This window comes from Phaethon aethereus (assembly GCF_964289735.1).
Source record: "Phaethon aethereus genome assembly, chromosome: 16".
NCBI classification, from domain to species: Eukaryota; Metazoa; Chordata; class Aves; order Phaethontiformes; family Phaethontidae; genus Phaethon; species Phaethon aethereus.
The window spans coordinates 6,405,076-6,477,164 of record NC_138592.1 but is presented as its reverse complement, the minus strand read 5'-3'; the positions used below and the strand labels follow the sequence as shown (position 1 = coordinate 6,477,164).

General features: G+C 45.5%; 1 protein-coding gene across 1 annotated transcript; it reads right to left on the bottom strand.

Annotated features, from left to right (window-relative positions):
* Positions 1-25,427: 25,427 nt before the first annotated feature.
* On the bottom strand, positions 25,428-70,383 carry BMP7 (bone morphogenetic protein 7; the record flags this gene model as incomplete). Its single annotated transcript, XM_082007088.1, has 7 exons — positions 25,428-26,055; positions 27,355-27,465; positions 28,106-28,182; positions 29,986-30,183; positions 34,967-35,115; positions 45,981-46,173; positions 69,867-70,383. The coding sequence occupies 7 exons, from the start codon at positions 70,381-70,383 to the stop codon at positions 25,906-25,908; spliced, it is 1,395 nt and encodes a 464-aa protein (XP_081863214.1). The 3' UTR covers positions 25,428-25,905.
* Between the last annotated feature and the right edge of the window lie 1,706 nt (positions 70,384-72,089).

The following is a 72,089-nucleotide window of genomic DNA, read 5'->3' as shown; positions in this document are numbered from 1 at the left end:
GTAGTAATATGAGAAAAAGTGTTATTTATTATTTATGTATTTATCTAGCTTCCATCTGTTTTGACTTGTTTTCGGGGTCTTTCACATTTTAATTTCCTGGAGTAGGTGGGCAGCAATGCTGGGAGGCAATTCCATACAGCCAGGAGGAATATGCAGCACGCTCTTTTATGGAGATACTCCTTGTCTGATGGGTTTCCCAAACTGAAATGAAGGTCACTGGCTCCATGTGTGCAGGATGGGCTTTTGCTACTATGTGAAATGCAGAGGTGGTTACAGAATCCTTTTTTTAAGGTTAAAATTCTTCTTCTACCTCCTGTCCCAGATAACTGTGGGCACACACTGGTGCCTGAGGGCAACATTTCTGTTTAGCAGAGGCACAGCAGGGAAAATGGCAGGTGTCTTTCAGGGTGCCCCAGCACTCAGAATCGCTGAGCTGACGCCGGTGGAAAGACCTGAGGTACCTTCGGCTACATCAGCCTGAGAAAGAGTTGGGTCAGAGCCTGTATAAATTAAGGTCAGCACAGCTGGAAATGTTGCAAACGTTGAGCAGTTGGGCTTAGGTTGCTCCAGCTCCAGGAGGAGGTCCCCAACGCCTGGGGAGATCTGGGGCGGTTGGGACTGCTCAGCTTACCGAGGCATATCCAAACCCAACACCTCTGCGGGCACAAGAAGAACTCTTCAAACGCAAGTAGGACTTGGGTTACGGGCTGGTTTTGCTGTGTAATTATTAGCATTACTGCAGCATTATCAAACCTGGATTTCGGCGCTGACCTGGTGGATAATCCTGACACGCGTGAAAGGAAAGGCTGCTGCTCCGCCCTGACCTCCGCCATCTGCCTCCCACGCCTGCGCCTGCAGCGCGTAACACGCAGGACTTCCCACCCCCGCTTGTGTTTGCAGTATCTATTGTTTGCTGAATGATCTGCTTTGGTGAATACATGGTGTGGGAATGGGCCAGGGCAAAGGAGGAGCCATTTCGTTCAGCACTTAACCAGGGTTGAAGAATACTGGCAAAAATTAGCCAAAAATATTTGTGTTTCCTGCCAATCCCTCTCAGTGATTTCTTTCTTTTTCTTTCTTTTTTTCCCTCCAAGTTTCACACAAAAGTCCGTCTTTAGGATTAGCTGTCTACAGGCAGCTCTTTGTATTCAGCTGAATTTAAGATTATGGCTGAGACATAAAAGGGGAGAAAGGTGACACTGGAGAGTTTCTGCAGCGGTAAATCCTGAAATATTCAGGCCCACGACATTTTTGTAGCTGGCAAATGCTGAGTGAGGCATATCTGGCCAACAGTGAGGCCCAAACCTGGTTAGATTTCACAGAAGAACCTGCTGCAAGTCTCAGGTTTAGGTGGCATCATATACTTTTAAAGAGATCTTTCCGGTCAGATACCAAAATGCTATTTTCACTTGCTGCTGTTTGCAGCGAGGGGATGAAAATGCTCCTGTTGTTAAACCTCGTAGGCTGGAGAGCAGCCGAACAGCGGAGGAAATGTGTGAGGGAGCACCCCACCGATGAGGGTCAGAGGGACGAACGTTGCGCGTTGTGGCCTCAGGACCTGCTTGCCGCACATTTGTAGACTTTTCGAATTGACTCTGAGGGAGTGGGAAGAGGACATTCCCACCGGTTCTCCACCCTGGGCTGAAGAAAGGTAAAGATAGCCCCCTCTCATCCCCGCTGAGGATGGGGATGTATTTGCCTAAGTCATCTGATGCTCTGCGGTGGATCCATGGCTCGGTGCGTGCAATTTGAGTTGCGCAGGAATAAACTGATGCACTTTCTGCTCTGGTCTTGCCTCATGCACTCCCCTCTGAGGAGGGGAGAGCTCTGAGTGCAGCTTTCCTGTGGTGCAAAACCCACTCTCCAGTGCCTGGATGCAACTGCCAGCATACATGTACAAAGACATGTGTAATTTGGGTTAACAGCACTCTTTTGCCATGCAGTGACCACTACTACTATTTAAAGAGAGAATGGAAATGTTAAGCTATGCAGCGTGCAGCGTGTAGTGATTATTAAGGGAAACTGGCCATGGTTGCATGGAAGCTCATGGTTTTCCCAGAGCTGTACAGCTGAAGTTGGCACAGCTAAAGGTCCTTTTGGGGGAGAAGGTCGGTTACCCAGAAAGCAGGGCTAGAGTGAAGGGTGCTTCTTCCTACAGGTTTCTGAACCTTTACTTCAATGTCAAGGCCTTTCTGTGGAGGCACCCACACAGAGGACTGCTTGGAGGAATATATAGCTCGTAGGAGAATGAACCGCTATGAGGTTTTACATTGGTCTCCAAAAGGTCCTGAGCTGGATGGAGCTATGGAGTACTGGGATGTGCTTTGACTGAGGTGTAAGTACATGTGCGTGTGCATGGAGGGATGGAGGGATATGTGCATCAGTTAAGTCTGAAAAGGTTAATGGCTTGAGGCGATGCAAAGCCAAGTAGCCTTATTCAAGTTCCAGTTCATCTCTGGAACAGTATTAAATAAACCGCTAGTTACAGACACATGTCTAAGTCACCGAGTTTGGATTCACAGACCTTGAGACAAATGGGATCTTGGGGATTATTAACTTAACGTGCTTACCACAGGCTTCACTTCCCCGCTGGAATTCTTGTGCTAGAAATCATACTTATGCAAGTGAGGCTATAGAGGCAATGAATTTTAACTCCAAAATTCATGTCTTTAGTATTCAGAGACAGGAAGGCAGCTTGAGATGTGGTTTCTCCCCGTATCTAATGAGTGTTATTATGAGGAAATCTTCTACTTGATCAGATGCATCCAATGAGTCTTTAAAAGGCTTTGGATGTATTTAAGAGGGTACCAGAGCTAACCACAAATGGGAAGAGGAAAAAATTTATGAAGTCTGAGGCTTTGTCACCATGGTGACATCTATTTGAGTTTGGAAGTTGCATTAGTTTGAGCTCACAAATTTTTCTTTTCCTGTCATTAAAGTCATGCCTCTTATCCTCTCAGTTACCTCCTCCTTCTCTTCCTTCCCCACAGTGACTGCATTTAAAAACTAAATTTCCTTTCAGGGAACAAATACACAGGATAAATTACCTCCATCCATTACTGCCTCCAACAAGCTGCCACTGATGCAGTCCTTATCTAAGTGCACCTTATGTATAAACGCAAAGAGAAAAAAATAGTCTTTCTTCTCCTGTGCCAAGCAATTTAAGAGCTATGATCAGATATGTCCAAATGTGAGAGGTCTTTAGCCATCCTTTAATAATCACAGAGCTGACCACATTCACCCCTCCAATGATTCCACTGGATTAGGTGGAGTTCACAGCAGAGATGAATTTGACCTAGTAAGTACATCAGTGGTCTTTTGGGTTTGCTTTACATAGCACGCAAAGAAGCTCTTCAAAGATTTGTGGTACAACATAACCTTGACTTCAACTCTAGTTTTAATGGCTACTTGGAAGATGACAAAGACCACACTCTTTGGGAGACTGCCGTAGGGTGAGAAGCCTCAAAACCACATGGCCAAATCTAAGCATAAATGAAGTCTATACAGCCCACACAACTGCAGTGGCAGCTGTCAGAAGTATGCCAGAGAAAGCCATGCTCTGGCTGACAACTGGAGGGTAGAGAGTCTGAAGCACAACTTAAAGCAAAAAAGTTCCTTTGATGGATATCCAAAATTGGTGACTGCTTCCTTTCAGGATGAGCATGCTGTGCCTAGGGAGATGCTGATCATCTCTTAAAACTGCAATCAGCATGGATTGATGGTGTGACAGGAACCGTGATCCATAAGCAACGGCACTTAAAACACTTGGTTTTGATGAATTTGGGTGTTTGTTTAACTTGTCAGAGGGAAAAGCCAAGCTGTGGTTGACGGGTAGAGTCAGGACCAGATTTATCCATTTGCTAATGGTTTTCTGGCCACTGAGAATCTTGCTCTTAAACACCAGAAACTCTGTCCTAGGACCTGATTTTAGAAGGAATTTTCTCCTCTGCACTGACCAGCATCACACATCATCCCTCCCTGCTTCAGTCTGTGCTCACAATCAAGTTCACTCTCGCTAGCACTTATTTTATTAAATTTGGCTGTGAGAATGTCACCAATTATGAAGGGAAAAGCAAGAGTGGAGGTTAGGGGGGAAAGGTGAAGGTTAAATTCAGACATTCATGAGTTTATGGGGCAGTTTGTCCTCAAGTCAAAGTCAGGCATTCATGTCGAGCTACGTAAACAGGAATAAACCCTCATGTGAAACTCGCTTAAGAAGCAAAAACCCCTAAGAATGTTTGCCACAAAATATGTGCTTTCTTCTCCCTTCCCGTCCTCTTGGCCCCAAGAAAGGAGATTGCTCAGAGCGTGTTGCTATCCTGGACAATGTGATACCTCTAAAGATGAAGACAAAAAATCCCTGCCAATGGACACACGTTCATGCTCAGAAGGCTGCGGTGTGCTGCAGCCACTGCTGTGAGCACAGCCTGCAAACTGGCTGGCGTAGGATCCCAGAGCAGAGGTGTGTGGCTATTCCTGGGGTTAGGAGGACACATCCAGGTCCTCGGTGAAGTGTCCAGTGATGTTGTTCCTCAGTATCGTACTCTGTAAAAGGTTTAACTCAAGGTAAAGTTTAGGGAAGGAATGAGAAAACTGGTGAGAACATTTTTTAAAAAGTAAATTAACCTCAGATCCCCAGCTACCTTTTATTTACCAAACAGAAGAAGTTTCCCTGTGTGATACGTTTCTTAAATTATAGGTTTCCCATTTCCTGGCATCCTAATAAAGTCTAGATGAATGATGAGAGAGTCTGCTGGGAGAATGAGTAAACATCTCCTACCGTCTGGAATGTAAGACAACTACTGTCTTATCCTTTGTTACAGGTTGTTAAGATAAAATTACCCTATATATCAACAGCACTGTCAATGAAATTAGAAAGGGCATTCTACCTCCAAGCTGCCTGGAGGGTTTGAGGAGGGAGGAGGGAAGGCAGTTGCTTCTCTGTTTATTTTGGTTTTCCATTTGCTATGAAAGAAAGAAAAGGGATTTGTTTTGGTTTTTTTTTTTTTAGCTTTTTTTTTGTTTTTTAATGCAAATGAAAAAGAGGAGAAAAGCCAAGGAGGATGTGTAAGGCAGGCTCTGGGTATTTCACCAGCTGTGCGAGCAGGAGAGGAAAGAAATTGTGGCTGGGTGAAAATCCTGGGATAGTCCATGCCTGAACTGCAGTGGCAGCAAAGTTTGGGTGCAAAGAGACCCCTGGAGCTGTAGATGTGGCCACCATGTAGGGCAGAAGCTGTGAGTCCTTGAGCTAAGGGCACTTCATCTCTCCTGGGCTTTTTGTCCCGCAGCGAGGATGAGCTCTGAGCAACGCCTGCCTGGCGTGCAGTGTCCTTAGGGTGCTCTCCCACCAGGGAACCTGCTGGCCAGCCAGCAAGGAGCACCCCGGGGCGTTTCACCAACAGCCCCTCTCTCATCCAGCACTTGAAAATCCCTACTATCAAATGTGGTTAGACATAACCAGCGAGTTGAAAAGTTAAGAGAAGACAGAGGCATATGCGCATGAGATACTCCCCGGAGCCTCATTCACGTAGGAAGCGAAGCTGACAAGGAACACTTTCCAGACAAGTGTCGTCTTTTCAATTATTTTCAATTCCCTTTAAATAGCAGAGGGTCCTGGCGTAGCGTGTGCAGGTCTGCTCGCTCTAATGAGCATTAGCTCGTGCAGTAGGTCCTGCTGGTGGTGAGCCAAGGGCGTGCAACACTGTCCTTCCCGCTGTCTGTGTGTGCCTGCCCGGAAAGGAGTGGCAAATCCTGGCAGCCCCTTCGCGCGGTGGCCATCCTTACTCCAGCAACGACCACGCTGGTCCTGCGGAGACTGGCTGGAGAGTAGGGGAGGGTGCAGATCAGCATCGAGCTGAAACGATGGGAGGTAAGGGTTGGCATCCTGAGGAAACAATTTGTATTTTTGAGAAGACCCAATCTAATCTGATTTCTAATTCAGCTCTGGGAAGTGCCTACACATTTGGTGTTTTCTGTAGATCTCCTCACGACACGTCTCAACCTCAAGTTTTCTCCTGTGGTTTGCCCCATTTCTGTTCCCACCTCTCTATCTGCTGCTGCAAATTTGTCAGCTACATTTTTAAGAGCACCCTCATGCACATCCCTGTAATCCAGCAATATATCTCTGGTGTCTTTTTTATCAAATCTTGATTCTGTTGCAGTTTTACTGGTCTTTAGAGAGAAATCATTGGAGAAGATCTACTTCTCCCAGAAAGTATTTTCCTGAAACGTGAGTCTCCTGAGTGTGCATGTGATTGCCAAAATACTAGAAAACAATCTATATTTTCTGCCTATACTCAGGAGAAATCCAGTGTTGACTTGTTTTCCTTTTAATTAGGCTGTATTGGCAAAGTAATTACCTGGTTTAGATCTATTATATTAATTGTGTCTTCAGCTGTCACTACTCTTGAATCCTATAACCGTAAGAGTGGGATCCAAAACTTAATTCCCATTGCCTCTATTCCGCATAAAATTAATTCTCTGCTCCAGACACATCCCACAGATGATCCCTACGCTCCAGGAGGTCATGGGCTGTGGTTGAGCTCAAGAGTTTCTTGTGGAGGGATGGGACCCTCCTGCAAGTCAAAGGCAGCGTCATCACTTACATGTCCTCTCTTGTATCCGTGTCAGCTTCTGTTACAATCTCGCTCCTTTGCCTTTTCTTTCTCCGTTTTTACCAAGCACTTTGTTTTGCTTCTCTTTTTTTTTTTTTCAAAGTTGTTTTTCCGTTTTTGAAACTCAGACATTTCACACTTAGAATATTTTTGTTTTGAAATCAGGAAAAAATGTAACTGAAAACAATACCGGAGAAAAGCTGGAAATAAAAAGCTGAACTTGGGTGAGAAGTGCTCTTGGATTCGCAAAGTATTCCTCAGTTTCCGCCATCTCATCTTGTAGTGTGTCAGAAACTTTACACGTCACTCTCTCGTGCACTTATGTGTGTGTGTACATACATACACATATAAGAATTTTCTCTGACAGGCTTTGCTACAGATTTTCCATCCCTAACCACGTCAAGAAGAAAATATCTTAATGCTCTATTCACAAAATGCTTTTGGCCTCTTTCCATTTGAATGTTATGCTTGTTTGCATAGGCAATTCATAGGGGAATTCATAAAACCTCTTTTTGCCTGAATATGTGAATGCCTGCCCACTGCATGGGCTTAAAATGAAATTACATTGGAAAAGGGACCGTTTTGGGATGCATACATTTTGCACATATCCTTTAAATAACTCAGATATGTTTTCAAAGGAGGATGTTTTTCCTATGGGCTGAAGGACACGTTTGTACCACCTACTAATTTCTTCAGCTCCAAAAGAGCACTAAGTAAATAGTTGAGGTTTTTGCCAACTCAGTGTTTCCAGCATTTGTATCTTCCCCTTGGAGAGATCCCTCATTAAAGGGCAACCTCTTACTTTAATTCTCGCTGCTTAGTTCCAGCAGGAAACCCTTCTCCTCCCTCTGTTCCCAGCTTAATACTGTGATAATGGGGACAAAACTGCTTTTCGCAGTCCTGCTGCCCAGCCCCGCACCGCGGTGCCAACAGCGGCCAGCACAAAACGGATATTTGTCTTTATTAATCATACACACACAATCTGCAACCTGAACTGTGTACAGAAATGAATGGAAAAAGTGCAACCCGACCGCAAAAGTATTATTTTATAACTAAGGTCCTTTAGTAGTAGTTAATTGGATACACATTTTGCTAGATTCATGGAACATTAAAAACTATCATATCCGAATTGACTGACTGAGTTCATGTTACATCTCCAAATTACCAATGACCATTTTGCCTTGCAACTTCAGACCTTGGGTTCAGAAATCTTGCTCGAGGGCCTTTTTTAAGTACATGGCGCTTTTTTTTTCTAATAGAGATTGATTTAGTGTATGTTTAATGGCCCCATAAATCACTCAACATGCCCAACTTGCATACAAATTCTGCCAAAAAAAAAAGTTTTCAAGGAAGCAGATGCCTTGTTCTTGGAACCAATTTGCCTTGCTCTCTGTGTGTGCGTGAACCCACCGTTTCAAGATCCTCCTTACAAAAATGTTCTGCCTTCCCAGGTCTGAACATTGGTCATTTTCTCTGGGACTGCTTTCTTACTATGCCAAGTTAAACTCGGGCAATTCCCCTGCTGTGCCTGTTCTGTTCTAGTGCCTTTTAGATCAGCAATAAATAAATTCATTGTGCGTTTCAACAAGAGTAAAAAGAAAAAGCCAGAGTCGCATTGTGCTTGCTCTTGTGAAGATCTATTGTGTGCAAAGTAGTGTGCTATCAAATGGCGTAGGTCATTTTTCATTACCCCACTGAGGATGCAGCTCAAAGCAGAGGATTATAGAAACTCATTTCCTTTGGTTAAGGAAAAAAAAAAGAGTTAACATTCAATAAACTCAAGGGCTATGACGCAATGTGGCCCTCAGAACCTTCCGAGAGGAGCTGTTAATAGCTTCCTTTCCCAGGACGCGGGTTTGCCCCATTCACTTATCGACTTTGATGCATTAGTAAAAGAAAATATCAACCCCTCATAACTCTCAGAAATGATACAATACATCACTTGAAAGTAAGCTAGGATCAACACATTGTTAACTGTTTGATCTCTCGAGTCAAAATTAATGATAGGTGTTTTGCACACAAAAAAATGAATGTTAAAAGCCTATTTAAGCTAACTAAAGACATCCATACAACATCAGGGTTGAATTGGAGGTGATTTCCTGCAATGCAGCTGTTATAAGTTTATCAGTCTGCGGGTGGCAGTAACCAGTAATCATAACCAGATTGCAGAAGGGTGGGATGGAACTTATCTTTAAATAGAAGATCTAACTCACTAACTAACTAACTAAAGAAAGCAAGCTGGTTGAGAACTAAGTTCACGGTGTGATTCACTAGAACACCCAAGGGTACGGGAGAAGCCAGTTTTGTGTATATTTTGAAGAAATGAAACGATTCTGAAGGTTTAACTGCTAGACAGGGAGAAACCAAGGTTCGTAATGATTAACAGCAGACCTCCTGCGCTCTTGTACTCGCAACATTTACGCAATAATGATAGCTAATAAGAAATGGCATTAAGAAATGACTTCAACTTTCTCTGCTGAGATGTTGCCATAGGCTGTTGATGAACTTTCAGCTCACTCTCTTGTGACATGGAAAGGAAAAGTCTGAAATGTAGCATATATTTCAAGCAGAAGAGCGATTGAAAGAATTCCAAGAAATCTCTCTGAAGAGCCAAAGAGAAGCGTTGCACCGCGAGACAATGCCTCTGGACAATTACAGCCTGTTAGTTTTAATGCATCTTGAATTGCTTCCGTCTGCGGCTAATCTGACCACGGGAAACAGTCGCTTTTGCAATGCCCTTTAATTTTTCTGATTTGCGTGTGGGCGGTATCTGTTGGTATTAATATGAATGTTTTCCGGATTGAATTAGAGAAAACAAGACGAGCTTTCACAGTAGCGTCACCTTTCTTTGAGAAATGGGAGCGCGGGAGCACAGACGAGGCAATGGGAGACCGTGCAGACGATTTAGGTCTGTCCCAGATCGCTGTCGTGCAAAGACGAAAAGGAGGGACAGAAACGTCCCACTGGATCCTCAGATCTCCCCAGCGCCGCTTGACAGTCTCTTTAGCCCTCTCTGTTCTTCCTTTTGCCGAAAACTCGGCCCTTCCTGGGTGCTGCTTCAGGCACTCCGGCTCCACCCGTTAGGGCTGTGCCTGCGCCCGGCCTCGCTGCCCGCAGCGCCGGGGACACCCCGGGGACACCCCGCGTCCCAGCTCGCTGACCCATGCAGACCCGCGGCTTTCTGTGCGCGAAGGAACCCCTTCAGCAGGGACGGAGCGAACCGAAATCTTCCTCTGTCCCAAAGTCAGCCGAACACAGGCTTCGTTTTCGAACTGACACGAGTTTAACACGGCTGCTGCGCTGGCCTTTCCCATCAAGAGAGCCGGCTCCTGCGGCCTCTCCTCGGCGCTCCCTCCCGCGAGCGGCCACCTCGCCGCTGGCCCGGAGCACTTGTCTTGTGCCCACGCTTCAACGCTTCCTTTTGGGAAACTGCGGGTCCGGGGAAGCTCAGATTTGCTTTTTTATGGGGAACAGACTGAAAAATGGCAACTACATTTTAGCATAAAATTCTGATTAAAATGAAAAGAATTCTTCGCGCAGCTTTCCTTCAAATTTTGATGGAAGTTTAAACCTAAAATAATTCTTCCCCGTGTCTGACATCTGTACTTTATTTATACAACACTCTTTTGTATTGTATATGTTTATAATTTATATTATAAATATAAATATTGTAAATACAAAATAATTTATGTTATTTTGTATTTTATACAACACCTTGTTGCATAAAAAACCACAGAATGTTTTTCACTTCGGAGGTATTTTTCAGAAATAACAAGAAAATCATTGATAAAACTGAAAATTTGAAATATGTTTCGATTAAGACACTCAGCCATGTCCAGTTTTTTGTTTTCCAAATCTTACTCAACACAAGTCAATTATTTCTCCATAGCCATGGGATCAGCTCACTCCCTTCTTCTCCCTGCTGGGTCTATAAAATCCTCAGCTGGCAGATCCGCCTGTACGCCAGGCTGTGAGATGTGACACATCACAAATGTCTGGAGAGGGTAAATTTTCCATTCAGCAAAGTAGCCGAGAGAAAGCGATTTCATTGCCTGTGTGAGGACAGGTGGATGGCAGCCAAATACTTTCCAACTCTCTGTGTTTTCCCAGTTGTTATTGCTTTGGAAGTGACCTCTCCCAGGCAGTCTGGTTGCTGGCCTGGGACAGCTGGACCTGGGCAGGACCTGCAGCCACTTGGTGCTTGCCCTGATGCCATCTGCTCCCTGGGCGTGATCACGGCTCACCAGGCTCCTCGCGTAAGCTGTGCCCCACTGCACGCAGTGCCCGGGCTTTGCCTGCTGTACAGCCTCTTTTACCCTATCAGTTCCTTTAGAAATCCTGCCCCATTTGCAAAATAATAATTTTATAGAATCATAGAATCATTAAGGTTGGAAAAGACCTTTAAGATCATGAAGTCCAACCCTCAACCCAACGCCACCGTGCCCACTAAACCATGTCGCAAAGTGCCACGTCTCCACGTCTTTTGAACACCTCCAGTGATGGTGACTCCACCACCTCCCTGGGCAGCCTGTTCCAGTTTTACAGACAGGCAAACTGAGGCACAGATGGATGATGCCTCCTGCCCAAAGTTACGCAGTGGACGATGAGAAATAAGAGATCAAGACTGCAGATCCAACTCCTTCCATACCATACTGAGTTACATCTTGTTTAAAGTGAGCGTAGCAATTACTGAAGTTCAGTATAGGAACTTTTTCTGTAGTAGGCTCTGAAATACACTGTTGTGTTAATCATTTAAGATAGAGTAAGGGCTGTTTTAAGACATTGTGCAGTTTAATGCAATCCTTAGATTCACACATTCGCTGTTAAAACGCAGCCTAGCAAGGGTGGGGGAAGCCGTGCCAATCAGTTTCAGCTGGCGGAAAACCTATGTGCAGAAAACAGGGCAAATGGTAAACAAACAGTTAAGCGGTTCAGCCCGCTGTCACTCTATCCCCGCTGCATCGCAAAGTGCTGAACTCCGAAATGTGGAACCCAGATGCAAAAATAACAAAGACCACATTAAAGTGATGTTAATCATCCAAGCTATGGCTCTAGAGGAAGATGCGGAAGTGCTTGGGAGGCTGATATAGGACGGGGGGAAAGATAGCGCAGCCTGCAATTGGTTTTTCAAATAACATGTGAGGGCAAAAAGGCTTCTGTGCCTCTACCAACCCTCCTCGTGCGCGGCCTTGGGCCTGTGAGACCATGCACACACACCCACACGGGCGGGCAGGGCCAGATGTGGGGCCCCCCAACCTTCTAGACAGGCTTGGGAGAGGGCCATCTTGGGAGCAACCCTCACAGAACCCTTACAAACAAGCCATCGGATGTGAAAAATCTACCTTTTTTACACCAGGCTTTCCAGGGAACCGGTGATTTCACTAGAAACACCCCAGCTGCCCAGCTGGCCCTTGAAAGCAGCCCAAGCCCCCACAGGGGCATGGCTGGTTCTGCTGCCTCTCCTTGCTGATGCCAGGACCAGCCTGGCTGCGAGAGCCCCCGGAGAAGGAGGCAGGGCGGAGGCGGGTGCCTCCCAGACCCCACAGGGATTTAGGGCAGAACATCCCTCCACAGTGGGGCAAGGCATGCCGGTGGCTTCTTGTGGCCAGCAGAGTCGTCCGTGAAAGGCTGTGTAATGACACAACGCAATGAGGTGAAGGTGAACAGCGTGCACTTAGTACACGGGTGATTGCTTCATTAGTGAGCTCTCTGGGGTCGGAGCTACAGGCTCCTTCGTACTTGAGCTGTACCACCTGGGGGAGAAGAAATGATGCCTTGTGATTGAGAGAACCTGATAGGCAAATTATCACCGAATTAGGTGAAAATCAGAAGCTCCCAGAAAGGACTGAGTTACAGGACTTTGAACCAGTCACTGAGAAGTTGGGCTGAGAGCTTGTGCTGGAGGTCTGGTTATAGAGGGTAGGGCTCATCCTGGGGAGGTGAAAAGTCTTATGGCCTCTGGCGCTTTGTGGACTTCAGGAGGGTGTGAGCTCTCCTTTCCCTGGAAGGACTGAGTGCTGGTGCTACCTTGGCGTTGCAGCCTGCTTCTCCTGAGAAGACTCTGTTTGGGGGAAATGAAAAAGATGACATCTGGTACTGGAGAGGTAAGCTTTGTCTTTTGTAGACTTAGTTAAAATAATCTAGTAGTTTGGAATGACCAACAAATATGGCAGTGTGGCTGATGCGGGGGTATAGCTGGAGCGGCCAGAAGTAGGGTCTGAAGTAGCTCAGTCTTGGGCAGAGCTGCCACCCTGTGTAGGACACAGCAGTTGAACAGCCTCTTCTACAAGTATCTCTTGGTCTTCAGCCAGCCTGGTTATGCGCCTGGGAACAGAGGTGTTGGGCTGTTGGGGTTGATCACTGAACAGACTGCAGCTTAAAATCCTCTGGATCCTGAGAGCACCGTTTCTGTGCAATGTTTTTAAAGTAACATTATTTTAATTATTGTTCAACTGCCTGATTTGTTCTGGCTTTGCCTTCTTGGTCGTGACTGGGGCTGGTTATGTACAGAGGTATATGCACACCACTTGCTGTGGCTAGCAAAATCTGTCTGCTGGCTGTGTGTTTTGTGCCTTGTTCTGCTGCTACCCTCTCTGCTCTGCTTGCTGCCATGGTTGGGTACAACAGAGAGTAGGGCAGGTTCCTCTAAGGTCTTCCCACCCTGCAGACAAAATAATCCTGAACTCTTGAATCTTGCTGCTGTGGCGTGAGCTTGTCCCATAAGGAAGAGCGGATGTTGCTTTATCCATGTAGGGGACCAACACCATTGCTTGGAACAGGGGGTGCGGAAAGAAGAGTAGGAAGTGATGTTCCGCCTTTGGAAGCGGATTTGCTCTTGTCCTCAGGACAGCAGAGCTTGGCCCACAGTCTGGCTGCGGTGATACTGTTGGTCTGTGCCCCAGCCGTGGGTGGGACGTAGCGAGCTTTATCCCGGAGCAAGCTGATTCCAGCTTTCTGAGTAATGCTGGCTTATTGGAATAAGCTTTCCTTTGATCTTGCAGACAGAAGTCCACAACAGCTGCTCTGCGATAGATAAGGGCAGCCACTCTCCAGGCTGGCTGCGTTTGGAGATTAGTCCTCAGGACGTTGTACAACGAAGGAGCGCAGCTCCTAAAGGCAGGATGGTCCTGTTGGTGTGCGCACCCGCAACTGGGACAGTGGGGTCGGGGGAGGAAGCTGCTTGTGTATCAGGGCAGTCACACGCTAGGTGGGATGTAAATGGGTGAACTTCTCCTTTGTCTCCTTCTGCTCTGTGTCCACAACTGTTTCTTCTTATGGAGGCTGGGGAGAAACGCTGCTATTGCCTGTGAAACCTGGGGCATGTACACTGAACCTGGAAGCTGCTGTAAAGATTTTTTTTTTTTTTAAATTTACTTTTCCCTTTTTAATGGAAGTTACTTGATTACAAACTCTTCTTTTAAAGTCTTTAGTAAGAAGTTCTTAAAATTTGTTATTCCAAATAGACTCACTAAAATGCCTCTTTGTGCATTACTTGATTAAATGTTGCTTTGGTCTTGCAAGAGAGAATGACAACATTCGCTTGAGATGGGTGTTTTTGGAAATGTTGATTTTGGGCTTCCTGCAGGGATCACAAAAATCTGTCGGATGTATGTATTTTCAGTAGGAAAATAGCTCTGCATTCTCCTCAAAGCTTTTGCAGGCTATGAAAAGTATTCTGTATGGGTGATCTGAGTGTGGGTCACCATGAACCCAAACATTGATCCTTACCAGGGATCCACTACACCTCTGGGCAAGCTGCCTAACAGAGTGAAGGACACCTACTTAACGCTTGCATCAGGGTTGACGTGGCTTGTGTTGCCCCTTGGCATTTGCATGTCACACCTTTCTTGGCACTTGGGGATGTTGTGAGCTGAGATTCCCCTAACAGTGATGCCAGCCCTCCCTGTGAGGAGGAGGACTCGGATTTGGACACTGCCAGAAATGTGGGTGAGACTGGAAATAACCTTTGCCTGTAGTCAAAGGTAGTCAGGAGTGGTGGTGGACATGACTTCACCATGCCCGCTGCTCAGCATGAGTAACCAGTTCCATGCATTTCCATGCCAACTGTTAATTTCCAGATGCAATGACTAGCATGGTGTTTTCCATTTCCAGATCTTGTTTGTACTGGCATGATTTAAAATACTTTGTAATTACAGTGGTTCCTATAGTCAAACTGCTAGAGCGACGCACGGTGCTTGGAAGTTTCTTTAGCTAGCAATTTCAGTAATGACAGTAATTCAGATAATCTATCTTCATGGCCTTGTGGCTTTCGGAAGTATAGGGCTTTTTTTTCCTGTAATGGAGCCCTAGCTCTATATATAGCGCGGTGGCTATCTAGTATTCTAGATGTGTTAAAATAAACTTGACTGAGAAATTCCAGTCCCATCACCACAAACTTTCTGATGTTGCTCTTCACGTTAATGCAATCAAGTAAATGGGGGAAGAAGATGGATGGGGCAGAGGGGGAAGCTTGGCAGGCTGCTGTGGGCACCAACGGATTGTGTATCTGGGCAGCTCTGGGGACTTGGGGGCATGCCAGAAGTGTCTCCCTCTTTAAATTGTTGAGTGATTGTGAATATGCTGGACTCTTTCCCCTGAGCTAAGCAGACTGGATAGAGGTGAAAGAGGCCAGGGCATAGTGGTGGTACCTACCCATGGTGTTGGTGCTGAGGTGTGCAGGGTGGGCTGTCCCCAGAGCTCCTCACGGCTTGTGTCTGCTCCCTGTCAGTTAACAGCTGAGAAGGGATATGGCAGTTTCCTCTCAAGGATGCAGTGGCCTCAATCAGTACAACTTCAGGCAGCAGTTGAGCTTCATTTTGGCCAACAACTCGCAGTACAATAAACAGTTTTGGCAGCCAGATGTGACGACATCCTATTGAACAGGGGAAATCCTTCCATTTTGGGAAGATGGCTGAATCCTAAAGCTTCTTGTATTTGCTGGTTAGGTCTACTACCAACAGAGATGGTCCTAAATTACCGCTGAGAGAAACTGGTCAGACAGATCAGAGGCAGGTATCTCCCTCGGTGTGCAATTACATGTGCTGCTTGCTTTGAGGGAGGCCAAAGCAAACAGGAAGCAACGATTAAGGTGGGCACCAGCAATGAAGACCTCAAATACAGGGCATGGTGTTCATCAGTCGTTGCTGTACAGAAAAGGTCTCTCCTTAATTTGACTGAAGAGGGAAGAGCCGTAGCTCAATACTTTTGTGTACTGATTGAGTAATTGTTAGTTTTCCCAGAACATTCTTGTATATAGAGGAGGGTGGGAGAGGCAGATGTTGATTAAATGTTTTATATGACATGTATTATAGTGTCAAAGCCTGCCCAGGCCCTGACCCAGAAAACTCTTCTGCAAATGTGTGTGTGAGACCTCTTGGCGAGCTGCTCATTCTTACTCTCCCTTCAGAGGCAGGGAACGGGGTGGAAAGGTTTCTATGCCTTTGTCCAATTAACATGTGTATTTTTCAAGTAGAGGCTGACTAAATGGGAGGATCCTGAGCCTAGAACAAGCCCTTGAGGTCACTACTGCCATACCAACAGTAAATCAACTAAAATAACTTTTTTGAAGTCTGGAGCAGTAAGTGCAGGGTCTCTGATACTCTGTGACCACAGAGTACACTGGAGATTGCAGGAAAAGAGCCATTTAACACACAGCACATCATGTCCAGGATGTGTTTGAATCTGAAGTGTGTTTGGGAAATCATGTGTTTCCCATAAAGCAATAAAACCTCACTGAAATCTAGCTGAATTCAGAATCTGTATGTAAACAGAGATTTGGGTATCAACAGTTTTCTTTGTGGTAACCTGTGTGTAATATTGTTGTCACTTGGCTCCAGAAACAGGGCACTTTAACAGAAGCATCAAACAGCCTAAGGCTTGCCAAAGCCCCGGTGGCAGGAGGACCAGGGAGGGCCAAATTGCTTCTGTTTGTGGCACCTGTACATGTATGTGAGGAAGTGCTGTGCAAGGTGTTTTGGAGATGTTGGGCATGTTCTGCCTTCCTCCGTGTGTAACTCCGGGTTAGCTGCATCAGCAGAAATACTCCATTTGACCCACAGAAATCTATTGTCTGGCAAAAGGACAGTGTGCTTAGTAACTTTATTTTTTATTCCCCCCACCCCGCTCTGCTACTTTCTAGGCTTTGCTTGAGGCTCCTGTAAGTTGTGAAGCCCTTTTCTAAACTTAGATGGGGGTTTGACTGCCCAGATCTTAAAGCAGTAGTCAAGTTGGCTTGCTTTCATACGCACATATGTTGGAAACATGTAAACACACATACATATACGGCTGCAAGGGTATCCAAAGCACAGCAGTGGTGAGGACTTGCCAAAGCAGGCTAAGGGCTGGAAAAAATCAGGCAGTTCAGGAAGATGGCTTGAAATTAGTGCTGGAAAATAAACACCAGAAGGATTGGAGCTAGCTCATTTGCTGAAAAGACCCGTCTGTGCCTGCCTCACCAATGTTTGGTCCCCCTCTCTGCAACCACCTAGTACAATCAGTGACTCCCCACCAACCTGTCTTGGATGTGTCCTTCCTTGCTTGTGTCCAATGGACCTCCACGCCATCTGAAATCCCTTTTCTTCTAAACAATATTGTAAGACGTGTTCTCTAATAGCGTTATCTTTGCCATCACAGTTTTGTTAAGGGCCTTAAAGGCTTGGTAGCCTGTGGTCAAGTTTACTGCTTTCTCCACCAATGAGAACTATATCCTGCTGCCATCAAGAAGCAGTGGGAACAGCAAATCTCATTAATGCTTGCTTTGTTAATGAGACATAGGAAGTATTACCTTCAGCCTCAGAGCCCTACTTGAAAAACAGTCACCCTTACAATAAAGGGGGGCCACTCTGCCCCCAGATGCAGGGTGCTATGCTCATGTCTTTGTTTAGTAAGTGCCCCTGCCGTAGGGACATCAGCATCTCGGGTCTCTTCTTGAAAGCCTATAGCTTTCAGAGTTCTCTGACAGTTTGCGCTGAAGGTTTTTAATTTGTCCTAGTGTACCTGCAGAAGAGGGATGGTGTGTCTTGCTCGCAGTGTGGTAAGGGGCTGCAGAATATCTGTGCCATGCTCTTACAAACTGAATATTGATCCTGTGTTTGACCAGCCAGGGACTGACCTAGATGATGACAATCCTTACAATCTGTTCCAGCTCTCTGTTTGCTGAGCATCTTTCAAGAGACGGTAGGTGAATCATGGACTTGATACTTCCCTGGTCTTCTACCTCTTTTCATATAAAGGGAAGGACACATGTGAGGATACATCAGAGTATGTGTGACACATGGTCTGGAAATGAAGCAAAAGCAACTCCAGTATCCTGCAGTGTCGGAAGAGATGTTTTTCTTTTCATTTTCTGAGAGGTGCTGCAGCAGAAAACCAGATCTGCTTCCTCAAAGACTGTCACACCCATCTGGAGAACATAATAGGCCTAATTTGCAGGCTTAATTTGCTGTCAGTGTCCCATGTCTCCCAGGAAGGAGGCTCCATCTCTTAACTTGAGGCTGTTACCTCTTGCCCAAACAACAGGTTTCCCAAGTCTTGTTCCTGAGTCAGATGAGAAACATGAAAAAAAACAAATGCAAAACACAGTTGTCTTCATTTTTAACTAATACAGATAAAAACACTTTGAAGACGGAGTGCTTTGCAAGTGCTAATTAATAGGGTTGTCATTGTGACTCCACATTGCCACTGCAGAGGAATTGGGCTGCAAAGTGCAGTGTGTCACTGAAGACCCATGTCTGTCTCTGGTTGTGATGGGTTTTTTTTATTGAGCATCTTGTTCTCAGCTGCTACTAGAAGCAGGGAATCTCTCAGAGCTGGGAAGAGCTGATCCAGTTTGTGCCTTGGATTGGTTATGCTTTTCCACTGATTGCTGTGAAGCTGGAGCTATTGCTGCTGAGCAGAAGTCCCTCCAGCAGCTCTCAGAGGGAGTTGGCTGCTGTTCCTGACTAAAGACTGAAATGCTTGCAGAATCATGACTGAGTGACATGTACCGCTGACTGAAGTGGTGGAGGTTGGGGTGGGGGATACCTAAACCTAGAGCCTAGACTTCATCCCCAAGCACACCAACCTCATGACAGTCCTTTACTACCTTATCTCATCCTCTTCTGTGGACCCACTGGAAGCAATTGCAGGACTTTGGGACCACACTGTCCTGTTTCTATCGAGTGTGGTCTAAGCACGTTTCCCACTGGTATGGACTATGAAGAGCTTTGTTTTTTTCCTGCAAACCAAAAATACCAACTTTTTAGAAATATCTGGAAATAAACAGTTACATGATGCACTGAAGTTCATAACAAAGGACAAATCGAATCCTTCATGCTGCGAAACAGCCATAAATAAAGGCTTTATGGCTGAGAAGTTGTAGGCAATGTTCCAGCAAAATCGGATTTATTCCCTCCCCACCCGCTGCAATATAAATCTCTGGAAATGGGGGTTCCAAGGGCTGTTCTGACACAACGTTAACTGCAGCTTCTTAAACCAGACTCCCTGCCAGTATTTGTAGTTCACGTTCTGTGTATGGTATGTGTGTCTATAACTGCCCCATCTTTTACAGTTGATTTCTCAGTAGTCATGTGAAACCAAAACAACTGACGGGCTGAATTTGGAATCACTTGTGCATTTCTCTAATTTAAAAAAGAAAGAAAGAAAAGCGTCTGCCTTGCTGTTAAGAAAAATGTCTCTTGATTAAAGTTGCTCCAAGTCAACGGTGGCCCAATCTATGTGAGTGTAATGTTCCTTCTTGCCAAAACCACTGGCTGGGTTTCCAGGGGAACCCTGCAAGATGGATTTCAACGCCTGGTTGTGCAGTTGCAAAGTGAGTAGCTGCATGATTTCTTCTCACAAATGCGTGGCCTCACTGCTTGCTGTCCACTCTGAGGTTTAGCCCTGAGGTTTCATGAAATAAGGCCTTGGATTAATTAACCAAGTCCTAGAACTACAGTCCAGCCAGGTCATGCCCTGTTAAGGAAGAATAACTCAGTTCAGTAGATTGAAGAGAGAGATTCTGGCTTCAGCACCAAATATAGGTCAGTAGTGACAACAGATCACTGTGAGAAATGAATAAACAAATTGGAAGCAAAACTCTTCATTTTGTCAGTTTTGGATCAGCTGAGTATATTGGTTTGTGTTTGTTTCTTGTATGCTTAGTATATAGTCAAAGACAGAAGCTAAAACAAGGAATGTGTTCTCATTAAGCAATTGCCCAAACATATTTTAAAAAAAGAGGCTGACTAGTGCTTTTGCCCAAGCCAGACACATGTAGAGCCATCAACCTCTCTGCTCTTGTCTACAGCTTGTTATAAATGCTGAACAAAATGGCTTAAATTGTTGGGACCTGAGAAATGATATCTTTGAGCTCTGACCCTTCATAACCGAATCCAGACACTGAATGTCTCTGCTTCTACATATTTTATATGAAGCACCTGACACAGCAGCAACAAATAACACAGGAATAAATCCAGCAGCCTGGAACAGTTTGCCTTCATTAGCCAAGCCAAAGGTCACCTTGCTGGTGTCACCATTAGTGTCTGGCCATTGCCTGCTCTAGACCTTCACAGAAAGATCATGCAATGGAGGGGAAGGTGGGGAGACAGGTCGAAAGGCTTCTGATGCCTCTGTGAGGTGCTTTGTACGCCACAACCACGGTGACATCCCAAACCTGTACGTACTGTTTTGGAAATCTAGTATAAATGTGAAGTCCTGGGCTTGAGCTGTAGCTGCTGACATGCTAAAGCACAACAGACCTGCTGAGGTCCTGGCATCCCCGTCTTTTTCTTAAGAGCTGCTTAAAATAAGACCATTAGCCCAAAGTTATCAGCGGCACCAAGCTGCTAACTCGGGAGTCACTTCAGCTTTCCACTCAGAAAGGGTAAGGGCATGTTTTTAATTATGGGCAAGCCCATGGTCGTTGCAGTGAATACAGCAACTCTCCCCCTCGCAATTCCAGACACAAGCTCCCTTCCCCATGTTACTGCTGACTGGCCTGGGATTGGGTTTTATTGCAGACAAGAAAGCCAGTTCTTTGAGGGTGAGGTTAATTCAAGCAGCCCCATGTAGAGCCTTAGCCTGCAAATGGTTAAGTGCTTAACCGTGCCTGCAAAAATTAGTCAAGTGCACAGCTACCTTTCTAAGGGTTTGTGGTTTGGAGGCTGTAGTCCCTTTTTCTCCCTTAGTTTCCCCAGTACTTTTCCCTGATGGGGGGGCAGAATGTGAAGCTGATGAATCTGACGATGACTTGTCCTGTTTTCCTTTTAAATATAAAACCAAACTCAAGCTGTCTAAAGATTGTGCTGTCTGCGTCTATGGAATTAATTCAAACATCAGGATTCTATTAATTGGAGAAAATGGCAGGTTTTTCTCAAAGTCGCGAACCCCACAAAATATCAAAATATATATCAAGTTATATCAAAATAACTGTTAAAATATTAAAATTAAAGTCTGTTCCTACTGCCTGATCAGCAAATAGACCCTAGGAAACCAGCATGCACGCTAGGAAACAAATCAGTGCATTAAATATGTATTATCCAAAAACTTCTGATCTTTCTTAGGTGGTGGTTTGGGAATACAAATTCTACTGCATTAAGCTGAAGAAAGGAATACATATTTTTATTTAAAATGGGGTAACTCAAAGTGGCCATAGTAACGCGTTTGTGTTGCTTTTGTACTTGGGTAATGAATGACACTAGTATAAAGTGCTCCTAGTTTTTGCCTCAAGGTCTTGTCAATCATTACCTGATAAATAAAAACTTCAAACAGGCTCCTTCTAGCTTAATTGGGCAGATTTCTCTCCACAGGAGTGGCTGAACACAGGGAATGATGTGTTTGTGGCAGCAATGGAAGTCAGCGAGCAGGGTATTTGGATGGAAACAGAGGATGCAAATTCTGAGCTCAGAAGACGAGTCTCTTTGGCTTTACTTATCCAGAAAGCGTCTGTTGCCAGTGCAGGCAGAGCTGGCAGGACTGAACGGAGCAGCAGAGGAAATCCCGCGGTCCCTGGCAAGGCCGCTGAGCTGCGCCTGTGCGAGCTCCGCTCTCCCTCGCTGCTTTTAGGCTTTACAGCTGACACGTCCATAAAAATCAGAAATCTTAAAATTGCACTAAGGCTTACTTAAACCATTATCTTTTATTATAGGAACGTTGGCAGCAAGGGAGGCAGTTTCCTGCGTAGGGACAAAAAGATCCTATTGTCAGTACTGGAACAGATCTAAAACAGCTCAATTAAGCAACCATAACATCCTCAAAGTTTGGCCTGGGAGGAAGTTAGAATAACTGATCTATAAAATGTTTTAAATGTGCTTTAAAATGTCATTACTCGGATAAATCTAGCTGTTTTGAAGCTGGTTCACTAGAGTTTTACAGCCCTGCCAGTTTATGGCAGCGTACGTATTCGTGTCAAGAATTCCTCTTCCAGAACAGTAGATGAGGAGACAAAGCCACAGTAGCGCTGCGGACCGAGGGGAGGCTGCAACCAGCTCGGGAATGGAGTTTTGGCTCCCGGGCTGGGAAAGCTGCTACAAAGCATATCCAGCAAGTTGTGTGTGTTTGTGGCAGAGCTGGAAACCAACCGATATTTCATGATATAAGGCTGGACGTGTTGAAGTTAGTGGTAAAGCTTCTGTTGGCTGCAAGACTGGCAGTGTGTAAAGCAGGATGATTTTTCTGGGTGGGCTTTTTTTTTTTTGTGTGTTGGGGGGGTGTTGTGTGTGCATTTTGTGGGGGTGTTTTTGTTGTGTGTGGGTTTTTTTTAATTTTTCCTGCCCTTGCTGGAACCACCTCGGACTTCCACTGGGTCTAAATGCAGAGAATTGGGACCGTACAGAGAAATACCAGAAGGTCTTCCTTCTAAAATTAGTCTAAGCATACAAAACCTGAGTTTAGATCAATAAAGGTCTTTCCACTGATGCTGGACTTCACATTGATGCATGAAGCAAATGTACTTGCGAGTTTGTAATCGCTTGTGAAAGATGGTAGTTAACACAAAAATGCTGATGATTTAAGCCTCTGAATCAGCAAATACATCTGCATAAACTGCCGCAGCTCTGCTTACAGTTCAAAGTGAACAAGAACCCCAAAATTGCTGTTATGCCCTGAAGATACAATGTTTAGTTAATACAGAGATTTAGACCATTATTTTTTTCAGCTGCCTCCATAGCAATGCAGTGTGGTATCCACAGTAGGAAACCTCATGCCAGCAGCATCCCTGAAATATGCTAAAACAATCTAAATTAGAAAATGTCAGCTTCTTGGCTGATGTTCCTTTGGAGTTTCTTTTTTCCTTTCTTGTGCCTCTATAATTTTATTGGGATGACTAAATCTCTGAACTATGTTAGCAGTAAACAGAACTAATTTACCCCCTGCTTCTTTGAAACAGCTGCTGACAGCTGCACTATAATTCAATCATGGCTCTTTGCAGCGCAGTCTGCAAAACATATTCATAATTTTTTTGTATTCTTCCCTCTGTTGTATTCGGACTGAAGGAGTCGCACCAAATAGCGACATGTGCTGATTTTGCCCGTACGCAGAGATTGACCTACATGAAAACAGAGGCTCAAGATGAAATATTGCCCAGCCAAAAAGATTCTTTGAATATAGGGAGAATAACCACACGGATACACAATGTTGTTGGGATATCTTTTGTAAAGTTGCAATGATTTATTTTACTAGTTTGTACAAAAGGCTTCTGACAACTGCTCTATGAAAAGAACCAGAAATGTGTATGTATTTTTGCCAACTGTTAATAAATATCTTCTTAAATAAGGAAACAAATGTGTTTAGGAACCGAGAATCATTTTTCCTGGATGTGATTGAAAAGGAATTCAGCGATGGAAATAAATAATTCTTCTTCTGCTTGTGACAACTATTTACATAAAAATGTACAAACAGTGAAGCTAATGTTGAGCCTAGCAACAGAAGTCCTGTTGTTATGTTCTTTTAAAAAAACAAAAACAAAACAGAAACAATCCCCACATAATATTTAATATATGAATTCTATACAGCAATATACTGTGGTCCAAGTTAAAAATGCAATACACCAATGCAGCGACCACCAACACTGAAACACCTGCAAGAAAAACTAATCCATGACTACTAAATAGTGGAAGTTTAGGAACTTTCTAGGCAACACCTTAACTTCCTTTTGGAAGTTTACAGAAGCGCTGGTGTAGATACATACACGGTGTCAAAAGATACTTCCAATCTGTGTGATTTCAGTACCTCTGAGATGCACTGAGGGCAGTTTGGACTTGGCTGTTTAGCGTAGATGGTCTTGCCTGCAGACTCCAGGGAGAGGTGGTCTTTTGGCTTTGGCTGTTGTCCCGTTGTCTGTAACTACTTGGTCAAAGTCTCACCTTGGGGCAGTTTAGGAAGTTCGCTGGAGTCACGCTGGTGGAGCGTGCGTGCCGCGGCCAGGCCAGTCCTGCGGATGTTTGAGTCACCTGGGTTGGAAGCCGGGCGCATCTGGCAACGTGGCAACTGCTCACTGAGGCCCCTGTCCAAAACCTACCGATGTCATGAAGAGAATTCCACTTCCCCATGAGCCTAATCCTGCTACTGAGAAAACTGCTGGGAAAACACCAATTGGCTTACGTGAGATTAGAATTAGACCATCAGAAAAAAGTTTCCAATTTATTTCATAGACAGTAATTTTTTTTTCTTCCTTTGCTTATTCTTTTTAAAGTGAGGCATCTGGTCTGGATTTGATCTGACTTAAAGGAAGAAGAGCAGTGACCGATTTCCAGAATCGGGCGGTTGCGTTCATTTATCTTCTTTCTCCAACTCTCCTCTAAGGCAAGATGTGGAGCCAAGTTCCCACTGCGGCTGCGTTGCCCTGTCCACTCACTGCATGGAGAGAGCCATCACCAGGGATTTATGATGTTCTGGACCCATCTCTTGGAGGTTCAGGTTTTTGAAGGTTGGAGATTTAGAGCTGGATGTGCTGAGGACCTGGTGCTTTATTGGACAGAATTTTCTTTTTTATCTCTCTGGCAAAATTTATGCCAGTCCTGCTTTTGTAACCGCAATGTATGCCAAAGTGTTGAATCGGTTTGTGATTGGTTACTGCTACTTAGTATTCTTATTCACAACAACTTTAATTGAGTTTTGATTACGTGTGATGTTTGTGTAACCTGTGACTTTAAAAGAAGAAAAAAGAAAAGCCTTGTGGGGACATCTTCTTGCTCCTGGTTCCAGCTTGTTGGTGTGGCTCTTGAAGGGGATTTATTTTTTTAAAAAGGTGAATCCAGTAATGGAGCAGGGCTTTTACCCTGAGCATGGACCCTGGGAAGGAAGGCTTCCTAGCTTGTTTCTGGACGAGTCTGTGTGGTGCTGGGTGTACGTCCTAGCTTACAGCACCTTCTGCGCTTGAGCCTCCACATTTTTGAAAAAGCATTGGAGCTTGTTCTGTCAGTGAAGTCAATGGACGTTTTCCAACAGGAGCAGGATCTTTAACGCGCTTTCACAACTCCGTAACTGCTTAGGATACCCCAGCTAAATGTTAGGTTTAAACCCTGTTGCTTAACATTTTGCTGCTTTCCTGTTTTGAGTTCACAGCAAATTCAAATTCTTTCTGGTTGCTAGAGGAAATTTCTTTCCTTACTGACAAAAAAAAAGTATACCCAAAAAGTCTTGCTCTTCGGAATTTTTTCTTCGGTTCTTTTGCTTGCCAATTAGAAAATCCTTTTATCTTTTTTCTTAGACCTATCTGTCCTTTGAAGTTGTGTCAATCAGATATAGCTTTTGCTACTATAGTTTAAAACTAGAAGTTGCATGTAATTAATCTTTGCTTTTACTCATGAAACTGAAGCAGAGGGATGGAAATAATAATTCTCTAACAAAATACCTGTTCACTCCAGGTATATTTTGTTCACTTATTTTATTGCAAACTGTATTACAGGAACTACACATGCTTATTAGTCACAGCACATTCTCAACTTGGATAGATTATTATTTTTTAACTCACAATCAACACTGGTGAGTTTGCAATCTTCAGAAAGACTCATTTGCAAAAGTATGTATCGTAGGAGCCAATTTTGTAGGCAGATTTGGTTTTAAATGGTTTCTCTGGCTTGTTTCAGTTTACAAGCTCATTGTCTGTAATAAACTAAAACAAAATGCGTTCAAATGCCACTTAGATCCAGAAACTGTTCCATTGTCTGAACTTTCAGAAGCCCAGTCCTAAAAACTTTTGGGGATTTTTTTTTTTTTTAAACCCATTGCTGGAGTGCTAACCTCTTCCCCTCCCCCACATAGCCGTACAAAACCCACTCTTTACAAATGACTTTTTTTTTTCTTTCCTACCGATCTAATGACAGCCACATGCTCGTACCACCATGTTCCTGTATTTTTTTAAGATAACATTGGAGCTGTCATCAAAATAGAGCACTGAGATGGCATTGAGTTGTGTAGGAGCACAGCAGGGTTTCGGCACAGTCTCTGGGTTTATAAAGTGAACCTGGGGAATGAAAGTAGATGCATGTTAAGATTTACTTTTCCCCTTTCCTCCCCCATATTTTTCTTTCTCGGGCAACCTTCTGTCTGTCCCATACACTCACTCAGACACGTTTCAAACACCTGGCTTTGTGTACAAACGTCTTGAGATGTCCCCTGCATGTTCGGAGGCTGACGCACGCACCCAAGTCAGATCTAGCTGGAAACCTTTCAGTGAAGCAGGTTTTCATTAGAAAATTCCCATTTGTCAGAGCAGCCAGCGTTCTGCAGAAGAGTACCAGTTGCAGGACATGCGGGCGAGGTTTTGTGAGAAATCCTGTCAGCCCTGGGTGGGGGTCCCTGTCCCTGCGGCTGGCAGCACCAAGACCCAGCTGGGGCCAAGAGTTCAGGGTCCCCTGTGCTCTCTGCTGTGGGACCTCCGAGGAGAGGGGGGAAAGGCAAATAAAAAGCAATCTACCAGGAGAAAACGCGCAGATATTTCTTCCCTTGGAAACATAGACACCTCTTGTTTCCCTAACACTTTTTGCAATGTTGTCTGTAGATGGGCACGGGATGTAGATGGAAAGGTGGAGCGAGCCTCCTCGTGCCCTGCAGATGTGTGCGGGGGTCTGGGTTGTCAAGCTGGGTAGGGGAAGGGCGTCCAGGTAGGTCATCTGGGGGTGCTGCACAGCCGGGGTACTTGGGACCAGCATGTCTGTCTTTTGGCCCATGCCAAGAGCTGTGGTGCATTGGCTCTGGTGACACAGCTGAGGCTGGGTGGCCCCCAGCCAATGGTCCCCCTGAGCAGAGGCGCTGTGTCGTGAGGACACGTCACCTCGGGGCTCCCATCTGGACATCTTTGCACAATTTCATAAAACAAATACACCCACAGAGCAGCTGTGCTGTGTGATTTTTTTGGGATTCTCTGACCCCTTCCTCAGTCTGTCCCCAAATGCACTTTTGGTGGCAGCATACAGTGGATCCTTACAGAGTTTTTCCAAGAGACGCTGACAGTGGGTCTTGGTCTCGTGTGCTGCTCTTCCCTTCCCGTGCAGCAGGACTATACCACCATTAAGATGTCTATCATAGAGCCCTTTTAAACTAGAGAGAGCATGTCAATGCTTGCAGCAAAGACAGGGTAACTCCTAGCCAACTATTAATTCAGGCCACTTGGCTAGACATGTTGAGCCAGATGCTGCAGGCATCTTAATAAGCTAATGCAGACCTTCCTTCTCGTTAGCTTAGAGATCTTTTTGTGTATGATCTTATTTCTGCGTAGCGCCTATCGGGTATAGCTCTGTACTAGGAGCTACGGTGCACCTACCAGTGTCTGTACAATGGCATGATTTGTAGCATTCATGTATGAATTCAACGGGAAAGCACATTCTCCTTCACAGTAATATGCAGCGTAGCCCTCCGGAGCAATGATCCAGTCCTTGATTAAAAACGTTAGATTGTAGAGAAAGACAGAAGTATTGTGCAGTCAAACAGAGTCAAACAGCACATAGATCTATCAATTCATACATCCACATAAAATTACAGTGGCCTGCAAAACAAAAATCTGGTACGCTGGCCTTTCTAATGCTATCTTATACACCTCTAAAGCAGCTGCTTTTCCTGGAGGGACACATCCCACTTTGCAAACGTGCCCATAGAGTAGCTGAACTTCAGGGTTTAGTTTATCCATTCAGCAGCGTCCTCCTGGCTGTCCGCAAGGATCACTTCACCCATCACTGAAATGCAGGTACAAGCTTTCAGAAATTAAAATTTCTTTAGCCAGGTCTAAAAGAACTGATAGATGAAAAAGGAGAGCCGTATGTGCGTTCAGCACTGCCAGAGGAAATTTGGGGTTTCTCAAAAGGACCGCAGTGCGCTGAGTTTCTGGCCAGTCTCACGCTAAACGTTTGTATACCCTAGCTTTGCAGAAGCACTTCTTAAGCATGCTAAAGGCAATGTACAATTTTTCCCCCAGGGATAAAAAGATATCCAGTTACTGGCTTGATCTCACTATTGCGGCTCGGTAGGTGATGTGCAGAGGCACCGCAGCTCATACCCCGGTCACACACAGCCCTTACCTGCCACCCCAGGTCCCTGAAGCTGACGTAGAGCTCGTGCTTCTTGCAGGCTTGTCGCTGGTCGCTGCTGCTGTTCTCTGCGTGGGGGGAATGGGTGGCCGTAAGGCTGGGCTGCCCCAGCACCCACTGCCCTCAGCGATGCCCTAACAGGGAGGGCGGCATCACTGCTCATTGGTGGCACTTGTGGCTTTTTTTTTTAACATTTTCAGTTTTAGTTGTAAAATAATAGCTGGGTTCAATACGTATAAAATGTCCCTCTGTTTGTTTTGTGCAAATTCAAAAAAATGCCTGGAGAAATAGCTTTTTTTTCTTTTTTCTTTTTTTCTTTTTTTTCCCCCCGGCTTCCTCTGATCTTCTGTTAGCAAAACGCAGATCTCTGATTATTGCCTACTATATAAAAGGAGAACCTGTGAAAGGAGTGATAGGGAAAAGGCACCCTTTACCTATTTTCTAGATTCCTGTCTTTGAATCTCCTGTATTACTGGTGATAGTTGCACCTTCAGGCCTACAAAAGCAACATATGACATCAAGATAATGTGGAATCTGTTCTTCTGTCCAGTGCAGCTGGATCCAGGTTAGAGACTTCTCGCAGTGGGTGACAATGCTGAAGCCAAAGAATAAACCATGGGTCTGAATCGTGGACCTGAACACCATGGCTATCAGTTTTAAAGTTGTCTCCATCCTGGACACATAGCCTGAGCTGGAGACCCAAGTAGAAGTACAAGTTTTTTCAACTCTTCTTGTTGGTAACTAGCTCAACATGGGGTCCCCAAGCTGGAAGCAGGACACTGGTTACAGGGACTTCTCTAACCTACTTGCAGAAGTAAGAAATTCTTTTGTCCACTACCTACCCTTTAAAAATTGAATTGCTACAGCAAATACATGATAAAAAGGCACACTTCAATGCAGACCATCTATGCTTGGGCAGCTGTGAAACTCAGAGGGCAGAAATACAAGCCATAGAAAACCATTTTAAGAGGCTTTAGGATTTCGGCGAGAGGTACCAAAATACATACATGTAGGCAGGTCAGAGAAGCCACACCTGTCACCAGGGCTGTAGAAAGGCATCATTAGTTCTAGGACAGGAATGAACCGATTAAATATCGGGAAGCTGCAACAAGACTGACAGGGGAACAGTTCTCCTATAGCCTTGCAGGTGGAGGTGGAGGTGAGTCGTGTGAGGTGATGTTGTGCCCCATGTCGTCCTTTTCCTTCCACCTCTTGCAACCTCTGCTTCCATTCAGTGAAGTACTCGCAGAAATAGAGCTGGAATTTGCCGCTGGCCCTGCGCTGCGGTTCCTGCTGGGCAGGTCACCAAGGGCCCGTTATTCTGAGGTACCTCATAATTAAGCCACGTTTCTATTTCAAATGCCTGATGGAGTTTTCTTCCATATTAGGAAGCACGGCTCCCCAAAATAGCTGCGGTTGTCCTGAGCAATGAATGGATTTTCCTCTTGTGTGTGAAACTTTTGGGACTAATAAACTTTTTGAGGGCTAAACTTAAAATTACAAACGCTGAAGATCTACAGCATTTTGATTCAGATCTGCTGAAATGTATTATTGTTTTGATCACTTACTGCTTTAATATAATTATCTTACATTTCAAAATGAGAATTTCTTTCATGTGGGAGAAAAGGAGATTTTCTGGTTAGGTGCCTTTTTTTTTTAAATTGGATTAATAAATCCCTCAGTTTAACATTGTTTCAAAGAAACGTTATTTTTCTAAGTTTTTTGGCATAATCCCTAATCCCAAGTAGTTTCAAACCAGCAGCTGAACACTAGTGGTAGACCAAAGAGACAACAAACAGACTGAATGTGGGAGAAACCCTTCCCACACTATCCCAAACCCAGAAAAACTGACCCGGCGACCCGTGCTGTACCTGCGATGTTTGACACCCGGAAAGCTTCCTGGTTCTTTGGCGTTTTTGATCGATTCTGGCTCCTTTGCTTCCCTCCCGTGGAGCGAATACTGCGGAGATGGACCTCGGTAGCTTTGAAGAAGGCTACCGTGAATGGCTGCTTGTTCTGTGGGCCATGCCTTCCAATAAGACCCGCCAGTTTGGGATTGATGCTTTGCCCTTAAAAACAGAATGGACTGATAAGAGGGCCTGCAGTAACTTTTCATTTCCAGCAGACACAGTAAGGATGACAAGGAGGAGAGCTGGCCGGTAAGGGTGATTCTTAGGCATGTCTGTCGATCCACCAAGGACCTGGACTTAATCGGCAAAGCCACTTCTGAAAAGAGTGGCTCAGCACAGCTAACTTCATTTTATATCTGCATGTAAAAGTTACATAAAATAGTCCTACATCTAATTATTTTAGCCTAAATCCGCTTAGCATTAACTTTTCCTGCATTCTTTAGAGGGGTTTCTTCAAGTTCACCAACCTATAATTTGAAGTGATCCTATAAAAGGAACCATAAAACTTAGCCCATAGGAACACTAAATTCCCACTGGAAGGTTATTAACTTAAAATAAAAATGCCTTGTATAAAATGTTGACAGAGTTCCAGATATACTGTAGCTGAGAGAAACAAATAGTTCAGATATTTAGAGACATTTTGCTTACTGCTATGTCTTGGCAGTACTGTACCCGATAACCTTGTTCTAAAACTGTTGATTACTGTTCATGCTTCCTTCTTCCCAGGCTTTTAAAATAATTGCAATTTTGGTAAAAGGTGATGAGGTGGCTTCTCTGTAGAATGAAATCAATCATTTACAAAAGACGCGAGGAGCGGGTGGCAGCACGAAATGTAACATTTCTCCCTGTTGCCTCTAAAGGGTGCCTGGGTGCTGTTGCAAAATGGAGGGGTGATACCCAGAATTATTCTGTTCCAAGCTACTGAGTACTGCTGCTAGGTCAAAGTTATTTTAATGGCTTTTGTGATCGTTCTGCTAAGGACAGAGCTGGGCCTTGTCAGCCACATATCAAATATGGCAAACGTGACCCTTTCTTAGGGAAAGGCAGCTTGCCTGGGGAGGGCAGGCGAGGGGCTCTAGGCCGCTGACAAAAATTTCCTTATCTTCGTAGTTTCCGACTACCCTGTGAAAAGAAACTGGTAACCTGAAGTATTTCTAGGTAATATTCTATAACTGCTGTTTTTCAGATGCGTAAAGGAAATGCTTATAAATTACTGATTTTATGGAACTGTTTCCATCCTTGCTCTTGCACGTGGCCAAGGTAGCGGTAAATGCGGCAGACCCAGCAAAGGGGGCTGCGGTCAGAGCTCGAGGCCAAGCGCCGGCCTGGCCCCGGCTGGCGCCCGTGCTGTTTTCCAGAGGCATGCAGCCCAGCGGGCCCGTCCCGAGCTGCAGGACTGGGGCGTGCGGAGGGGACCGCCTGCAGGGCTGTTCTAACGGGAGCGCGGCAGCAGGGCGCCGCGGCCGGGCCCCGCCGCGTGGCAGGGCCGGGCCCCGCCAGCCGGGTAAGGCAAAACTGATCTCGGGCAGGGCACCGGGAAAGCTGCGGCAAAGATAGCAAATGCAAAAACTCCTGCAGGGAGATTTCTGTGTGGACACACATCAACAACTTCTTCACCTTCTGCTTAAGCTCCTTTCCGGAAACTAGTCCAATTTTCATTTTAAACGTTTGAGGCTGAGCCCACAAAGTGCTTAACCAAGTAGCTGTTGCTAAATATATAAGTAGTTCCACTTGTGCTCAGGCTTTGCCAGATCGAAGCCTTATTTCCTGAAAACGAGCTCAGCTGCCGGCGTTAGAGCTCACTGAATACAGCTCCTACGGCTTCTCCTGCCCCTTCACAGCAGCCTTTCTGCTTCCCAAAGCTCTTTAAACTAGCAAGCACATCTACGGCTTGTCCACTGTAAACTACCTGACCCTCACCACGTCTCTAGAGAGCAGCTCAGCGGTATGCGGGGAGGGGACCCAGCTGCACGCCGATACGCTCACGGGCATGCGCTGGCGCAGCCTAAGTAGCATCTGACCAATGATTTCCTCACGTAACACCAACACCTCGCCTTCAGAACCAGTATGGTGGCTATGTTTCCTTAGGGGGAAAAAGGCATGTAATGCCTTTTGTGGAGGTATTATGTGTATGTATGTGAAGTAGCGTATTTCTTCTTAATAAAGATGGGAAAAATCCTCTTTCTAACCTTGCTTTCTGGATATACAGGAAAGTTAAACACAAGGACACATGTAGTTCCCATTAGAAGATGATAAACTTCTCCCAGAAGAACTAAAGCTGTGTTCTTGAACCAGAGGGCACAGCTTTATCTGCTCTTATGTAGCTGCTTTTTTAATACTATCAAAAATGGGATCTTAAGTCATAAACTAAGGAAACCGAAGCGGGCAGCTGCCGTTCCCACGTGCTGCTGCCGGGCAAAGTGTCCGGGGCACTGGGCTGAGAGCTGGCTGAAGGCTACGGAGCCGCTCGAACGTTTCTTTCGCTTCCTGCTGGAGCCCATCCCCATCTTCTAAGACTAAACAAATACCCTTTGATTCCACCCTAGTTATACACCTTGATAGACTTATTTGGCAAGATTATAAAGAAATACAAAGATAGGTTAAATTAATTTCTTTTGTATAATTTCAGTGCTTACAATGGCAGAATTTTTTTTACATAAGACTGTATTGGCTTCATGGTTAGAGACCTCTATATGTAGTGACAGATACAAAGAAAAGATGTTTTTTCTTCTTTTTCTAATTCACTTAAAGCTTTGGGGGTTGCCTAAGCATATAGTGCTGCATCAAAATCCTGCTGTGTTTGCAGCGTATTATTTTCATAAGAAATCCAGGCGTAAAAGCAGCTTTTTTGGTAGTGCACACAGTCTAAATCCAAACTGAAACTTGGGGAGCAAGGAAGGATGTGTCCTCGCCATTCAAAATAGAAAGAAAAACTCACATGTAAGGTGGAGAGCTGTAAGTCCAAAGGTGTGCTGCCAGGGGACTTAGTTACAGAAGACAAGTAGACAATCGGGTCCTGTACCTCTGTATTTACTTTTTAAACACTGCAGTTAGTTTTTCTAACTTTAATGATAGGCTGATTAAAGTATTTTGTTAATCTGTTTTGCAGAAGCAGCGAGTTACTTTTATCTGATTTCAATCCTTTACAAAGTCAGCTAGATTTTTCAGGAGTGTAAAAAGAAACCAGATTACTAATTTTCATTGAATAACAGATAAGAATGCACTTATCACTGAACCTGGGGATTTTTGTCTCTGAAAGCGCTATCTGGGATAGATCTGGCTGTATGCTTTTAAGGGCAGAGTCCTGATTGTTCCAGCAGAGCAGACAGAGTTACTGTAAGCGTGTGCAAAGCTGCAGCATTTCCTTGGATGCAGGATCCTGAAAAGTCTCCACTGAAATCTGTAACATATTCATAAATCAGCGGCCTTCCTCCTTAATGCTGAAAAATGGGATTGACTTTTGCTGGAAACTCAGTAGGTGAGGATGGGGGAGTGATAAGAAAGGCTTTATCAGTATAAGAACATGAGTGTGATACTGTAGTACCACAGTGTTTATGGATATTAAGTCTACTTCCAGCTATCACTTTTTCTGTGGACTCTGGGCTTGGTCTTCATGGTTTTCCTATATATGAACCAGAACTGAATGAGTGTGCCGTGATCACGGACACAACTTCTGTACTTCCAAGTATTTCCTTTAGGAGGCAAAGTGGAAACTAAAAACAAGGACAAGTGTTTGAAAACAGGTTAAGCTTGTCTTGGCTGTTAATTTGCCTTAATTGTTTTAGCTTTAAGAGTTAAGATTAAGTTGTAAAGCAGGTTGAATTTGAATCCTTATGCAAAGCTGGCAAAAGGCATCTGTCATTGGGGTGGGGACTAGTAGCTTCCATGGTGAAGCTCCTGCGTTGTATCTGGGTTTCTGCATTCACTGATCGCTCAGAAAGGGCAGGTTAAAACAAACCCTGTGCACAGGTCTCACATGAGTAAAATCACCCTTTCATGTAAATGACTCTCCACAGGCTGCCTGTTTCAAAACTGCTTTGCACGGTCTTTTTGAAAAATTACTACTTACTGGAAACGTTCAGAGTGATGCACAAAAATCAATAGCAAGTGATATCATAGATGCGTATCTGGAGAATGAAAGTATGTCCTTAGATAACTACATTCAGAGTATTTATAACAGTTTTGAGCTGGGTTTTGCTTAACCTCTCCTGTGGGGCAGCTAGACAGTTTCAGATGATCCCAGGTCCTGGGAACCCCCCAGAAGATCCAGGATACTTTGGTGTCCTTGCACAAGTCTCCAAGTGAGCATCAGGAATCTTAACTTTAAGACAAAGCAGCATGACTTTTTAGTTAAGACCTGGTTAGGAAAATACCTCACCTGATTCTAAACACATCCTTTCTGGAGAAGTTTCAGAGCCAGATCCTCCCACCCATTCCCAAACCTCACAGGTTTGTAGGATAAGCACACTGCAGACCTTGGAGTCCAGACCAGGCATGTCTTTGCTGGTCATTTCTACTGCCACAGAGGAAATTAAAACGGCTTCTAGCTGTTTTCTGAATTTGAAAGGACTTTTTTGCCAATTAACACCAGCCTTCAACATCACTTGGTTGTGTCTTTTCACACACAGCAAAGCTTCTTCCTCTCTCCTTGTCTGGACTGCGCTACCTGCAAATCAGCCAGCAGCGTGTACATAGCTAATACTGAAACGACTGCAGACAGGTCACCTGTCTGTGAAAGCATTTGAGTACATCCTTAACCCCAAATATGTCTGTAGGTTGTTGTTGTTGTTATTACTATTAGCGTCTGAGGCAGATTCAGGAAAAACACGGTTAAGAAATCCTATTCAAAAGGAAGAGTACTGAATGCTTATGGCTTGCCCCGGCTGGGAACCGTGTGCCTGAAACGGAGACTCACTGATTCGTGTTGGTGTCTGACACTCACCATCGATGCCTTCCACGGACAGCTGGAGGCCAAGATTGTGTTGGGGATTCACCACCCAGTGATTACTGGTTGCAGTAATGTCAAACACCAGCCACCCTTCTTCTGCGGCCCAGATTGTTCGAGAGTCGAGCAGGAACAAATCGGAATCCCTGAAAAAAAGAAGCACAGTTCCCAGTTGCCCAGGCTTCCCACTGGCGTCCCTACAGGCATTCATCCACGGGCCGTACGCAGGACACTTGGTCGGCCTTTCAGCAACAGGCAGATTAGGCCGGGGCTGGGCTGGCGGGCTTCGCTGCCTAATCGCCTTCAGATGAAGCACTTTTCTTCCCTTTAAAAAAGGGAGGATGGGTTGAAGCAGAGTTGAGGTGGTTTTGGGTTACTTTGCTCTTCCAGTTAACCTTAGAGCTGCTGATGCAACTTCAGGAAAAACTCTTGCCAGGCACAGATTTGCAAAATTATTGTTTGCATATGCAAACTGGGTAATTGGGCAGACAATGCTGCTCATTATCCTTTCCACACATAATTTCCTGGCTTTTATGCATAATTGTAGCGCTGGTGCAAGCCAGCTGGAACACTGGTGTGCATATATTAACATATGTAATGGTTTTTAAAATTTGTTCGTCTGAGGTTACAGATAATTGATTGAGGCAATAACCCTCTGCACAGTCGCAGGTCTGCATTACTTTGGGTGGCAATTTTCTTTCAATTCATTGCGTAATTTTTAAAAATGCCACCGCTGAGTTATTCTAGTTGAAGAACTCGTACCAGAAAATGAGAAAGACACGGAATAGAGAGGATTTCAAGCATCTGAAAAAGGTGAAATCATTCTGCATGCACAAAACGTTTCCTGGCAAATTTCTGTAAAATGAAAATTTGAGAAAACACAGGTTCTGTAAAGGAAGGAATCTTCTCTTATCAGAATTTAAGAAAGAGATAAAACTTGGAAAGAAATAGTGAAAACATGGGATAGTGGTGCAGTTACTTTATAAAAAACAACTTTACAAGGAGAACAAAGCAACGCAGTGGAAGTGTCTAGACAAGTCCCGTAAGAGCTGCTTTTGTACTTACAGTGCACAAACATGATAACTTGTTTAAGTGTAATTATATCCTTTTGAATGAAGAAATATGCTTGGAAAGCCCTTTAATCATGTCCTCAAAGCTTAAAGAAGGCCTTATTAATTTTGTTACTATTGATTTGTCAGTGCAAATATATATATTTAACTTGGTTTACGCAATGTCTCTTGTTTGCATGAAATATCAAGTGATCAAAACTGAATCTGAGAAGTGCTGTTGGCGTAGAGGCTTTTGTCTCGTAGCTTTTAGTGATTCTTTTCCTTGCGAGATACCATGAAATTAGAGGCTTTTGTCCCACACAGCTGACTCAAAAGAGAAATGGAGTTTTATTGCAGTGTTTTTACTATCTAGCTTTCCTTTCAACCTTTGTGAGCCAGGGCGTACAAGAGATGATGGCTTTCCTCCGTGAGCTAATGGATGCCACCGCCTCTGGCTCTGTGCTGGCTTACGTGAAATTAAAACCTCTGAAATTAGTTCCCCCAGAGCACGCGAGCACGTGGCCCAGCATGCACAACAGGAGGATTCCGTCGTCCGTGCGCCGTGCCGTCGCCCTTTGATACAACGCGGCCGAATACGTAGGCGCAGCCAGTGCTGCGGGTTGGAGCTGCGTGTGGCAGCCTGAGGGAAAGCAGTGGCTTCTGCGTCTGCCCGGTTCAGAACGGGAAGGCGAGGTCTGAGGCTTGCAAGAGACGTTTTGCCGGCGTGGGATTGTGACAGTTGCAATCCCTGCCTTCGCCCAGCATGGCCCTGCCACGGAGGAAGGCGCGGGAGAGGGAGGTTTGCTTTCTTTTAAACAAAGTTTTGGTTTGTGGAAGAAATCCTGTGTCAGAATTGACCTTGCTGCGAGACTGTCTTGCTAACACCTAGGGGATCCTACGGGGAGTGTTTTGGCGGCTGTTTGGGCAGCCAAAGATGCGGCTCAGGAAGGGGCCGTGGCGCAGCGATGGAGAGCCTCAAGCCAGGTGTTGGGAGCTGCTCTCTGAAGCTCTGTCAGCTTTGGGCGCATCTAGGACAGCGAAGATAAACAGTGCGCATAACCCCCTCCCTCCACATACACGTTAGTTACAGGAATGTAAGATGCTTGAACTCTCACTGGGAGACAACTTTCCTGGGGTTTCATCCCCACCCAGAAGCAATGGCCCTGTGCCCGCTGCGCATGACGCAGCCGCATGGACACCTCCCGCCCTTCCCTGTTTACGACGCGCTGAACAAAACGCGTCCCAGAGGAACCGGGGACGAGGGAGTAGTACGGATTGGCCCGTTCCAATGGCTGAGTCCAAGTTTCCAGAAGTAAAGGATTTTTATATTCACATACTGCATCATTTAAGCGTGGCCCCTGACTGGAACTCATGATTCACACAAGGTTTAGTTAATAGGCACTTGGCTTGCTTGGTTTTCTCCCTTGTACTTTACAGGTTGAAGATAATAGCAATAATGATAACTTTTTTGGTTTTAGCTACTGCTCAACTGCAGTATTACTCAGAAAAACCAGCCTTTAAGCTTCCCATGCTGACATGATGCAATCAGGGTAACCAGACAACATGAGGCATCAAGTACCAGGGTGAGTCAGTCTGGGAAATTGTATAATGTGTTTGTTTTCCTGTAGTTACAGCAATGTGCAAACAATAGGCCTGGAGGGGAAGCCCGAAGTGAGAGAGATCAAAGGGACCCACTAAAGGGAAATGTCCTTCCCACACACACTTGGAACATTTGGACCCAAAAAGGCCCCATGTCAGATGCTCTCTGGAGAAGTTCAAGCACTCCTGGATTAGTACTTTCCACTCTGGCCCACCAGCAGCGGCCAGGGATGGGACGCACAACCTGACTGGTTTTGCAAGCAGAGGTTCCTGAGATTGTGGCTCATGTTCCAATGAAAAGAAACCTCTTGTTCTTTTAAAAAGAACAACCTCCCTTTAAGTGAAATGCCTTGCCCTCCAAAGACTTATGGCAAACAGCGTTAAATCACTAGCTAATAGACAGCAAGCCCTTTAGACATCATTGTTGGAAAAGACATAATAAACATGGCAAAGAAATGTTATTCTGCTTGGACTTAAAATTTGCTCTGAGGGCTCCCATCTATTGAGTTGTCATATGAGATAGTGCTAGTTAAGTCTAATGCGGCTGGTTTGGGTTTTAGGTTGGAGATAAAGATCTAAGCACAAAGGGAAAAGGTTTCTAGTGCACATCTCACCCGCTGGTGCCTTACCTACCAACTGGATGCATATTTAGAGCATTCTTGGAGCAATGTGAATAATGGCTTTGCAACCAGGAGGCAGAAAAGCACTTTGGTTCCTTGTCCCTGAATTCAATCCCTTCATTTGAGAACTTCAGAGCATGTGAGAAACTGTACTGAACCTCCTACCAGACCAAGAGATAGGAAGAGGCACATGATCCTCGTTTTACAGAAAATTAAGCTGGGACATGGAAATGTTAATGTCTAGATTAGAGTTACATAAATGATGAAGTCTGGATCCAGACCACAAGTATGTTTTGTTGAGACCACATCAAAATGGCTCAGCGTTCAAAGTACTTACATCAGCGGGAGTGTCAAAGCTTTTAGCAATGATAAAACTCAGGGCTTTCAGCTCAGTTTTCTCAAGCACCAGGCTGTTGATGGAGCCTAAGATGAGGACAGGAGGTTGGCACTTGTCTACTGATTGCTTTGGTAGTGTCTGGTGCTGGATGCCAGAAAGGAGAGGCACCTCCTGTTAGAAACACTCCCAAGAATTTGTCTACAGGTCATAGAACTGCTGTGTGGTCTATGAAATTTCCTTAGTAAACTTGGTGTTTTCTAGTCAAGGATGACTAACACATATTGCAAAGTGAGGGTGGCTGAGAAGGATGCATGTGAGATTGTGTCTAGAAAGCAGCTGGAGTTAATGGAGGTGGAAGGGCTGAAGCTGCCAAAGGGCTGTGTGTGACCAGGGATGTGGAAGGCGGGTGCCATGAGTGGGGTAAGGAAGGGAATCACAGGGGATTAATGGAAGAGAAAAGGACTGGAAGAAGTGAGGTTTGTGGGAGTGAGTGGAGAAATAAGAGGAGACAAAATACAGAAGAGGCGAGTAGGAATATTCTGAAAGGAAACAGGGAAGAAGAGAGTTGCCACATTGCAACGTGGTAATTCTAAGAAAAGAAAAAGGTTTAACAACCAAGAAGCTTCATGAAAATAGTATGTATGGGTTCTTTGCCTTTTGCTGGGCTATTTTTTCAGCCTCTAGGATGCACTTGGGTTTCCAGCCATAAACACTAGAAACATATCCAAAAACCAGAAGTGCAGCATCTCTCCTAATCACCTGCCTCGATGAGTTGGGGCATGAGAAAGAACACAACACGGACTAACAAGAGAGACTCAGAGAAAATATAAGAGTTGGCAATTCTGCAATAGCAAGGGAGAACGGGAGAGGAAACTCTGCATTTATAAACTATAATGCTATAAGGTCTATACTGCTCTAGGGTAGCCCTCTTACCAAACAGCACCTGCTTTTGCATCTGTTTTCTTCACTCACCTTCCCCGTCCCCCTTGCCAGCTCTGTTACGTCAAGCTGCTGGTTGACAAGTGGTAATAAACGCTAATGAGCACTTCCAAATGGGATAAAAATAAATGGGAGGAAGGACAGGCAGCAGCAGAGACGGTGACTCTCAGCAGCCTTCCCTGCATCACAAGAGGAGCCGATCTCTGTGACCTGCTGGCACTCTGGGCTGTGGGCAGGCTTGGAGCCCTGGCCTCCCCGGCCATGTGCTGGCAGCAGCCAGCCCAGGGCCACTGCCAGCAGGTCCTGCCGTCCCCTGCCTGCGCCCAGCTGCTCTGCCAGCCCAGAGGGCACGCCGAGGGGCGCGGCGGCTGCACTGCTCTGATCCCTGCCTGCTCGTTTGAGGAATTACAGATCTAGCGGTGTTTTAAACAAGAACCATACCGCGACACCTTGCAACGGACTTTAAATGGCTTTACAAATACAGGTCAACCCTCCCGGCTTCTGTTTTAAAGTGGGAAATGCTTGAGGCACAGACACGTTAAATGTCACATTGACTCAGCAGGTAAACCACAGCCACTAAGCCGGGAGCATGATCCTACCCTCTTGATGGCTCCTCCAAGCCCAGGGAGGCTGTCTGGGCCACAGACATGGTGCACGATAGCAAGGTTACTGCCGGGCAGCCCAAGGACAGAGCTGGCGCGGGGGGATAGGGGCAATTCACGTCCAGGTTTGAGCCGGTGGAGGGAGGAGAAGGCAGAAAGGGCATCCTGGGAGGGCGAGAGGAGATCTGGGGTTAGAAGACATCTGTTTGGATTAAAAAACTGCAGTATCCAGATTCCAGTTTGCTTGGTGTCATCGCTTAAAGTCAGCTGCAGCTGTCCAAAGACAAGCTTAGGAAAATATTTTTCAGACTTTCCTACTTAGAGAGGGCCCCAGGATCTCCCTGGGCCTCTCCCTGGCACGTTTGCAACACCCTCTGTGCACAGACCTGACGCAGCCCTCCTCCCACACCTCCCCTTCCCCGCGCGCCCGGGATCCCCTGCTCGGTCGTCCCTCTCCCTCCCCGCTGACCAAACCCTCCCCATGCTCCCGGAGAGCAGCCGCCAGCCAAGCGCAGCCTGGGGTCTCCTCTGGGTGATGGGAGGGCCACAGCGGGGAGGACGGTTTGCTGGAGGTGGTTTCCAAGGACTGGTCTGAAAACTAGCGAAACAGATCTGTGTAAATTGTGGTGGATCTGAGGAGAAATTAAATTCACTTTAAAATTTCAGAAGATTCTTAACTCTGTTTTGCGTGCGTCTAGTAGCCGTGTTCCCTTTCCTATGTGGTGGTTGAGAAGGGTAAGCTCTACGTTTCAAAGACTGATTAAAAGTGGCAACGGGAGTTTGTTACGGAGAGATGCGACATGTTTCCTAAATATGAAGCCTCTTGTAAAAGCAGTGCTGAGAGAAATGAGGTTATATACATATCTCCGACACTTTATATACAGCTGTTTCTGTTCAGCAGTGAATCGCTGTTCATTAGTGCACCACTTAGCTGAGCAAGAGCCCGCTGGGGTGTGCAAAATGCCTCCTGCAGCTACCCAAATGTCTGTGAAGAGCTGTGCCTTGCGAAGTGAGTTCAGGATTTGTCAGAGTTTTTGCAGACTGCAGTGGCTTTTAGGAATGGACTGAAAGAGATAACTAGATGCAGCTCTGCTCTTGGAGAACTACAGGATCTCCATGCTAAAGTTCCTTTGCTACTGTGCCCAAGAGCATGTCGGGATGAGCGCAGTTATCAACTGATTTGCAGATAAGTCACAAAAAAAATCACAGCTATTCTCAGTACCTGTCTAGATGCTATTAGTACTTGCAGATACTGTCATGGTGCTTGGGCACAATATTAAAACAAACTCTACCCTTTGCTGCACCATCCCTAGAACGATCGCACTGCTATTTTAAAAAAGCTCCAAAAAGAAGGCACATCTGCTTCGCGGGTTGGGTGGGCCTAAGCCTTTCTTAGTTACTAGAATTACATGTTTCAACCCACAACATGGAAAGAGACTCCAATGAATGGGAGAAAGGGGTCTGGAGAGCGGCTCAGGTTTGATCGGGTGCAGAAGTGGTGTAGTTTGAAACACAAACTAAAGCGTTCCAGCTGCAAGTCAAACCCAGGAATGCATCATGCAAGATCTTATTTTTCTGTAGGGCTGGTAACATGAGCATTCAAATCATTCACTGCCTTTGAAGCCTGTGAAATCCATAATGACCACAAAGTGAACATGTAGCAACTACATTTCAATTACCAAAGGCTGGTCAAGTACCTGGCTTTATTCTCTCCAGTAACAAAACTCCCATCGACTTCAAAGGGGTTGGGATTTACTCCACAGTGCAAGTGCTGGGTCCAGTGAAATTGGAGATGTAACTCTGGGACGAGGTATTTTAGCTTCTGAAGGTACAGATAGATGGGCGGGATTGAGCTCTGATGTTGAGGGGAGCTGTACAGTCTGCGTTTTCCCTGCAGCTTCAGGATAATAAATTGAGGATGGTGGCCCAACTGATAATGTGCCCCAGAAATGCACAGGTACTTTTTGAAAATACACAAGGTCAATTGCGATAGGAGTTAGGTATCGAACGTGCTTAGCTGCCGTTAGAAATCCCACTACGTGATTGTGCATCTCTTCAGCAGTTAAGTCCCTTTGAAATTCTTGCTTTGGCCATCGCTTACAAAAACAGCAGAGTCTGAGGGTAATGGATATTTCTTTTGCAAAGTAGTTTACAAACTATTTCATGATTCCACTGTAAAAGTATCGCAGTTCGTTATTCTCAGGCTCGTATCCACAAGCTTTATTTTGACATGTTTCCTGATGGGTGCCCGAGATAAATGACCTTCAACACCTTGTAGCAAGCCTCATGCCCTGTGATGTCTGCTCCCTCGCACTGGAGGAGGGAGATTTGCTTTCCCGCAGCACCCAGGAGGGAGGAGAGGGAGGCTGGAGCAGCACCTGGCTCCCTGACGGCAACCTTTGGTTCCCACTAGCAGGGTTTGTGACCACAAACAGGGACTCGATGTCCTGCTGCTCAGCACCCTTCTCAAGCCTGTCACTGGCTTTATAAAACTCTTTCCCAGGCTTTTCGGTGAGTGAACCATGAAGACCAGACAGAAGTTGGACGTGAGTCACTGGACTTTAAGTTATGCACACGAAAGCTTTGAGACATGTTATATTAGTCAAGACATCAACTGTTTTTGCAGTGTTTATGATATCAGGAACATTTTTGTTCATGAATGTACTTGTTTGCTTAAAGTGAATAATTGATGCTTTGTGCCTAAAGAATGCTGTACATGCCTTTTTATAAGGGAGATGTTGCCAGTTTGAAAAGCTCGCCTTGCAATGAATTCATAGATTTGGAAAGGCCAGGAAGAATATTTGATCATTTAGTCTGTTTCCCTATAAACACCTGTAATAATATCCTCAGTCTGACAGAGAGATAATTTCTCTTAGTCGAAGTCCAGAGAAGCATCCCATCTGCTACAAAGGACGGGGCTGGGCTCTCCATTTTTACTGCCACACTTGTTCGGCGTCTATCTACCCACAACTGAGCAGGCGGATGGAGGAGAGCTTCCATCCTTTGTTCAAATGCCGGTGCTATTGAGGGGCAGGATTTCAGAAATAGTCTGCTGTGGTTGCAGCTCTTTGTCTGGAAAGACCTATGCCTGTATTTTTCACCGACAGTAAGTTGCAGACAAGAGATGTTGCTGGGTAGATACCTGCCAACCTGTCTGAACTTGTAAAGCAAGTCATTAATTGTTGAACTGCTAGTACTTATGGTTTATTTGAACTGAGGGTACACCATCATACCCTCCAAACTGGAGGCTCATCTGAGTTTTAACTGAAAATCAAGCCTTCAGCACATCCAATGGTCTCTTCACCCTCAAATGAAAAAACCTCCAGTCAGTCTCAGCTTGGGCTTTCCAGCTTCTGTGCCTTGGTGCACTCAGACAGGAGGTGCACGTTGCAGGGCGGGCACAGGCCAGGAGAATACCTGGTGTTTCAGATGCCGAAAGGCAATTCCAGCAATCTGCTGGGAGATCCCACTGCTCTTGTATGATCACAAGAGCACAGGGAGAGGGAAAACCATTTGGGTTTGTGTTGGCCATCGTACCTGCCGTGCTCTAGGGAGAGGAATCTACAAAGCCAAACGCGAGCAAAGGTTTTCTTGCCTGCGTGGGGGGGAGGGTTTGGCTTTGTTTTGCTCTTGTTGCTAACAACGTCAGATGGGTCTGACTTTCCAGCCCGCTCAGGATGAGACAAACAGCCAAGGAAGCATCAAAGTGAATGGGTGTTTTTTGATCAACACTGGAGAGAGTTTGTTTTCTTTCTCCACTTGCCCAGTGACACACTGACTTGGATGACTGGTCTGTGACAGAACCGGATGGAAAATGTCAGTGGAAAAATGCAGAAAAAGAGCAAATATTTTTACAAATGTTAGGGACAATATTTTTACCTTTGGTCAATCCAAACCAACAGGAATATTTTTTCAGGACAAACTGTTCAAAACTCACTGTTGCCTGTGCCAAAATGTATGCAAAGGGTGAATATGCATGAACACTCATTAAAAAGTGTTCCTGTGGTGAATATGACGCAGTAAAATTGCATCTAATCTTGTAGCTGGAACATCTGTATAATTAGCCAGATTCCTCACCTTTTCCAGCCAGTGGTTCATGTATACGCCTGCCCTTTGCATACATGTTTTCCTTTAGGAATAAGAATTTGTGAAGGAGACAGTTTGCAGAAACACTGGATGCTCCGAGCAGTTGCATACCCATAACTATCCCCGGTGGGTACCTTGCAGCCCTCTCTAAACATAGTTTTAACAAACCTGTGGATGTATCATCTTAAGATAATAAATGTCATCCTAACTCTGTCAGTAAGTTTCCTCCTAGTGGGCACCTACCTCGCTAATCAGGACCTGCAAGAGAACTTCCCTGGCATCTGATGAGGTAGGACATTTGCTCCAAGAACAGGTTTCTGGCTATTCCCTAATGCCCTGGCGTGCTGGCGAGGGCCCCTTCGTCTGCCAGCGCACGTCTTCTGTCTGCTCTTCCCAACAGTGAAAAGACACCCCTGCAGGCTTGTACCTATATGAGCTACTCAAGAAATACAGCAAAGGGAGGCTTCTATCTCTGGAAGGGCCTAAGATGGAATAAACTTAAACTGCATGATGTAAGCAGGACATCTAATGGGCCCTATGCACATCTGTGGCTTGTTGCCTTCTCCTTTAAGAAAGCCTGGTTAAAATTTATAGTTCGAGTTACTGTTGTTTGATAAAAATAGATTAATATTAGCATAGTCCTCACACCCTGCAAATATTTGTGTCATTAGAAATGCCAAGAGAACCGTGAGTTTTGACCCATAAAATTGGAATTTCAGATGTGGAAGAAAACACACCAGTAGTTAAATACTTTTTACCATACGGCAAAGCCAGTAGAAATTCCCACCATTTAAAAACATTGATAAGGTTTTCTGTCATATTTTAATGGATCAAAAAATGCAAAACATTTTTTTCCACATTTTTATTAGCTCTTATAAAAATATAAAGCCCCCTTTTTAAATCCCTAGTGCTTCTCTTCTCATAAACCTAAATTAGCGCTGTAGTATTATTACCCCATATTTATTAGCCCTAGAGAATAGCTTCTGACTAGCACGTGACTGTAAATACCGTTCATCTAAATAAGTGCAATCTCACTTTTTTGTATGTAAAAGAAACATGTGCAAATGAAACTAAGTGCCTTTGATAAATGGTTTGGGATTGCTGATTAATTGGAACTGAAAACAGATGAGAAAATTGAACATATGTTCTTATTCAAGTTCCCTGGAGGATTTGTCAGGGAGCTTGGCATACATTAATAATTGCTTGGAATGGATTTAATAGCTCATCTTGTAGTTTTGCACACACAAAACAATCAGTCAATATAAAAAGCATGGTGTCATCTGTCTTTGTTAATTAGGGATCCTGAACGCCTTCGGTAATAAAGGCTAGTAATTAAGCTACAATTAGGAAGGAAGCATTCGGATGTGGGATTGCCACCTCAGGATCCATAAGCGGCAGGAGGAAGAGCTCAGGCCTTCCAGAAACCTTGAAATACTCTGAGTTTCTGATCTCTTCCTGCGCCAGCACACAGCCAGGCTTGTTTGTTCCTACTACAAGCAGCTACCGGCTGCTCCCAGGGACAGGAGCGCCAGGGACACGGGGACGCTCCTTGGGGCACGCGGAGGCGCAGGGCACCTTCTCCCCGCGCCCTCGGTGGCCGGGCAGACGTGGCGGCTGCGTGCTGACTGCACCGGCACTGCGATTTCGCTGTACGACCCTGATGCCCCGCTCATCAGGCACGTTTGATGGCACCGGTATTTCTAAAAGTATCGGACATAACTTTTTGAAGGAACGTACTGAGCTTGCGCTTTCATGGGGATTTGCCTGTGGGTCACTCACCTTCCCGGGTGCTCCTGGAGTACCTGGTAGACACTAATCTGGAACGTTTCGTTATCGAAGCGTTCGCGGATGTAATCCTTATATATTCTGAACTCGGCAGCCGTCACTGCTTCCCCCTCTGGGATTCTGGAGAGATCAAACCTGAACTCTCGGTAGTGGCAGCGCTGATGGTGAAACTCTCTGTCATGCTCCACTGAAACAGAAAAACAGCCCATTAGCCACCTGCTTTGTTCCCTTTCCCCTCGCCATCAAACAAGCTTGCGAGTTGCCACAACAGAAGAGGGCAAGAATATCTGATTGCAGCATCTCATGCTGTTGTTTGGTTCATTAAACGTAGGAAATACATGACTCTATCTGGGCTATTTATGTGTTTATCGGACTCTCTTTGAAACGGTTTTACAGCTGGCTGGTACAGGGTGTGGGTGACCGTTGTGTTTTAATGATTTTTGGCAGCTTCATGCTTGAGAAGTGACTCTGGACATTTGCCACTGATAACGACCAAGCTGCTGCGGGAAGGAGCTGAAAGAAACAGATGGGGCTTTTCAGGAGTGCTGGTTCTTGGCCTGACCCTGCTTCTGAAAATTACACACGCGCTCACATACCCGCACACATATATACACAAATTCCAGTCCTTGAGGTTTTTCATGCCAACGACCCACATTCAGTGCCAGCTGAATTCATCACAAACTCACAGCCTTGCTCCAAAGGGCCAAAGCTTTCATTTCTAAGCATCTTTAGTGATCAGGGCTGTGACGCAAACGTTCAAAATGAGGACTTTTTCCAACTCCCAACTCTGACTGTGAAATAACAAGAAGTGCCAGAGTCCCCCCAAGACAGTGTACCCCACCGAGTGACAGGTCTGCCTGTCTTCTGACGGACAGCTGATGGTCTCGTGTAACACTGCTCGTGGAGACTGAAGCCAAGGGTCAGTGAAGTGAGGAAACAGGGATTTTGAGACTGTCCTCCAGCATGGGGGAAGAGAGGTGTCAGTGCCCCAAGGCCAGCACATGAAGCGAAGTCACCCTTCTTGGAACAAATTCCAAATTAAATAGACAAGTCGGACAAAGGGAAATGGGGAAACAGAGGTATAAGGGATGAACTGGCTCGCCAGAGGTCACACTGCATGACATTTTAAGAGCAGAGGCTTGAACCAGGGACTTCCCGTATGTCCCAGTCCCATCGTCTGTCCACTTGACCTCCCTGCAGCTCGACTGCACAATTCAAGTAGTTAGCTCTGAGATTTTCTTGGCAAAGAATGTGTGTCTTTCTACAGGCCTGATTCTCTTCTGGCAGCAGTAAATCCATTGTGTAAATCCATTGACTTAAATGGAATTACTCCTGAAAAAGAGAAGTTTCAAGCCCGAGTCTGGACAGTGCTATTCAAGTCCACAGCGCTGCACGGTACGATTGTCTATCGGCACCGGCGGGGCCTCCCCTGCGGCAGGGATGGGGCACGGGGAGCCCCCGGGAACCGGGCTGCGTCTGAGCGCTTCCACGGAGCAGGTTCTGCGCTGCTTTGCTGGCCAAGTGTCGGCAGCTGGCCACGGGCTCTTCCTCCTCTCGCACATTACTTCTGCAAGGAGTCCAGGGCTCGCCGTTTGCCACTGTATGATTGCTGTTCAGGGAAATACTTCAGAGCTCTTACTAATAGCTGGGATTCATCTTAGAGGAGTTTTTTAGGTATGAAACCCCTAAACTTTTCAAGACAACGGCGATTAAGTTCAGCAAAGGGTTTTATAGGTTGAGCAGTCTTTGCACGCGCTGAATGAACGATGTCATACTTGCGCCTCTAGCTATAAGATCTCGTACAGCCTCAGGAAGATCACTCAGTCTCCCATACCCTGGAGTGGGGGAATATTGTGAATATTCACCAGTGTTTGTCAAACACTTGGCAGGCTAAAACTGCCCCGTAAGTGCTAGCAACACTATTAAATGTGCCTCAATCCCTTTCCTCCGAAGTATTCTCAGCAGAATGAGGTATAAAGGGTATGACTTCAGTCTCAAAGGAATTTGTCTGCACCTAAATTATAGAGGGGAGGAAAAAATATTTTAATATGGAATAGCTCCTTTAACCACAACTATAGAAGAATGAATATAATGTTGTGTGGTTTTAGTTACATTACGGATAACATCACCAGCAGGGTGTATTATAGAGAGGTCTAGCAGTAGGATGTACCAACACGATTTGCTTCCAAAGATGTGGGAAGGCTGAATTTTCAAAGGAAGGTGGGTGCACCTTTTCAGTGTACATATGTGATGACAACTACATCGGCCAACACCAGTCTTTGGCTGCGCTTCATACACAAAGTCTGACAACAAACACATGAAGATGAAACTTTTTTGGGTGCTGCTGGAGTTCACAGTGATTCCCACTGCAGAGCCCTAGAAAAAATGTGTCATATTAGTATGAAAAATTGACGGCCAGGGTCATAAAATAAAAAGCCCCGAAGTCTGAACTTTCCCATGCTTTGCAGATGTTTGGATATAGGGTTTTGGCCTGAGCCATCTTTAGTGTTAAAGCAAACATTCCTGTGGCTATAGTCATTAAGATCATGAAAATATGTGGATATGTAACTGAAGAAAGAATCCCAAGAAACCTTTCAACTCAGTGTTTATTGTTTTTCCCCTTTTTCTTTGCACTCTGGACCTGTCTGCTGACCCAGAAGTAACAAATCCTATCAGAACTAATTTATGAGAAACACTGACCCTGAATCAACATCTGTTAGATGACTGCAGTAAATCTTATTACATAATTAAACACCAAAATCTATTTTAAAATAACGTTAAGGGTCTGACTTGAACTCATAAAAGCAAGACTCTTCATTATGAAGGCTGAAATCCTATCCTTAATTCATGCTGCTGCGCGTTGGTATTTGTGAACATATGGTACAGTATATATGATCGTGCACTTTTTGTAGACCCCAGTAATACCTTAAGCGTAACAGCACGAGGTAAGCAGGGGAGCGCTGAGTTTCCTGGGTTTGATGGGTGTTAGTCAGACCTTTGACAATACTGCAATGGGTCGTTTCCAATTAATTACCTGAGGAGTTTGAACTGGGGGGGTGTGTGTGTGTTTAAAAAAAAAGAAGAGGGGGGGTGTGGTGTGGTATTTTAAGTGTTCGCCGAAACAGCCGAGAGAATTGCTACAGCTCTTTGAATACGACTGTAGTTTCGCCATTAGATCTATAAAATGACACAGCCTACCATAATGAGAAGCTTTTGGTCATTCTTGAAGGACTTAATCTCAGCTGTTTGTCAGCCGTTATGTGTTAAATGCTCCCTTAAAAGTCATCAAGCAATATGAATATTTTCTGGGTATACTTAATAGCCCTTCTGCCCAAAGAACTTGAACTCATGTCTGTTCCAGGTTCATAGTTCTTACAAATCGCTACTACCCAAAGGCTTTTGGTGGATGGTTTTAGCCCAGTTCCTAATTTCAAATGTTGGAAATTCCAGCTCAGAAACTGCCACAATTCAAATGCCTTGTCAAGGCAGCTGCTCGGAGAGGAAGCCAAAGCGCTGGATGTGTAGTCAAAGGTTGTAAAATGTGAAAAGCAAGAACACCCTTAAAAAATAATTCTGCTATGAAACAGACTGTGTGCCTTAGCTGTGGGAAAACGGTGGATTTCCTCTCCTAAAGAAACAGTCCAAAGTCGCTCACAGGTGATGCATGTGTAAATGCACATCTCTCCTCATTTCTAGAAGTGGTATCGCATTTTGGAGGCATAACCACTGTACACAAATTATGACCTAATTTAACACACAGCTCAGAATATGCTGGTACAAAATAACACTTGGGCTTGATGAGTGTGGCAGTTAATTGTAGCTATGGTAGATGGGGATCATCAGACACTCCTTTTGGCATAGTCCTTTGGGAAAAGAAAGGTCGAGATGATGGGACTTGAGAGCTGTAGGATGGAGGCAAACAGATGCATGAGAAAATAAGCAGGCGCCAAAAAGTGTGCAGGACAATTAAGGTGATCCAACCAAAACAAGCACATATCTTAGGTTGGTGGTTATCAGTAAATTTGCCACACCTCTTTTGCAAATATGCAAGTAGGCTCAGCATCTTTGAAAGTCTGGCCTTGACTATCTGTCCACAATCTGAATGCTGCACAGACTGCATTCGTCTATCTGATACAGATAAGGCTCTGATCTCTCTGAAGTCTTTGTCTCTCCAAACCGGCTCTGTTGTGGCGCTGTGGTGATGCAAGAGGATGCAGGAGGGCACAAGTTGTGCAACAACAGGGATGGTTAAAAGAAAACAGTACGGATATATGTGCTCAGGTGTGAAGTAGCCAGGTATCAGATCCAAAGATACAGGAAAGCTGGAGATAAAATGTCAACAAATCCCTGGTACTTGTCTTGACATGTCCTAATGTGTACTCTTCAGATACAAAACTTGAAAACATTAAGATGCAGGGATAAAAAAGTGTAGTTGTTGACATATAGAACTCGGAGCAATACAGTTGAAACCAGTACCAAAAAAGTAAAGTTGGACAGAAAAGCTTGTGATCCTGGTTTAATACCCCAGGGTGCCCAAACTTTTGCCCAAACCAAATGACACATCAGCAAAAAGCTGGGAAACCAGAACTGATCCCATGTTCGGTCATTTTCACAGCAAAATATGTTGAGACTAGAAATAAGAACCCCAGCTATTTTCAGCTTCTTTGTAAATCACTATTGGTAAGTGAAAAGCTGACCTGAGCTGATTCTGTAAACACTGGTTGGACCACTGGTTTTGTAATACGGATTGATGGTAGGCAAGGCACGATACATGACAGCAAAGATTATGCTCAGACGTAGCTTGCAGTAGTTATTATTTCTCTCTACGCACACCAAAGAAACTAAACCATTTTAGCCTCGGTACCGAGCACAGTAGCACAGTATCAATCACTAACTCCATGTGTCAAGCAAAGCAGCAGTGTATCACAGCAATTATTTTCCAAGAATGACTGTGTTAAAAAATAATTATTACAGAAGCATTAAAGAGCTAATCCAGACCGCAGGGAAGTCAACAGAAATATTTCCATTCATTTCAATGGATTTCATGAGAGACCTTCCTTTTGCCAATCTACCTACCTATGTATTACGCTCTTGTTTTCTGAAGATGTAAAAAAATCTCTTTTTCACAAGCAAAGTAAACACCAGATGAATAGATTCTGTGCTCAGGCTGCCAAACTGGAACAGCTTCAGTAATTCCATACCTCCTCCTCCCCAGCACGTTTGGGTGATGGACTTGGAATACATTTTGAATACTTAAGACAAGTAAAAACTTAAATTTTCCTGTTAACACTTTCACCCGATAATACGATAATTGTTTTTATAAGGCGCTTTAAGAGTAGTTGTCTCGTTTATTGTAGTGCTCACAACAATTAGAGTGCTACTTGTTTCTCATTTGCAAGGAAAAAAAACACCAAAAGGAATGTGCAGTAGGGTGTCTGTAACTTCTTTACTCCCAAAAAAGGCCAGAAGGGATTTGTAAAGGACTTTAATCTCAAATAGATTAAAGGTCCTGAATTCCTGAGACTGAAAGATAAGTCAGAGGAAAATAGATTCCAAAAGACAACACCCCCTCGCCTCAGCCCCTCGGCCAGGCAGGAGACTCGACTGCAGAGCCATCAGCAGTTGCCTGAGAAACCCCTCAGAGATTTGGATGCCAAAAAAAATCTGCTACGCTCTGGCATCAAGGTCTAACAGGTTTTCAGAGTCTACCTGTGCCTGCCTGGCACTGGGGAAGTCATGTAGGCGAGTTTAGTGGGTAGGAAACTCTTCATCTGCTTCGCCTCCGACAGCTGCAGAAAATGAGCGCAATGTCTTCAGAGGTGGCCGAGGGCCGGCAGGCTCGTCCAGCGAGCCTGTGGATTTTCACCTTCGCGTCTTCCTGACAGGGCAAGCTACACTTTGCGTTACGCCGTTTTCACCCAGCAGCGCAAACCCTTGTTTGAATCTTCCTAGAAAAATTACTTTTAATTCCATCACCGCCCCTAGAAAGCCACGCCAAAACTTCGGAAACTCTCTTGCATCATTTCAGTGTAGAGCATGGGACTGCTAGAAACCAGCTGCCCTGCAGCCACCAGCTCCGCCTGGGCCCCACCAGCCTTTTTAGCCTACGTACATTACTGCTTTCAAAGGGAAGGTCCGCTCCCATCTACTGCGTCACCACGCTGACTCCCTTGGGAAATGGGGCCCACTGGAAAATAACTTCCCCTTCCCCAGAGGAGTTTTCAGGTGGATCCCACCTTCGCCTGGCTCACCGCGGTGCCCCAGGAGCAGCGGTGGCAGGAGAAGGACCGGGACCTCCCAGCACGGTGGGAGCGAGGGCAGGGCCACCCCTCGGACCCCGGGCTCGCGGCAGATGTGAAACTGCGCTGTAGATCCTCAGGATGCCAAATTTGAGACCTCTTGATGGGATTGTAATTAACAGGCGTTAAATGTTCCCTCTATAAATTGCACTTCTTTGTCTCTAAATTGGGGGATAAAACCGTGTCGCTTATGAAATATAGGCTTTTTCTCCTTACGTTAGTGAGGTTCAAGAAGGGGGAGACCAGTGAGGGGAGGGACCCAGCGGTCTCTGCAGCTGGAAGAGCCTGCTGGGCTCAGCGAGGTTGCCCACTGAGCAAGAACTGCAAAGTCAGTCCTTAGATTTTTCTGAGGAAAACGGGGAGTATAATAAAGATTGCAATAATGTCATGCCAGGCCACGGTCTGCTACGGCACGTTTCCCTCCTTATTGTGCTCAACAGCAAGAGTTACAGGGGCAGTGGCAGTAAATTTATAAGGGCAAGAATTGAATGTGCAGTTCTGTGATTGGTTTTCATTTGCTTCATCCTCTCGGCTACAAGATTTACATGCTGACATTAGGCAGCTAAAGCAGCAGTTACAGAAATATTTGAAGAAATAGTTAAAGAATATAAATTGGGAGTCCTGTATTGGGAGTAGAGCAAATGTCCTGGGTTGTGTGGTGGGATTTTTTTTTTAAGAGTGATAAAAATAGCATTTGGACGGCTTTTTTACATTGGATGGTTGCAGCTCTCCAACTCATCTACAAGCTACTTGCAGGTTTTTGGAGAAACCTAAGGAAAAACAAATGCACCCTTGATTTTGCTCTGCTAGATAAGCTTACTAGAAAAATAGTCTGTGGTTTTTCTATAACTCATTAATGCATCCAGTTGCCAGGGACTGCTGCCATCCTGCCATTTATAAAAACAGAGCCTGTCCTTCAGCCACAGGCCCGAGACCACCAGGCGTTCAGAGGGCTCTGGGTTATCTGCAGAAGCTCCGTCCTGATGGTCTTGTCCCCCATCTGCCCTTTGCAGAAGGGGTTGCTCTGAGCCATGGCAGCCCTCAGCAGAAGAGAACCTGCACCCAGACGCTTGATGCTCATGTACCCATTTTACAGCTGGGTAAAGGGAGGTGAAGGTGATAAGCTATTTTCTTGTCTGGTAAATTCAGTGTGTGGCAGGGCCAAGTCCTGCCCAATCTATGGGTAGACAGCAGGACTAATGCGTTCATTTCAAATGAGATGAAAGCCAGGCTCCATAAATCCTGATCCCCAACTCCAGAGGTTAGAAACAAGGGTGTTCGAAATTCTTCAGTGCTCACTCTGCAAAGCGATCCGGAGTAAGCATTTTTGCTTCGAAGAGTGGGAGAAAAAAAGCCCTCTGGAGTTAATATTCTTCCTTTAGCCATCACTTCATTTTTTCAGCTTTCAGCATGAAGGTGGTGTTGCCAGCAAGACCACCTAGCCACAAACCCAGCAGGGAGCTCCCAAAATTCTTCTAAACACTGCCTCCTTGTTATAAATTGAGAAGTGGTAATAGCAACAGCGCGTATCACATCTGTGCCAGGCGTCGGGCCTGGGAAGGAGCGCTCTCCCTACTGCTGAACACAACTTGGAAAGATCCTTTCAGTCCACACATGTATCAGCATTAGCCATTTCTTTGTCAACAAATCCCTTAATACGTACCCTTTCTATCATGTACAGATGTCCAAAAAATAATGGAATACTGTACTACAAGATTAAACACTTTAATGTCAGCATATGTGTTGCATGACTCTGAACAATGGTATCATTGTGCATGTACAAACAGCGGGTTGAGGGAAGATGGGTTTAATTATCTCCGAAGCAGCAGCAAGTTCTTCCTTGACTAAGTTGAACTTCAGCTAGCAAGGACCACTCAGGGCAGAAATTGGTATTTCTCTAACAAAATGCCTGGCTCCTTTCCGACGTGCTTCCAGTGCTCAGGGTTAGTGTGGTACCTGCTTCAGGCCGGGCTTTGGGGAGCGATGCGGAGCCCAGCGCCAAGGAAGGCGGGGGGGCCGGGAGGACGCTGCGAGTCGCCACATCCTCTCGCCGCGGGTCACCCAGCAGGCTTTGAAGTTAAAATTCCTTAGGATGGTAGATGGCAAAGGGGAAACGTAATCACTGGGCGGGAAAGGACAGGGAGAAGCGTGCGTGCTGCCTTCTGCATTTGGAGACGTTCCCCTGCCGGGATTTCTTTGCAGGCACTTTAAGGCAATGCTGGACGGTGAAAAGTTTTACTTTATGTTTAAAGAACATCCGTGAAATATCTGGGCAGGTTATGCACAGGTAATCCATTTTCTTTTCCGAGTGTGCCCTGATCGGTACCCGTTTACGCTGTGGTTTCTCTGCTGAAATCAGAGCCAGACTAGATGAAAGGTATCGTGAAAAATTTACACGTGGGACTGCTCTGTGAACACGAAACTCTCCTAATGGTAAACAGACCGATCGTGGTGCTAATCCTGATGCTGAGTTTGCAGTGTCTGTATGTGTATCTGGGGAAAGCAAAGTTAAATAAGCAGGGAAGAGTTGTGTGTCTTCAGAATACCTTATTCACAGCCTTAGCACGTGCAGCCCGGCAGCGCAGGGCGCTGCAATCCGTCTGCAGCTGCTGTGATGCGCTGAGGATTGCTGCAGGATTCGGGGCGTGTGAGGGAATGGAGAAATGGGGGGTGACAGGGAAAAGAAGTAAATGGGAGTTCACGAAGCTGTTCCTCTAGACAGACTCCCTCCATTTCCACCTTCACCTTCCAGGAATCCAATAAAAGGAAATCTCCTGCAGGGCCTCCCTCATCAGCCTCTCAAATCCCATTTCTCCTCCCCCTTCACTGGGGAGGGGGGACGCATTTTTCCAGAGGGACAGAGGGGCAAGCTGGGGTCTGCTGCAAAACGTGGCTCCTCCTCTGGCCTCCCAGCTGGCCAGCATTGTAGCCATCACAAAACGTCTCGAGCTCTCACGCTGTCACCGGCAGCAGGGTTAAGCGAGGCTGGTGTTCACCCTTGACAGGCTGCACCGCAAGGCACAGCACGGACCAACGCAGCGCTGCTGTCTAGTGCATCCCCCAAACCCTAAATCCTCTAGATGCAGCTGTGGGAGGTACGTGAAGATGCAGGAACACGTTTCTGCCTCCCCTCTTTGGACAGAGACAACTGCTACGTTATACTGCTCGCTCTCTTTTTGTAATTCGGAGGGGAGCAAGGCTGCTTTCTTGGTGCTGTGAGACCAGTGAGTTGTATCTGGCGTGGTCAGCTTCGCGGGGAGGCTGTGCCAGCGTTAGGTGTGAACGCCAAGTCACACGCTTTGCCAGTGCATCCAAGGGTCAAGGAGATAGTGGCAGCCTGGGGAGGAGGAGGAGGAATCACGGGTGAAGGTGGGGACAGTGGAGACCGAGGTGGCAGCCGCAGCACAGAAGAGGATAGTCCTTGTCTAGAGGAGAGAGCAGGGTGATGGGTGTCTCAAGGGGGAGGAGGTTGCAGAGCACAAAGAGGGAGAAAAGTTAGTGACAATATGGTTCATTGAGAAAAATAATCCCCCAGTCCAACCAGCAGACAAATGGGGCCCAAGGTGCTTCCTGCAACCTGCTCTGAGGCTGGAGGCCTCTCAAAAAATCACTGATGCAAAAACCAGCAGGCTGCCCCGTCTGCTTGCATACACAGCGCTGAGCACATGGAGACAGATCCCCGGGCCCGAGAAAGGAGAGACAAGGGGCTGAGCAGATCTGGTCAGAGGTAACGTGTGTTCAGCCAGGGAAGGTAAGGGGCAGCACGAGAGACTACTACAGGGGAACCTAAAATGGGCTATTGGGGATGAAATGCAAATTTTGCAATAAAAAGATCCGGGTCATTCTTGAAAGCCTTCAGGTGTGAAACAGTTCTTGAAAGCTTGGACCAAATTTCAGATCAGGGGAAGGCAGGAAAGTTTCCCTGAAGTGGTTTTAGCGAGCTCTAACCTAACCTCAGGTTAAGGAAGACAGCCCGCTAATGACGCAGTCTGGAGGGTGCTCATCGCTCTTCCAAGGGTGCCTGCTCACAGACACCCCCAGGTCTGTACCGGGGCGGGCTGAGCGGCTCTGCCCAAAGCTGGGAGCCTGCAGCACAGGCACCTTCATCTGCAAGAAGGCATGTGCAGAGGACATGCAAAGGAAAAACAAATCATGATATAGTAACTCTCTGACGCAACGACTGTATCATGCAGAGATGCAACAGCATCAAATTATGCTCTTGCATTCCAGTAACTACACTGGGGCAAACTAAGAAGTCTTCAAATGTATTTGATAAATTAGATACTGTTCATAATAAACAGCCTGAGTCAGTAATCTTGGGAAGGTCACTGCCCGAGGGTCTCTGATGTGTTTATACAAAACAGACAGAAATGGCTAAACCTACCACTAACGCCCCAGAGAGCCAGTTTCTCCACATTTGCAAGGCCAGGCTTCTCTTGCCTTACACGGGGCCAGTGAGAGAATATTGCCTACCAGCTTAGTTTCATTTTTTTCCTAATCTTGCTTCCAGAGTGTGAAGAACTTTATGAAAGTTGTGCTCATGAACTGGCGCTTTTCAAGCTTATATGCCGCTAATTATCTTCCACTACAGGATTTTTTCAAGTTGCCTTCTGTTCCGTATTACTATTGGTGTATCATTATAAGGCATAAAGTTACTTAGTACAGCAAAAGATTCAACAACATTTGCAAAACTGATATAGAAAGAAGGACTGGATTCTGGACTGGTACAGCTGGTTTAAGGTATTTTAGAAGTAAATGAAATCAAATGAGAATTTATAATCCTTCCTGAGGTCTGGATTCCATCAGACTAAACTCATTAGGCATTAAGGTGCAGGTGCAGCTAAATAAAGGATTGTTCTGCTTTCCTTAATACCATAGATTCACATCTTGAGTTCAAAATAAAAGTCTTTTAAAAGCACATGTATATATTGTGCATCTACTGGCAACACTTAAAAGAGAAAGTTCAGCTGATGGAATCTTCAAATGCCTCATTTTTGTCAAAGGAATGTGCCCGTTTCTGCACCGACCGTGCTAAGGGACGCGAGCGGAGAAGTGACGGCACATTGGCCTCTTACAGCTTATTAATTTCATTTGCATTAGACTTCCTTTCATCTACTGAACAGCTGCCCAAATAAATAACATAAATCTAATTAATCCTCCTTTAATATAGTATTGCCACAACAATACCAGCATCCCCCCAAATATTCCAGCGTGTGGGTCTACACCTGCACAGCCTCTCTGGGAGGAACACGGCGGGAGTCGCAGGCGCGGGGAATCGAGCCTTTTTTGTGGTTTACTGTGATAAAAGGAAAATAATTCAAGAACCCGTTTTCCAGGTTTGAAACCATATGACTTGCTGGATTTCTCAGCTGAAATCCCAGATTCTGGTTTTGCTAAGAAAGTAGTTTGTGGGATATTACAAAACAACCCGTCGATATCAGACTTGCGGCCGTCAGATAAGAATCTCAGTCTTTGATTGTAATCAGCAAAATTTCAACTCGGAATGTATACACTCTGAGCCGTGCCATGAGGCCACAATCGGCTGGACCTTATTTGCTCCTCTGTGCAATAACAAACATCTGCGCCTTGCTCGGTCGGGCAAGCGCCGGGAGATCAGGGGCAACGAACCGCTCAGGGGAAAGGTCCCTCTGCCTGGGGGGAAACCCTGCGAGCGCAGAGCTCGGCGTGCACCCATAGGGCTACACCTATTGCACATTTCCCAGGTGTTCTGTATGTGGGAGGTCCGGTGGCATTAACGCAGGGTATAAGCCAGGACAATTAGACAGAAATACAGTGTTTGGAGGGATGGGCAAAAACATTTTGGAAAGTAACAATTAGAGACTTCAACTGCTGCTTAAAAAGATACTCCAGAGTGCCCTCACTCATGAAAGTGGGACTTCGTGCCCTATTTCACATTTGTCCTTTGGACCACCATGTTTCCCCTGCGCTGCCGAGCACGGCCTCCCGGGTTTGAGAGACGGGAACTGGCGAGGGGGCATTGCCCAGAGGGATCCTCGCGGCCAGCCGCTGTCCTTTTGCCTGTGACGGGACTTGGACCTTGTGCGTACAATCTTTTTGCTTTCTAGGAATGTTTGCTGTGCAACACATTTTTACTGAGAAACAGGCAGGGGACTGTTTCTTCTTTTATTAACTAAGCATATGGGCCTGAGAGCTATGAATATTAAAGATCTGTAAGTTGATGGCATCCACATATATTTCTGTTGGTAGATGTAAAATGCTAGTGTCTTAAAATGATGGCAAGTTTAAACTATAATTTAGAAACATCCTTGGGAAGACATATATAGATACATATAATGTACAGAGTGTGTGCATGTGTCTGTTCCCTTTATGCTTTAAATGCTGGTGGCCAACACCCCGGGCGCAACAGCATCTGAAGGTTAGGAGATTTATTTTCAGTTTAATTCCCACCCACGATCCCTGTTATACAAGAGGAATTTCTTTTTTTTTTTGGTACAAGATAAGCCCATCGGTGACATCAGCAGCACCTAGCCCTGCATACCATGCTGCAGATCGCGGGGCTGGATTCCTGAGGCTGAGCCTCTCACTAGGGTTGGGCCATCCAGGCCTCCTGAGTCAGCCCCTAACAACAGCATTTTCTGTTTTGTTTTGGGTTTTGTGTGTCTTCAAACGCAATTTTGCAATTGCAGTTCTGGGGTAAAAGATCAGCTGTTGTAATACATTCCCGTGTCCTCGCATCGGTTTGGTATGAATGAAGGGAACGCAGCTCACGTCCCGTTGCGTGCAACTCTTAAAAACAGCACTGAACTGAGAGTGTGGCGTTTATGAAAGCGTCTCTCAACGAGTGGGAACACAAATCACTCTCCTCCAGCTCGGTCTCCTGCCCACCAGTCACCGCTCTCTCGTGGGACTACGACTGCCAATACGCAGAGGAAAGACTTTCGGCATATTAGACACACCGACTTAGATTTTTCCCCTACTCTCTAATATTTTCAGTGAAACAGCTCTCATCTCACAGTCTTGGACTAATGAGCAAAGTGACAGTTACTGTTTTCTGAAAAAATATTTGGGGTTTGCTTGAACACGTTTCTGCATCATTCTGGATTCCTCCATGTATTTCTGTAGTCCCTGTGTCAGGTTTTAATGTAGCGTAACGGTCAGAGATTTCTGTGGATATGGAGCCTAATATTCTTGTAATTTGATTATAATGCATGCCACTGAGTTGCAGGAACTATTGTACTCAGAGGTCAAAGCTGTGTTCACACCAATGAGGAAAGTTTTACACCACATGTCGGATTTGCTTCTCCTTTTCACCTATCTCAGAAGACAAATGATTCATCACATAGTGCTGAAATATCTTCATCTTATGATTTGGGCCAAGACTTAAAAAAGCGGTTACTTAAAAGCTTCTTTTTCAATTGAAGAGAAATACCTATGCTGAATGATTCTTTTTCAGCTCTTCTCTTCTGCAGTTTATTACAAGTATATTTGTGTAATTAGGGGGCCCAGTAGTAATGTTGTTAAAATACAAGTGGGCACATTTATTGTTTCCTCCAAAAGGAAACAACCAATCTCCAGCAGTTCTGGTTTTTCCCTGCCTCAACTGAACATTTACTGCTTTATGTAGCTAGCAGATTGTGAGGCTAAAGTTAATTCTTTTTTTTTTTTTTCTTTCTTTTTGTTAAAAAGAAGAAAAAAAAATCCCCTCCTTTCTCTTAACAAATGCTGGATTCTTTAAGGATATGGTCAGAAAGGGGAACTTGAACTCAGCATGATGTTTATAGTGCCACACAAGCTTCAGGAAAAGTGATGTGCAGTACTCTTTATTAACATCTGAAAAGTCCCTGTGGGATTGTAATGACTGCACAGTAACAAACAAATAAAAGTAGCAAGATTAAAATGTTCAGAATATTTTTAGTGATAGAAGCAATAAGTTTTAACCTCGAGAACCAGGGGAGCAGAGCATGTGGGTAGAACAGATACGATTAGGAATTGATTCCTGTTAGTGGCGAATGATTATCATTCATGGCAACACAGATACTTGGCTGGTGTAAATAAATTGTTAAAACAGTGATACAAAAGTATTCGAACGCGACTACATTGCAAGCACCAGAATTCAGAATTTCTAGATTACCGTAATTTTTGATCTTTAGACCTGAACTTGCTTTCCCTCGGGGTGCCGAAGGACTCACCAAAGTCAAGGGGCGTTTCAGGTACACAAGCAGCGAGATATTACCGGCCTGTTCCTAATCCTTACTCGGTAAGAAACTTGTCTCTCCGTCGGAATTATAACTCCCAGCTACTGATGCTGTATGATTTTATGAGCACTTTTTAGTAGTTCTCCCAGGGTTGTTCTGGTGTCTTTTAAAAAGTTTCACTGCCGCTGTGCTGTGGAAAGAATGCTCGGTAAAACCGGGGGACAGGGCAGCCCCACCGGTGCCAACGAAACGAGGCGACCGCAGGCCGCGCTTGGCCCAGCGGCTCCAGTAACAGAGCCGAAGCTCGACCCGATCTGCAGCCCCCGGGCTTGGAACGGCCTCTGGGCCAGCTCCTCAGATGGTGTCGGCGACTGTGCTGCTGGATGCCCCGCGCCGGGCTGCCGCAGCCGAGGACGCTGCGCGGGGACGCGGGCGGTTTGCGCGCAGGGGCCGCTCGGGCCCGCGCCGCGCGCTGGGCGGTTGCGGCCTGACGAGAGGAAACTTCTGGCTCGTCTGAAAGGCAGCGGCGCATGACGGGCAACGCTTCAAAAAATGGTGCGCCGCGAGACGGTCGGCCTGGTCAGCGCGATGGCGTTCCCTCGCCGTCAAGGGCCTAAAAAGGCACTTGCTCGTTTTCGTTATTGCTTAGAGGGAAGCGGGGCCTTCCCTCTCCCCCTTCCTTTTTTTTTTTCTTAAAAAAAAAAAAAAAAGGACGGTAGCTTTTAAGAACTTGCCATGAAGATCTAAGTTAAGGGATTTTCTCTGCTACAAAGCCTGCATAGTTTCCCAGGCCAGGTGGACCCGACAGCACTGACTGCATGCTGAAAAACCTCATCCCCACCCTTCAGGCACTTTAATTGTAAGCCTTTCCAGATACGCTGGATAAACACTGTCAAAATGAACCTGAAAGGGTGGTTGTTGTTGGTTTAGCCCTTAAATAATTATGAGTTTTTCTGTCTAATTACAACATCATCTTGTTTAAACTTGGATGGCTATTTGCAGTATCTTTTAAATGAGGCGGAATCAGAAACAGTGAAACGCTGAAAATTTACATTTCTTCTACTTCAAGGCAAGGCAAAAAGAATTTTTATTCCTGTAAAATGTAATTCAACCTGACAAGAAAAGATTCTAACTTGGAAGCTACTGTGGTAGGATAAAGTTGACAAAGGATAGCGTGTGACCTCCGGGATGCAACAGAAACTTAATACTCTACGGACTAAATTTTTCAAACAGTTTAGAAATACTTTAAGGTAATTTACGGGAAGACTTGAGTGACAAAGCACATTACTTGAAGTGCCTTTCCTTCACTAGGCACTTTCTAAATTCTTTCTCTTTCATTTCTTTACTCTCAGGAGACTTTTAAATCCAGTGAACCAAAACAACACTTTGTTTGTTGGTACAGCGCAGGGCTGGCACAGATGGCAGACACTGCACCTGTTCCAATAAAATGGGAAAATTGAGAGATAAACCATAGCACTCATTAAGAGGAATCTACTGAAACACGAACAATTTGTATTTTGAATATCCTCCAGGAATAAAAGGAGAAATACATAAACAGACATTGTTTTCACCATCATCAGTTTAAAATACATTTGTTTAAAGGGAACTTCACCTTTGTTTCATGTACAAAGAGAGTACAGACCACTAAAGAAACTATGATTATGCTTGACTTTAAGAAAGCAAATTATTTTATCTAGCTACTCCTATTCTTTAAAAAATATTATCTGTTGGCAGTTTCATCAAAATCAGTTAATCTACCTATTCCTTAGTTGTGGCAGCTTGTTTTACTTCTACATTTTCTCATGCTGCGTAATTCTTACAATCTAGTCCATAACAATCAGAATGACAACATAAACAAAAGTCCTTCTGCTCATCTGTTAATGAGTCACTAAAACTGTGGGAGGTGGGGGGAACCATAGAAATGTTTAGATAATTAGCAACAAAATTGACTGCAAAATAGTTTTTTCTTGGCAGAAGGAATATGCTATGTAATATCTGACAGGTTATTCAAAAATCTTAAATGAGAAGAAACATTAAGAAACAGCTACTCAAAGGATAAATTTCTTCAAACATTTGGCTGGATCATCAGTGGTTGTGCGGTTCAACATCCCATGTATCTCCCTCTATCTCTCTCACACACATACACACAAGCATTAAATACAAAATGTCATGAAAATTCCTAAGTGTCATTTAATGTTGGCAGCCCTGCACTGTAAAGTCATTTATATAAAACTGTGGTTGGCAGGTCTCACTCTTCCATGGGAACAAATTAACATTGGCATTCCAAACACAGGAAAGTAAGGAAATTAGAAACACAGTTTATATTTGGCCAGTGCTTTGAAATACTGTACCACGCTACTGATGTCAATTAATGAAAAGCAGAATTTTGCCGAGAGAGTCTGGTTTTGAAACACATTAACACACGTTAAACATGTTTGCACAGGAACTGGATTGTAAGCATCTTGGTTCCAAAACAATAAAGCAATTACACTAAAACTTGTAGTCTCAAAGTTGCCATTAATTCAATCCACTCAATCTGGATCACTAAGGGATTTTCACTGACTTCAAGATGTAGTCGACACAAACGTTTAAGTATCGTGGGGCTTGCACACATGAGCTCGCACCCAAGATCCTCCTGCGTTACCTGCTGTAAATCAGGTGAATTTATGTATAAAGAATGGAATTGTACAACGTATACCCAATTAAAGCGGGTCTCGGCAAACTTTGTACTTTTCATAAACAAAATAAGGATTTCTGAAAGAGGTACTTAAATTAGAACAGGTTCAAACTTTGCTACTTGCAACCGTTTTCTCAGCAAAGATGTTTACTGACCAAATCGCAAACACTTCTGGCTTTCACGTGTGTGCCAAAAGATCTGGATGGCAGTTTATCTCCTGGCACAACTCCACTGACTTCAGTGGAATTACTCCAGCACGGAATTTGGCCCCGCAGTCTTTACAACACACTGTTTATTTGTACTGTGATTCAGATATTTTGATACCAGGAATCTTTCATCACTGAAGTTTCTCCACATGAAATATGTCTTGTATTAAGAAATACCACTTTCACATTTTTGTCAAACATTATTTGTTAAATTCTCTTTGTTGCAAAGATGGGAATTCAGCTGTAGTTCAACAACATGGATTGGGCTAATAATGATAAACAGTGACTAATAGGTGCTAGTTCATGTTTTGATTATTTGCAGCAAAGGAAACCTCCCTCAAAAACAATGTTAAGATTATAAGATTAGGAGAGAAAACTGTTTGAAGCTCTAGCAGAAACTACTGCATGCTCATTATTTCAACACAGGGGCATTTCTTTGGCCCAATTCTACACTCAGTTGTGCTAGTGTAAATCAAGAGGGAGTTTATGGGAATTATTTTGGACGTACAGTTGTATAAATGAGACCGTAGGGCCAGCTTCAGAAGAAATTTGACAATTTACACCAATGAAGACCTAGCCAAGAATTTTCTCATGGGTTTCCATTTTCCAAACATATGCGTGTGCAGAACTTTATCCATGTGATTAGTCCTCGTGAGCAGTCCCACTTACTTCAACAGCTGTAGAATGAAAATCTTCATCCTGAAACTAATTTAAGCAGCTCACTCATTTCTGTAGAAGTTCCCTCCCTTTAGAGAAGAAACATATACATACAATAGCATAATTTATTTTTTTATATATATTGCATACAGAGTCATTTCATGTGAGTATTTTGATGCAGGCTGCAGAGAGGAGGACTGTGCCACTGGAAAGGGCTTAAAACGTCATGGTCTCTTAATGCTGTGTATCAACAGGTAGTCTCTTTATCTGGCCTGCTATCAAAATTTGCTTTTTTGTGTTCTTGCTGAGATTACTTCACCCATCATTACAACTTCTCACCGGTATTCATCCAGTTAGAACAATTTAGATGCGTAAAACTAAATGTGTTATCATTTTAACCACAAATTAAGAGTTTCCATACAAATATTAGTATTTCCTCGCTCGGTCCAAGGATAGAAGCCATAATGGCACTAACAGTATATTTGATTTAAACTAATTAAAAACAGAGGCTCTTGCAATTTAATATATTGATTTTACCAGTGGGACTTAAATCTTTTATAATAAGTGTACACAGCTGCACCACTCACCCACCGCCACTTTTAAACCTAATCCCTGCATTCCTCCTGACAATAACATGACAGGATCCACACATCCCAGTATTAGCCTTAACCCCGGTGACACTGCCAGAATGTATTAAACTAAAACATCACAGTGTCCTATTTAAAAGGAGCCTGTCAACAGCCCTCACTGAGCTTTCATAGTTATAATCTTTTTTTTAATTAATGTTTCCAACCACTCGTGTAACCTTCTTTCACACGTCTCTTCCCCCCTACCCGAAAAAGCGTTTCAAGCTTATTTACAGACAAAAACGGGACGCCCGGTTTCATGCCGCCTGCCCGGAGGCCATTAGCCCTCCTTTGCGAAAGGAGGGGGGATGCGACGGGGGGATGCGCGCGCGCACCGGCAAAGCCGAGGGCCGGCGGAGCTCGCGCGGGAGCAGGTCCTGCACGCTTCACTTGCGCCTGGCTCCCGTTACAAGCATCACAAGGCCTGGCCATCACGGCTTGTCTCCTTCAAAGCGCTTCACAAGCCGTCGTGTTCTGGCTTTTAAACGACAGCTCCCGGCGGGGGCTTCCCCTCGCCAGGACAGCCCGTGTGGGAACGCGGGACAGCCCCAGCTCCTGGGATAAATCTGCCACGCAAGCGAGCCAGCGGACGGGGACGACTTCCATCCATCCTCGGCTGCTCCGTTCCCTGCTGCCACCGCACCCGCGTGGCGAGGCAAACAGCTCCTGCTCTGCTCTGCCATTTGGCACCGGGAAATCCGACAGTGCAGGAGCGTCTCCGGAACAGGGCCGTGCATTCGAAGGACAGGGGCCGGCGCCTCGCTGCACGGGCAGCGCGCTGCACGCCTTCGTGTCGCCGCAAGCTCTGCGCCCGAGCGGATCTCACGCCGACAAGCGTGGCAGGTACCCCCGCTGCCCAAAGCACTTACGGGCTGTACCTGCCCAGGCTCCAGAGCCTCTAACAGCACGAGGCGGAGGAGAGGGGAAAAAGCCGAGGGCTTGGCCTAATGTATGGACAAACCACGTGATCGTGAGCAGGCACCCAGGGCTAACGTTTAATCTGCTTTGTTTCAAGGGGGAAATATGTGAAGATCAAATAAGTTCAAATCCAGGTCAAATATCCTTGAAAATCTTTGATTTATATAAGCAGGAAAATGAGGTTTAAAAGAAGTGATTATGAAAGGGTTACTAAAAACACAGCTGTACGCGTACTCTTATATCTGAGGCTCTCCAAAGAAAAACTGTGTGACATCTATATTAACCTTTGGCTGTACACCAATGAAGGCCTGTAGTGAGCTGGAATGCGAGGCAGCCCCTTCCAAATTTTAACACAAGCCAGGTTACAGCTGCAAATGCCTGCAGCCCGTGCTCACTTTATAAAGTATTCCCCGAAGGAAATTTTTTAACTGTTATAGAATCTTTTTCTAATACCCTACAGTGTTAAAGCCTGTTATTAAAGGGCAAAGAGATGGTTCCCCATGCCAAACACTTGTCAACAAAAAGGATAGCCAGATGGTATGAAATAAAAGGAAACTTGGGGGCTCTTCAGCTTCTTGATTTACATTAACAAAAGCCACTTTCATGTGCTCCTTCCAAGAATGACTAATTCCACACCCCCCCCCTTATTTTTTGCCAGGATTAAACAATGTTGTTCATTTTATAATCAACCACGAGACAAATTAACAAATTGCGTATCAGTTGTGCCGACTCCTTTAAAAAATATTCTAAGCAAGTCTGTTTACCAAGGCAGGATTACCCACATAAGGACAACTCAATTATTTTTAGAAGAGAGGGTCTAAGTAATCTAGAGGATGTTTACTCCTTGGTTGTTGTTTATAAACTTGAAATTAATCTTGTGCAAAAACCACTTTGCGTTTTTTCAGTTCCTAAAATGGATCAGTTTGTAAACTGTACTTGGACAGGATCTGAAATAAAATTCCAAATACTGAAATTATAGTAATAAATTTTATAAAATTAGCCAGTAATTAACTGACTTAGTCAGACCACTGTGGCTAAATTCTCTTTTAATTCACATGTAACTTCATTCTTGACACAAATCCATTCCCCATTCATCTTAGCACAGGTGTAAGCTAAGACAAAATGTAGCCCGTGAATTAACTGGTTATAAATCTAAATCTAATTAATTGCCAAGATTTTACAGTAACCTTACGTGCTTCGTACAAAGCTCCCTGCAACATAACCCTGAAATGGAGCACCTGTATTCTGGTTCCTCCCTACCAGTACCGAGTATAGACTCTCTGGAATAAATATACACAGTACCTCCATAGAAATCAATGTGTGGGGGTGTTGTTGGGCTTTTTTTACTACGTAGCCCAGTAAATCTTGCAATGTAATTTTTTTTTTTTCCCCTCTAACGTTGTACAACTAGATAAAGCAAAAAAGTGTATTTGTAGATTAGCGTTTGGAAGCCTGGAATAGCATGTTTTATTTATTAAAATTTAAAAGTATTATTTCTTTACTCACTTTTACTTCCTCCATTCTATGATGAGACTTTATTATGCTGTGACACTTCCTCATTGTTATGGCTCTAGTATAGTAATAAAAGCCTACCTGTGAAATGCAATGCTCAGAGAGTATCTCTTACAAAACTAGGACAGAGTTTACTACAGTCTGCATTTAGCATTTCAGCTCTGCTTTAAAAGGGATCATTGTCGAAAGTCTCCAAAAAAAATCAGTTCTACAACAGATCTTCTAATTTTCCCTGAACGACAGAGAAAACTGTATGTATCAAAACAGGTGTTGTATTTGGCTATATACGGGAGTGAGTGGCTGGTCTAATTCATTAAAACGTCCATAAACAAGCCTGTCTTTGTCCTATAAAGATGAAAGACCGATGACTATAATGGGATGAAAGGTGTGCACAGTGATGAAGAAAGCTATTATAGATCTATGTCCTTTTTAAACTCGTCCTGGCATGCACTGTTGACAAGGGAACAAACCAGTACAGATAAACCTCCGAAATGTCCCTTGCTGATAATAAGTCCACCTGTCCTTAAAACTATTGGATTTTGCCTGCGCTCTTACTAGTCACTGACCACACTGACAGCAATGAAATAAAATTATAATTAAGTATTTTGCATAAAGAACACTTTTGGACTTCTAAGCCGACTACAAAACCCAGCAGGCTGAAATGGCTGAATATACCCGCTGTCATCACGTCGCATCGGGACGCAGATTATTGATCACATACAGTTTATACAGGTAAAACCCGCCCTATAAAAAGTTCTCGTGTAGAAACAGACACATCCAAAATGTAATTTTTATTTCACAGTTTATGGATTGATTCCACTCCTTTGTATTCAAAATAATCAGGGACCTGAACATTAATTCCTTTCACGTAAAACTCCCGTGGGCTGCAAAGGTGACCCTTACGTAGGAAGCATAGACGGGAGCGCTGCAGTTTCACTGATGAAAGTTATGCAGTAAATAACTGCACCCGAGGAGCAGAGCTACTTCCCCAGACCTAAACTCCCTGCCGTTATGTACTTACATGTTTCACAAGGGTTCTCTCCTCTCTACTGAAATGGAAACAGAAGCGTGAATTTCACTATTGTTATCTCAACATCCTTTGTCTCCTGTTTGGGACTCTCCCTGCACTTCTGGTTGTACCCGGTGTAGGACCCAAGAACCACACAGAACAACGTTAGCAAGATCACTCTTATCTCTCAAGTCAAATATTTGACCGCCATTGGTACTTTTGGCTGCTCAAATATTTGATTTTACATGTATCATTGCTGATCGGCTTAAGTATCTAGCAGCGATTAGACAAACACTGTAATTCCAAACGGAAAGCACCAGCGCTCTCAAAGAGCGCAGCCCCCAGGCCAGATGTAATTCAGAGCTTCCCACTGAGAAGCTTACAGTAGTTAATAAGGAGGTGCAGTTCATGCAAACTAGAGATCTCCCACAGCGTCCCGTGTCTCCCTATTGTGCAAGAATTGTGCCGGGATGGCTACCGTGTCTAATAATTATTAACCTGTGTCACAGAGCCTTTACAGCTGCTGAGCTTTTCAGTTAGTTAAAGCACTGGGATTAGAGAGTGGCGATTTAGGTGGTGATTTAATCTTCGCTGCCTCTGAAGTTCCAGACAGTGGAAGTGTCCAGAACAGTGACATCCATAAAGGTGTTAATGGATTCTTTCCAATGGATTTATTGGCGATGGGGGTGTCTGTAATCCCCAGCGGGTTACGTGCCAGGGGTCAGCTCCTCTTGCCCTTTGCGTCTCCCTTTGTTTGGGGCAAAGTTTGACTTGATCGTGTTTTGGAAATACTGTTCAGATTCTGTCTTGGAACTTGCAGGCACACAATCTCTACGTGTGGTGGTTTGCGAGCTGCACATGATGAGGTCTAAAAATGGACAGAGTGAACCAGGTCTATAATTATATATTTAAAATAGAATGCTCATCCCGACAATGTTTTACTCCAATCCGGCCAAGTCAGTCCACGCGGGTGTGCAATCTACAGCAAGCAAATGGAAATCAGATTGGGCCGTGGCATCCAATTAGAGAGGCCTAGCGAGCCGCATAGAAAGCATGCCAACTTTCGTATCATTTGCATAAACCCATCCACATGTGCTTGTGAAAAGAGGCGAGTTAGCTGCATAAACCAGGGTCAACAGAAAAAGCTGCGGAAGTAAATAAGGATTTACTGTGGAATCCCTCTCAAGCCATTAGGAAAACATGTGGGAGCAGCTCGGCCCCTTCAGCCGAGGGAGCACGGCGCTGGGATGCCGCAGGGGACTACCCATCTAGGCAGCCCTGGTGGCTCTGCATCCCGCACGAGCACCAGCCCGGCGCGGAGAGCTGTGCCGGGACCCGTGGTCCTGCCCGGGTTTCGTGTCTTCCTTGGCAGTGCGGGATGCGGAACAGACCCGCTAATCCTCCCGTTCAACGCCTACCTGCAAATCCAATTTCTGAGGCGCGGCAAGTTAACTATCAAAGGAAGATGACAAAGAACTTCGTGTTTCGGCGTGCGGGCTGGAGCGTGGCGAGAGCTTGTGGCTGTCCAAATGCTGTGATGGGAAGTCAGAGCCCCCTCCATGTTGGTGCTGTTGAACTCCCACCTTGCCTCGCAGCCGCCCTTCTAAGTGCCACTACCTGCCCTTCCTCACCCAAGCGGGCTGCCACCCACCCAACCCGCTGTGGCCATGGCTCCCTGCGGGGCCACCTGCGCTACCGGCCCCTGCCCTCCCGCCGTGGCCAGGGCCCTGCTCCGGCCGCCCCCCGGCACGGTTCCCCCGCCCGGTCACCCCCGGGCCTCGCCGAGGGCAGGCACTCACCCAAGTTGACGAAGCTCATGACCATGTCAGCCTCGGTGAGGAAGTTGCTGTCCTGCAGGCTGGCCAGGGGCGGCCCCTGGGTGCTGAAGATGGGCTTGTAGGGGTAGGAGAAGCCCTCACCCTCCTCGGCGGCGGCCCCCGCCGCCCCCTCCTCCACGGACATGGCATTGTAGAGGTCCAGCATGAACATGGGGGCCGAGTTGTGCTTGCCGTGGAGGTGGGGCCGCGGACGGTGCGGCAGGCCGAGGATGGAGAGGATCTCCCGCTGCATCTCGCGGCGCTCGGGGCCGCGCAGCCGCCGGTGGATGAAGCTGGAGTGCACCTCGTTGTCCACCGTGAAGTCGGCGAGGACGCAGCGCAGCCAGAGGGCGGGGGCGGCGGCGCCCAGCACCAGCAGCCAGGAGGCGGGCTGCCCGCGCCCCGCCGCCGGCATCGCGGCGCGGCGGCGGCGGCGGCTGCGGAGGGGCGGCGCGGGGGGCGCGGGGCTGCCCCGCCGCGGGACGCGCCCCACCGGCATGCGCGGCGCGGCGCGGAGGGACGGCGCGGCCCCGCGCTCACTGCGGCGGCCGGCAGCCCCCGCGGAGGCGCCGCAGCCCTCTCATGGCCCGCCGGCGGCGGCGGGGGCTGCCTAGCGGCCCCGGCCCATGGACGGAGCGGCGGCGGCGGCGGCGGCCCGAGGCGCTTCCCGCGGCGGCGGCGGCGGCGGCGGCAGCGGCAGCGGCAGCGGGAGCGGCGCGCTCTGCCCGCGTCCCGCACGCCGCGGCGGAGCCGTGTGTGCAGCGCTGCGCGGCGGAGCGGCAGCGGGAGGTTGTCTCTGGTGGGAGGAGCAGGCTGGAAAACCCAAGCGCTCTCGCTCGCCCGCTCCAAACCGCTTGGGAGAGAAAATCCGTGTAACTGCCTAGAGGAAGAACATCTGATCAGGTTGCCTTTCAGGATGTTTGGGGAGGCTGCTGGCTCGGGGAGAGGGTGAGCCGGTCCCAAGTGCTTAAATTAACGTGAACGTAATTAAGGAGAAGACACCCCGGGAGGGAGGGTGGTTTAGGTATAAGGAAGGGGCCCAAACTCCCGGAGAGTTTGTAGATGCGAGTGCATCGTCCGTCTGCGCAAACGTGCATACACAGGCATGCCTTTTTCTTCCCCTCCACCCTTTTTTTTTAAAAAAAAAGAAGTACAGATGGGGAGAGACTGTCCAGGACAAAGCCAACAGCACTAAATTATTTAAAAAGTGATGATTATATATTCACGCACATAGGCATGTATGTCTGGGTGCAGAGAGCCGCAGGTCACTTATTCCAGCTGGCAGTGGGGACAGTCAGTGGAGAAGCATTAGAAATCCTAGGGGGGAGTTAGCGTACGAGAGCTGGAAAACCAGCAACGTTTACTTGGATTGGAACCATCAACCTGTGCACACGGGTGGTTCCTGCCATTACATTATCCTGCTCTCTCGCCTTCCCCTTTCCTTCTGCTTTCTGGCACACACCTTTGTGGAATACTGACTTGAGATGGATTGTCAACTTTTTAAAGCAATGACTTTTTTTCTTTTTAACTCAGTAGCTGTAACATCTACAGCAACGGAGCCCCAGTCCTCACTAGTCCTGATAGATGTCTGCTGCAACAGTAAATCATCATCATCATCATCATCTCAGATAACACACGTAGAATACTGCTTCCCAAATCTTAGTTGGAAAGCAAGGGGGAGGCAGGATGGAAGGGTTTATCTGGGTCACTGAATCCAGCCGAAGGTAATTTCAGAAACCATATATATATATACACACACACATATACACTAAGTTTATGCTGACATTAAGAATTGTTCCTTAGGCAAAGGAGGAAGAAGAGGGGCAGGAGAATAAAGGAGGTCAGTGTTGGTTTTTTGATAGATTGTTCATCTGATGTTTTTCAGATGAGTGATATCCAGTAGTATCCAGCACCAGATCCTGCATCTGTTCTGGAAACTAATATTCAGCACTTTTTAGCTCTTTATGTTTAAAGTCCTTGTGTGAACGGCAGGTAACTAGTCAAAAAAGCTGCATGGGAAACACATTGAGTGATTTAGTGTGTTTGTATGCATGCATGTGCACCTCTTAATAACAGAGAAGCTGAGGCATAGCATTGAAATGACTCATGGAGCTACTGAAATAGTGGATGAACCATCATTAAATGCCTAGCTCAGTCCTAACACATGTTTAGGAATGGCTCAAGCTCTGGGAGGATGATGGGGGG